Source organism: Rutidosis leptorrhynchoides, chromosome 2, assembly GCF_046630445.1.
Source record: "Rutidosis leptorrhynchoides isolate AG116_Rl617_1_P2 chromosome 2, CSIRO_AGI_Rlap_v1, whole genome shotgun sequence".
Taxonomy (NCBI): Eukaryota; Viridiplantae; Streptophyta; class Magnoliopsida; order Asterales; family Asteraceae; genus Rutidosis; species Rutidosis leptorrhynchoides.
In genome coordinates this window covers 598,416,640-598,488,728 of record NC_092334.1, presented here as the reverse complement: position 1 = coordinate 598,488,728, position 72,089 = coordinate 598,416,640, and positions in this window count along the sequence as shown.

Genomic DNA, 72,089 nt, shown 5'->3' with positions numbered 1-72,089 from the left:
AATATCAATAATAATAATAATTATATATATATATATATATATATATATATATATATATATATATATATATATATATATATATATATATATATATATATATTAATCAGAGAGATTGAGAGATAAGAAGATAATGAACTCGACCGAAAATGAACGAGCTTTATAGAGAATTTGTCCAGCCGCCTCTCATGCGATCAAGGCAAAAGGCCATGCGATTGCATGGGCCTCTGTGCCAGCTCAAATGTGTTTAACTCTTAGATGCCGACAGTTTTATTATATATATATATATATTTATATATTTAATTTATATAATTATTTATATATTATATAATATTTACATTCATAGTTAGTTTGTAATTTTAGTTCCAATGTCTCGTACGTTGTCACTCGACTTATGTCTCGGTTCCGGTTTCTCGAACGCATTTTCGTACGCTTAGAAAACTGATACTTTATGTTTCGTGTAATGTACTTTTATACATAACAAGACTCAAGTTAATAAAAAACTATCCCACTCAAAGTATAACTTATTTATTTGAATGTTTTGGTCATTTGCTTCAATAAATTGACAGCTCATTATATATACATATGCATATATATATAATAATATTATTTTAAATAAAACGTTTTATAAATAAAATTAATATTAAATCTTATTACGTTGTAATATATATATATATATATATATATATATATATATATATATATATATATATATATATATATATATATATATATATATATATATATACTTTCATTTCAAAATATAAATTTGAAATATTTATTTAATAATATAATATATAATTTTTCAAAACTAAATGTATTTCAAAGACCATTATATAATTTAAAACCATTTAAATATTTAACAATGGTTATATCACATAACGTTTACATAATAGAAATTATTATATCATATAACGTTTTGGTTTTAAAACTTAACTAAGTATAGTTCATTTATGTACTAGCGTTTGTTTTAACTTCTTAAACGTACTAGTTATCATATCCATAACAATCGAATCACTTAAGCGAGTGTTACTATCGTTTACTTAACAAATTTTGAAATCAAATATATTTAATATACATAAACATGTTTTAAATACACTATGCAAGTTATTTATATATAGTTCTAACAATTTACATTCCGACTTATTGTATATATTCAATTTCATTCTTTAAAAGATTTCATCTATATCTTAAACATTTTCAATAATATGAAAACTAAATAATTATCTTATCAAAGACACGAGGCAATCATTGCATTGAAAGTTAAGCAGGAATCTCTACTAACCTTTGTCCAGTTATCGTTAATTGACATATTTGTTCTTGCTTGTAAACCACTTTACCATTTTCCGAATATTGTTAAAATGGAAAGATTTCTCAAATCAACGTGGACCTCATAACAGAGACCCGTAATCATATTATAATGTATCTGATAATTCAATCATTTGATATTATCTTTTAATCCCGTTGATAGATATATTAAATATATATTGAAACAAATACGTTCATGTAAAGTATTATACATCTAATACTTTGTTAACGTTTTCAAGTCTTATAATAATTTCATAACTTATTTTCATATCAACCAAACCGTTAAATGTTTTATTAATATTTCTCAATTTAATAATCACACATATGTATATATATTCATACATATCTATTTACACATAATTGTTCGTGAATCATCGAGAGCAGTCGAAAGGTGAATGAATACATGAACACAGTTCAAAGTTTTTGAGATTTCCACATTACAGACTTTTCTTATCGTGTCGGAAACATATAAAGATTAAGTTTAAATTTGATCGGAAATTTCTGAGTTGTCACAGTACCTACCCGTTAAAGAAATTTTGTCCCGAAATTTGATTGGGATGGTCATGGCTGACAATAAGTATGTTTTCATGACGCATACTAGCTGAAAATTAGAGTTTTATCATCAGTGATAAAACAACTTGTTTATGTGAAGAGTACAAGCGAAGTTATCACAATAGAGTGAAATGAGTAAATGTAGATTTGTCATATCTTTTGACATAGAAATGATTGATTTCCAGAGTTCAAGGGATTTGGAGAAAATATTCGAAATAAGATTTGATTCTTCGGTAATTAAGTAAATTAGAATCATCTTTGGTTAAATGTGATAATCTGTCTCGATTGCTCTGTCGGATTTTTACTATAAATCCACCCCCTTTCGTTTCCTTATTTTCACAACTCACACTTTCTTTTCTTTCTTAATTTATACTTCTAAAACATTCGTCAATATGCTCCATCCAGTTCTGATTCTTTATATACTCTTAACTTTCATATCTGTTATTCTTCTTGTTCATCTTCCGCCGGAAGAATCTATTCACTTCTACTATACTCTTGGTTTTATAGTGTTTTTAGTCCTTCCTTGTCTTTATATTACTATATGCATCGATATATACGGTTTATAATTTTTGGGTTGTTGTTGGGTTTTATATCTTCACTTATATTTCGATGTCTCTGCTTCTGTCTTCTATAATCATTGTCATCCATAGTTAATGCTCTCTCCAATTTACTTTGATTTATACTTCCATTGATATTTTGAAGCTCCATGCTTTTGTTTTATCTTCTTGACTTTAAATCAAGCGAATAATGGTCCAGAATTCGTAGATATGAATTTCGGAATGAACATAGTTAATGTTCTAAGAAAGGAATTGTAATAGCACGATCTTGATTTGTCAAATTACCAGAATATTCGGAAAAGTAGAACTATCAAGAAGGTATGTTCTTAATATGTTTGGAGATGAGGTAGAATGTAAGAGTCGTGTAACATGGCACATGATGACGGTATGGTCTGTGAATCATCATGTTTCATTAGAAACTCAGCATGACTTACTGTAATATAATCACGTTGATCAAGTGTCATTATATTACACTAACTCATGCTTCAATTCCCAACACTACTTCAAAACATTCATATTTTAAATTTGAATTTTTCAGAATTTAGAAACTAAAATAGTTTCCTTTATGCTATAACGCAGGTATCGCGAAGAAATAAATGATTCCAGATAAGAATAGTTATGAAAATACCTTCAGAAATATCGAGGGTATTTATAATGAAAGATACGATGATATCTTAGAATTTCTAACATCGATGGATGATGATGATGAAGATTTGTCCGTAAGGGTTTAGAGTCAGGAGCAAGGTATTCGATAATAACTTCAGCATACACGGAATCATTTGGATTCTTTGAAGAAAGGTTTAGTCTTTGTGATTTATCCACAGCCTCCTTCTTGGTTTGCTCAATTTGTTTTTCAGTTCCAAACCTTCTCTTTTTATGTGCTTTGCCAATACACTATTCTTTATCATCAAACTTTTGACTGTTAAGTTGTTTACAGTTTTTGCTGCTTCATCAGCATTTTTCCAATTTCGGAGAACTAGTTCGCAGTTTGGGGTGTTTTTCAGAAACTTCACATTCGAAATATATAAGTCTAGGAGATAGACATTATATATATATATATATATATATATATATATATATATATATATATATATATATATATATATATATATATATATAACTGTTGGCGTAGAATCGTTGCGAGATACGAAAGACTGATTGCTAACTCTTGGTAGTTGGTATGGAAATTATTGCTACACGATGTAGATGAGTAAGTGATGGGGTTTCGATAATTATAATGATTTTTCGGAAGATCCTAGATCAATACGGTTGCTGGTAAGTTTACTGCTAATGTGGTGAAATATAAACGGTTCCTCGGTAACAATGACATACAGGGCAACGTATATATCAAGTTTATAATAAGGCTAACTCGGATGAAAAGTTAAAATTGATTTTGCTGGAGGTGTGACAAAATTTGCTATTTTGAAAAGGGATTGAAAAGTTATTTTAGTTAATAAATGCCAAAGGGTCTGACATGGATACGTGTTAAACTATGACTTTGGTTTCGAGAGTTTTTCAGGTGCAAGACTGTGGGTAATATGTGGTTGGATCATCATCTCGATTGTTCCTTGTTTGAAGTGTCTTCAGGAATTTCGAAGGGTTTGAACACAGATTGTAATCGTTAATATCCATATGATGTTCTAGAATTTTAAATGATACGAATATTTTTCTGGGTAGAAGTGATGTTCTAGCACAATTTTGAAGTCAAAGTATAGCTTTGAAAGATGTAAAGATTTAAGAGTGATGTCTCCTGTTGAGTCTTGACTTGGATTCCGCTCTGTCAAAATTAGAATATGAAATTGAATTTGGATGAGAACGGTTGTTTTGATTTCCATGAAAGAATGTATATCATTGTGAAAGTAGTGAGTATAGTTGATGATTTGCTGAATCAGGTTCGAAGAATGTAATATATTAATTGTGAATTTATATATATCTCGGGTATTACCTACCTGTTAAAAAAAATTTCACAAGTAATATTTTGGTACATGAGAATTTTATTACAGTCTTTATGAAAATATATGTATATTTTCTTCAGATGTAATACAGATTTGATGAGTTATTATTAAATTAAGCTCATTTGATTTTTCGGATGGAACTAGAAATGAATTATCACTAAAACATTAGAGATTACATAATCTTCACGGAGTATTTCATTAATATGATCAATACTTCCATTATTTATTCTTATTGATTTTTCCTCGATGAATGATGTTGGTGCTCGTGCAATTCTTGCGAACTTCGCAAGGTACGCATGATGTTGTCTAGAAAGTTTTGAGTACATCGAAGATGAGAGCGTAAAATCAAACATGTAATTGATTAATACACTTGGTTTATTATGAAATGAAATTCATTGAGTTGAAACAGAGATTAACGATTGTTAAATTCTTAACGAAGAATGTATATCATAGCATATTAGTAATATGAATTATCCGAGTAGTATCTACCCTTTAAAATTTACACGTAATAGGTTAGTACGAAAAGATTTATGATGGTTTCAAAATTTATATATATAAGATATACATATAAATTCTTCAGCGAAATTGAGTTAATACTTCATAACTCATTGATACAATATACTCGTTGTTGATTCGTAATGATGTCCACGGTGATTCTTGAACTGGCGGAGTTTGTGATGTTATATATGCTGCTGATTCTGACGACGCTGACGGCACTGACTGTGCTAGTGATACTGACGGTACTGTTGATGCTGCTGGTAAAACAAGTCTAGCTTGTAATTTGTGTACTATCCTAGTCAGGGTTTTTATTCTTCCTATATCATATCGATCCACACATCTGAGTTATGGTTAAGGCTAGAATAGATAATCTCTAAGACTTTGGAGATTTCATAATCGTCACAGAATGTTTCTCCAATGAAGTTATAGATTAATACTTCATCGGTTATTGTTGTTGGTACTCCTTGGTATATATGATGTGTATGACGTTGATGCTCGAGGTACAAATTGTGATGTTGAGGTGTGGGATGCGGATGTTGTTGTTGGTGGTGTAGATGGTACTGTTGGTGTTGCTTATGGTGGTACTGTTGCTGCCGGTGCTGCTGCTGGTGCTTGTAATCTTTGCACCATGTTCTCTAAAGCCACTACCCGAGCGCGAAGCTCGTTGACTTCTTCTATTACACCGGGATGATTATCGGTTTGTACGAGCGGATGAATAAGATCTAGAATTTGAGATAATATATAATCATGGCGAGATACTCTGGAAATGAGAGAGAAAATAGTGTTTCGAACAGGTTCGGCGGTAAGTGCTTCAGGTTCTTCGCCAAGAGGGGAATGTGGTAGATGGAAGGGATCACCTTATTCTTGTCTCCAATGATTAAGTAGGCTACAAACCCATCCCCAATTCATCCAAAATAGGTGATGGCTGATTGGTTGATCCATTCCGATTACACTGTCTTCGGAGTTCAGGTGAATATCCATATCGGAATAGCTGTCGGAGTTTAAGGAATTTGAACTGGATACGGGATCCATCTTGTATAATTTGAGAGATGATTTTTTTTTTTTTTTTGATATGAAATAGATTGTAGAATTTAGATTGGTACTCTTCAATACATAATTTACATATGTATATATAATACCAAAATTCCATAAATCACGGAGGAATCTTCGGAAGATATCAAGAAAAGTTTACAGTAACAGATATGCTAAGATACGAAATCATCTGTACACTATGTATGCAATAAATGCAGAAAAACGTGTCTAGACTTAAGAATGATAAGCAGGTAAATTCCTAAGGATGATTGATAATGCTAAAAACGAACATATATTTCATAGCATTATTCCTCAAGAAATACAAGCTTTTAGTTGCAATTGTTCTATTTACAAGTGATATTCGTTTAAATAATAAAAGGTGAAGACAAAAGGCAGATTCGACGAATTGAAGACGCAAATGACCAAAAAGCTCAAAAGTACAAAAGACAATCAAAGAGGTTCCAATTATGATAAGAAACGTCTCGAAATTACAAGAGTACAAGATTCAAAACACAAAGTACAAGATATTAAATTATTCGCAAGGACGTTCGAAAATCCGGAACCGGGACCAGAGTCAACTCTCAACGCTCGACGCAACGGACTAAAAATTACAAGTTAACTATGTATATAAATATAATATAATATATAATTAATTCTTAAAATTAATATATATTATAATATATTTATAATTCGTCGGCAAACAAAGAGCCAAAGCTGAGTGAGCTGTAATTTCAAACTCCGCGACTTGCGGAGTTTGAAGAAGGAAAATGTCGCGAGTCGCGGAGTTCCCCTGGACTCAATTCCCTATAAAAGCCAACGCAGTTCGACGTAAAAAAATATCCTAAAATCTCTCTTTCTCTATATGTAAACGTAATATATATATATATATATATATATATATATATATATATATATATATATATATATATATATATATATATATATATATATATATATATATATATATATATATATATATATATATATATATATATATATATTTTAATTTTAATTTTAATTTTAATTATAATTCTAATAATAAGGGTATGTTAGCGAATGTTGTAAGGGTGTAAGTCGAAATTCTATCCGTGTAACGCTACGCTATTTTTAATCATTGTAAGTTATGTTCAACCTTTTTACATTAATGTCTCGTAGCTAAGTTATTATTATGCTTATTTAATCCGAAGTAATCATGATGTTGGGCTAATTACTAAAATTGGGTAATTAGGCATTGTACCATAATTGGGGTTTGGACAAAAGAACGCCACTTGCGGAAATTAGACTATGGGCTATTAATGGGATTTATATTTGTTTAACTAAATGATAGTTTGTTAATGTTAATATAAAGATTTACAATTGGACGTACCCATAAATTACCATATACACTCGATCGGACACGATGGGCGGGGTATTTATATGTACGAATAATCGTTCATTTAACCGGACACGGGAATGAATTAATAGTCTATGGAATTATTAAAACAGGGGTGAAATTATGTACAAGGATACTTGGCATAATTGATAACAAAGTATTAAAACCTTGGGTTACACTCAGTTGACATCCTGGTGTAATTATTAAACAAAGTATTAAAATATTGTTACAGTTTAAATTCCCAATTAGTTGGAATATTTAACTTCGGGTATAAGGATAATTTGACGAGGATACTCGCACTTTATATTTATGACTGATGGACTGTTATGGACAAAAACCAGACGGACATATTAAATAATCCAGGACAAAGGACAATTAACCCATGGGCATAAAACTAAAATCAACACGCCAAACATCATGATTACGGAAGTTTAAATAAGCATAATTCTTTTATTTCATATTTAATTTCCTTTATTTTATATTTAATTGCACTTCTATTTATCGCACTTTTATTTATTGTTATTGTATTTAATTGCACTTTTAATTATCGTACTTTTTAATTATCGCAAGTTTATTTTATCGCACTTTTATTTATCGCAATTTCATTATCGTTATTTACTTTACGCTTTAAATTAAGTCTTTTATTTATTTAATATTTTACATTTTGTTTTAACTGCGACTAAAGTTTTAAAATCGACAAACCGGTCATTAAACGGTAAAAACCCCCCTTTACAATAATAATATTACTTATATATATATTTGTATTTTTATAAATTTAAACTAATATAGCGTTAAGCTTTGTGAAAAAGATTCCCTGTGGAACGAACCGGACTTACTAAAAACTACACTACTGTACGATTAGGTACACTGCCTATAAGTGTTGTAGCAAGGTTTAAGTATATCCATTCTATAAATAAATAAATATCTTGTGTAAAATTGTATCATATTTAATAGTATTTCCTGCTAAAATTTAATAGTATTTTATACCCCTTAGCTTTAAAATCAAGTATTTTTGGCGCCGCTGCCGGGGAACTTAAACGCCTAAAGCGCAACGCTAATATATATAAAAAAAACAAAAATATTTTTATTTTTTAGTTTACTTTTATAAAAATACATTTTTATAAAAATACGTTTTATATATTCGAAAATATAAAAAGAAAAACAAAAATATAAATATTTTTAAGAATTTGTTTAAATATTTAAGTTTTATAAAGTTTCTTTATTTTTATTTTATAAAAATATAAGTTTTATTTAAATATTTTGTTTTTATTTAAAACATAAAATCAAAAACCGAAAAAAAAAACATTTATAAATCTAGTTTTAAGAGTTTTATTTATAAAATTATAAAATATTTCTATTTTTATTTTAGGTTTTAAAATATAAGTTTTATTAAATTTATATAAATATATTTTATTTAAAACAGAAAAATAAATAAATAAAATATAAATAAAACTGACCTGTTGAATTTTGACCTGCATCTCGTCTGAGCCTGAACCCTCCGCGACTCGCGGAGTTATTGAACCGGACCAACTGCGACTCGCAGAGCCGTCTGACACGGGCCACACAGGAACCCTAACAGCATTAATTACGGGATAATTATTATTATTATTAATTTTAAAACCTAATTAGGGTTTGATTAGTTAATTAATTTTAATTAATTTAGTTTTATCTATTTAATTTGTAATATTAAGTTTATTTAGTTTTATTAATATATAAAAAATAATAGTTTTATAAAATAAATAATATAAAAATAATATTTTTATAAAAAATTGTACTTTTTTTTACAACCTTTAGTATATTTTTATATTTTGTCCCTTTTTATTTGTTTTTAGCGTAACTTTTGTGTTTTTCGCTAGTTTTTAGTTTTAAACTTAATTTTTGCCATAGTTATTTTTATTTATAGATTTTTAGGCTTTGTCGTAAAAATCTCTTAAGTGCTTTTTCTTTAGACTAAGATCTAGGTGCTTTAGAATTTTGCGACGCCTTTTTAAATTTTAGTGCTTTTTTTTTTAAGTTATTGCCATTTGGGATATAGTTTTACTTGTAAGCTTTAATATTTTTAGACACCTTTTACCTATGTATCAATTATCATTCCAATTAGTAATCTCAATTTACGATTATAATTTTAAGTTAGTGGTAGTAATAAGGTTGGGTTAGTCGAGTGTTTTTATGTTTTAAAGTCATTTTTTTTCTTTCGTATTTTTCGACGCCTTTTATTTTTCGACCCTTTTCTTTTTCGACGCACTCTTTTTCTTTCTTATTTCTCGCTATTCTAGTTTTAGGACATAGATTTTTATTCTACTTCTTATCTAAATTTCTTAAAATTACGAAAATTTATTTTAAGTGATTAAATTAATAGACATCAAAATTTTCTGGTTCGTAGTAATAGTTGGATTTGTACGTGGACCGGGTTATTGGAGCCAAAGAGTCCTCAATTATATTGAGACCAAACGAATCCTGCCCCTCTGCTGCATCTTTTGGCTATTCGAAACGTGGGCAAAATCAGAAAAGTCTATTAATTGGATAACTTATATAATTTTTCTTTCCTTTTAAAAACTAATAGGATATTCAGTGAATGCACCGAGCAAGATGTTCACCACCTTTTGTACGTTCACCACCTGTAACTAGATCAAGACATTTAACAAATATTACCGCCGTTGATTTTTCTTTAGAATCGTCATCCAGTCAACCAAGTACTCCAATTCAAATTTCCGATAATCCATTTTTTGAATTCGATATCACAATTGAGAATCCGGATAATATTCAGGGACAATTCATAGATCCCGAACCATTAAATTTTCCTCCGGAACCACCAATCATTCAAACAGAGATTGTTGAGGAACGAACCATTAAATCAGAATCTTCTAGTGATTCGGATTCAACAAATTCAATCATGGAAAATCTGGAACCTTTAAGTATGGAAGACCGAATGAGAGCTAAACGCACTGGCCAAGGTCACGCAATTACTCATCCAGACATTAATGCGCCAGAATATAAAATCAAAGGACAAATTCTACATATGGTGACTAATCAATGCCAATTTAGTGGTGCGCCGAAGGAAGATCCAAATGAACATCTTCGTACCTTTAATAGGATCTGTACACTATTTAAAATAAGAGAAGTGGAAGATGAACAAATATATCTCATGTTATTTCCCTGGACTTTAAAGGGAGAAGCCAAAGATTGGTTGGAATCGTTACCTGAAGGGGCGATTGATACATGGGATGTTTTAGGTGAAAAATTTCTTAAACAATTCTTTCCGGCATCTAAAGCCGTAAGACTTCAAGGAGAAATTGTTACGTTCACACAGAAGCCAAATGAAACTCTATATGAGGCGTGGACAAGATTTGGAAAGTTATTAAGAGGATGTCCGCAACATGGTTTAGATACCTGTCAAATAGTACAAATATTCTACCAAGGATGCGACATCACTACAAGGAAAGACATAGATATTACAGCTGGTGGTTCCATTATGAAGAAAACCGAAACTGATGCTTACAAAATTATTGATAACACTGCTTCCCACTCACATGAGTGGCACCAAGAAAAAGATATCGTTAGATCATCTAAAGCAGCTAGAGCCGATTCTAGCCATGACTTAGATTCCATTTCTGCAAAGATAGATGCTGTCGAGAGACGAATGGAAAAGATGACTAAGGATATTCACTCAATACGAATTAGTTGTGAGCAGTGTGGAGGACCACATTTGACAAAAGATTATCTCAGTATTGAATTAACAATGGAACAAAGAGAGAATATTTCATACATAAACCAAAGGCCTGGAAATAATTATCAGAATAATTATCAACCGCCAAGACCGATCTACAATCAAAACCAGAATTATAACAGAAATGTTCCATACAACAACCAACAAGGTTCTAGTAATCAACAAGTATCCAATAATACTTACAATCAGCAAAGACCTAATTTTCAAAACAAACCACCACAAACCGATGATAAAAAGCCAAATTTAGAAGATATGATGCCAAAGCTAGTTGAAACTCAAACGCAGTTTTTCACATCTAAAAAACAAACTAATGAACAAAATGCTCAAGCATTTAGAAATCAACAAGCTTCTATTCAAAACTTGGAACAAGAAGTAAGTAACCTAGCAAGGTTAATAGGTGAAAAAAAACCGGAAAGTTTACCTAGTGATATAAATGCTAACCCCCGGATTGAAACAGCTAAAGCCATTATCACAAGAAGTGGTACAACACTTAAACCACCTGAAATACCTGTAACTTCTGATGAAGCTATTCCTACTCCACAAGAACCACAACCTGATCAAGATAAGGAAAAAGAACCGGTAGTTGAAAAGGTTAATGAAGATAACACAGCTAAGGATAAACCTTATGTTAAACCATACCAACCACCACTTCCTTACCCGAGTAAAATGAAGAAAGAGAAACTTGAAGCCGAGCAATCCAAATTCTTGGATATGTTTAAACAGATAAATGTAAATCTTCCTTTCATTGACGTGATTTCAGGAATGCCTAGATATGCTAAATTCTTGAAAGATCTAATCACAAATAGAAAGAAAATGAAAGAACTCTCGGCCGTTACTATGAATGCTAATTGTTCAGCAGTGCTGTTGAATAAGATACCAGAAAAATTATCTGATCCAGGAAGTTTCACAATTCCATGTTTTCTGGGTAGTCTTAGTTCAATAGAAGCATTGGCAGACTTAGGTGCTAGTATAAATTTAATGCTGTATTCACTATACGCTAAACTAGACCTTGGAGAATTGAAACCAACAAGAATAAGCATACAACTAGCCGATCGATCAATAAAATATCCTAGAGGGATAATGGAGAACATGCTAATTAAAGTTGGTACTTTAGTATTTCCAGTAGATTTTGTTGTTCTGGACATGGAAGAAGATTCTCAAGTTCCTCTCATATTAGGAAGACCATTCTTAAACACGGCTAAAGCAATGATAGACGTGTTTGGTAAGAAACTGACCCTAAGTATAGAGGATGAGAGTGTTACCTTTTCAGTTGATAGAGCAATGCAACAACCGCAATCTGCAGATGATACATGTTATTATATTCAAACTATAGATTCACATGTAGAATTGTTGGAAGAATTTCCAGAATTGCAAGGAACAGGAGAATGTTCTTTAGGAGAAGGAACTGAACAAATTGATGAAGCTGAAATGTTAGCTACACTAATAGCAAATGGATATGAACCAACAACAGAAGAAATTCAAATGCTAAAAGAAGAAGACAGATATCGATATAAATCATCGATAGAAGAACCTCTGAAATTAGAGTTAAAGCCACTTCCAAACCATTTGGAATACACTTATTTACATGGTGAATCTGAATTACCTGTAATAATATCGTCTTCTCTTACTGAAAATGAGAAATCACAACTCATTTCTGTGTTGAAAGCTCATAAACCAGCCATTGCATGGAAGATTCATGATATTAAAGGAATAAGTCCTTCGTATTGCACACATAAAATCCTTATGGAAGAAGGTCATAAAACGTATGTATAACGCCAACGAAGACTAAATCTTAATATGCAAGATGTAGTTAAAAAAGAAATTATTAAACTGCTAGATGCAGGTTTAATTTATCCAATTTCTGATAGTCCATGGGTAAGCCCAGTTCAATGCGTGCCTAAGAAAGGTGGCATGACTGTCATTACAAATGAAAAAAATGAGCTTATTCCTACTAGGACTGTAACAGGATGGCGTGTATGTATTGATTATAGAAAATTAAATGACGCCACCAGAAAAGATCACTTTTCCTTACCTTTTATTGATCAAATGTTGGAAAGATTAGCCGGAAATAGTTACTATTGTTTTCTTGATGGTTTTTCCGGATATTTTCAAATTCCAATAACACCCGAGGACCAAGAGAAAACCACGTTCACGTGCCCTTATGGTACTTTTGCTTACAAACGCATGCCATTTGGACTTTGCAACGCCCCTGCAACCTTTTAAAGGTGCAAGATGGCGATTTTTCACGACATGATAGAAGAATGCATGGAAGTTTTCATGGATGACTTTTCAGTCTTCAGTGATACATTTGAATCATGTCTAGTTAATCTGGAACGAATGCTTATTAGATGCGAACAATCAAATCTAGTTGTTAATTGGGAGAAATGCCATTTCATGGTTAAAGAAGTCATCGTTCTTGGACATAAAATTTCAAAAGAAGGAATTGAAGTGGACAGAGCTAAAGTAGATGTAATTGCTAAAATTCCACATCCCACCAATGTTAGAGGAGTTAGGAGTTTTCTAGGGCATGCCGGTTTTTACCGACGTTTTATAAAAGATTTTTCTAAAATTGCCACTCCTATGAATAAACTCCTAGAAAAGGATGCTCCATTCATCTTTTCAGATGAATGCATCAAATCTTTTAATATTTTTAATAAAGAGAAACTCACTAATGCGCCGATTATGATAACACCAAATTGGAATCTACCGTTTGAACTAATGTGCGATGCAAGTGATTTTGCAATGGGAGCCGTTTTAGGACAAAGGATTGAAAAACGATTTCAACCTATATATTATGCTAGTAAGACGTTACAAGGAGCACAAACGAATTACACAACTACTGAAAAAGAACTCCTTGCTATTGTCTTTGCTTTTGACAAATTTCATTCATATCTCGTTTAGCAAAAACGGTGGTCTATACCGACCATTCTGCTCTTAGATACCTATTTTCGAAACAAGATGCCAAACCAAGATTAATCCGTTGGATCTTACTCTTACAAGAGTTCGATATTGAAATCCGAGATAAAAGAGGAGCAGAAAATCTCGCCACTGATCATCTTTCTCGTCTTGAAAATCCCGAATTAGAAGTTCTAAATGAATCGGCCATACAAGACAACTTTCCTGATGAATATCTATTGAAGATAGATTATAATGAAATTCCATGGTTTGCAGACTATGCAAACTACTTAGTATGTGGATTCCTTGAAAAAGGATTATCGTACCAAAAACGAAAGAAATTCTTCAGTGATATAAAACACTATTTCTGGGAAGATCCACATTTGTTTAAAAGTTGTCCATTTGGAATAATACGCCAATGTGTATTCGGAGATAAAGCTAGTAAAATTTTAAACCATTGTCACACAAGATCAACAGGAGGGCACTATGGGCCTCAACTAACAGCAAGAAAAGTTTATGATGCTGGATTCTATTGGCCTACAATTTACAAAGACGCACACCTTCTTTGCAAATCCTGTGATGCTTGTCAAAGAGCCGGAAAAATAAGGCAACGTGATGAAATGCCACAAAATGTCATTCAAGTATGTGAAGTATTTGACATTTGGGGTATTGACTTTATGGGTCCATTTCCAAAATCTCATAATAATCTCTATATTCTCGTAGCCATTGATTATGTATCTAAATGGGCGGAAGCACAAGCTCTCCCAACTAACGATGCACGAGTTGTAGTCAACTTTTTAAAACGTCTTTTTGCAAGGTTTGGAACACCGAAAGCTTTAATAAGTGATCGGGGTACTCATTTCTGTAATAATCAACTTGAGAAAGTTCTCAAAAGATATGGACTAACTCATAAAATCTCCACTGCTTATCATCCGCAAACAAATGGACAAGTTGAAAATACCAACCGAGCTTTAAAACGTATTCTAGAAAAAACCGTAGGATCAAATCCGAAGGAATGGTCCATTAAATTGGAGGATGTACTCTGGGCTTTTAGAACAGCCTACAAAACTCCAATTGGAACCACACCTTTTAGACTTGTTTATGAAAAAGCATGTCATCTTCCAGTAGAAATTGAACACAAAGCATTTTGGGCTTTGAAGACATGTAATCTTGATTTACATGAAGCTGGACGTCTACGGTTAAGTCAACTAAACGAATTAGAAGAATTAAGACATGAAGCATACGAAAATTCATTAATCTATAAAGAAAGAACGAAGAAATGGCATGATAAAAGAATCAGAAGTTTAAAAGAATTTAAAGAAGGAGACAGAGTTCTTCTTTTCAATTCACGATTCAAGCTATTTCCTAGAAAATTGAAATTAAGATGGTCTGGACCATTCATAGTCAAAAGAGTTTTCCCATACGGAACAGTAGAATTGATAAATTCAAATGGGATTGAATTTAAGGTTAATGGTCACAGAGTTAAACACTACATAGATAGTCCGATGGAAGTCGACAACGAAGTTAATCACAATTTCGACACCACAGCTAACTAAGTATGGGGAGAATCAAGTCTTTAAAGGATAATATGTATTTCTGTTAGAGTTAGATTTTCTATTTTCGTGTAGTTCTCGAAAATGGAACCCGAATGGTCTTTCCCTAGCAGACCCTAAAGAACTAGTCTTCTCCCCCCATTCTGAATTTTTATTTTTTTTAGAAAATGAAGACTGCCTGTGAACTAAACCATGGTCTAATGCTACACGCTTTGATCACTAAACGTAATAATGACACACTTCCGAGTGAAATAGTATCAGTAATCAGAGAAAGATTGGACGGAGTAAGAAAAGAATCCAGATGCGAAGATAATAAGTTACAATTTGGTAAAGGAAAATCAAAATCCGCAGCGAAAAGAAGAGCACGACACCTTGAAAGATGTCACAAATGCGGAAAATGGTCACATGGAGGTAAATGTTCAAATAATCAAACCTATTCAAACACCGAATTTGTTACTTTATGCAGAGACGGACCGTTCATATGTTTAGAAGAAAAAACACTGAATGCTCGAGGTTACGCCTATGTAGCTATGGAAAACCAATTAAACCGACTATCTTATGAGTGGGATAGATTGTATCACTAAGAATACTATCTCACAGGTAAGTATGTACAGTTTTTATTTTTATTTTTATTTTTAACCTTTTGATAATAAACGCTAATTTGTTCGCTATAAAGTATTAAATTGGTATTGAATAAAATTAGGTTTGGCGACCGAAATTATTGATATCATACAAAAATTTATTACATCACTGTGAAATTTAACGTTTATTCTTAAGGTATAAATATCTTTAATCAATCAACCCAAAATATTTCAAAAATTCGTCATGAGTTAAATTAGGTCATGGAACCGAAATTACTTTACCGAAAAGAGGGGCGCATATTTTTGATAATATTTGATTGATTAAAGTGGGATAAAAGCCAAAAAGATTTTTAATTTTATTTTTACCATGTTTTTAAAATTAATATATAAATCTTAAATTAATATTGTGAACTTTGTAAGATCAATATATTTAAGTTTGTCAATATTTGAAAAATTTTAATATTTTTAATATAAGTTTGTATGTATAACAACAAAATTAAATATATGTTTGGTGTGAATTTATAATATGAATTTTTAATTAAGTTTGGTGTGAATTTTTAATTTTATGCATTTTAAATTTAAGTTTGGTGTGAATTTAAAAACAAAAATTTACTTTATTTCGTTAAGTTAAAAATATGATTTTTAAAATTCGTCGTAAGTTGAAGACTAGGTCTTTGAACCGAAATTGCTTTACCCGAGGGAGGGACGAGAACTTTTATTATCATTATTTTTAATCTTATTAAACTAAAGTATGCCAAAAATATTAAAAAAACCCAAAAATCTTTACTTTTAAAACCGCGCTTTGAATTGACAAATTTTAAAATTTTGTCGAGGGACGGACTAGGACATCGATCCGAAACACCCTCGCTCCTAAAGGAAAAACAAATTTTTAAAATTTAATTAATTATAAGTTTTATAAAGTATAAGGTTTTATATAAAAAAAAAATGCCGCGAGTTGCGGAGTTTGTAAGGTCCAAATGTCGCGACTCGCGGAGGACCAAAAACCCAGAAAAAAAAATAAAACGCAAAGAAACAGATCAGTCCACCCACAACCACACTCCAAACTGCGAAAATACACCCGAAAATACCGAAAAACACACACCAAATTCGCAATTTTTGACCGTTTTTCATCAAATCTTTTACTAAAATCATGTTGAGAAGGATGCTATCAAGGAATTACTCAAGAAAAATGGTAAATTTCTACACCTAAACACCATTTAATCCGAAAATTGGTGTTCTTGAGCAATTTTTTACCCAATTCGATTTTGATACTTTTTAGTGTAATTATGCTTAAATTGCTTATGTATTATGCTTGTATAACCTAGATTGATGCTATTTAACATGATTAGAAGCCTTAAACTTCAAATTTTGAGTAATCTAGGTTTTGTGTTCTTGAGCAATTTGGGGCTTTTTGATATAAACAGGTTATGGCCGATTTTTGTCATGAATTGTTGATAAATTAAGTAGTGTAACATGTTTAGGTAGTTAAATGATCCAAACTTTGAGCCTAAACATGATTTTGAGAATTAAAGTGGACTTTTTCAAGTCTAAAATTCATGAACTTGATTTTTAAGAGATAATGCCATTTGAAACTTGTTTAATTGCCAGTAATGATTATTTTGACATGTTATTTGAGTTGAATGCTTATGAACTTGGCGAACATTTTCGTATATGCTTATTTGAAAAAATGTAGATTTGATAAAAATATGAAAATGAGCTTAAGTTTGATATAAATTGAACATGTCATTGTAATTATTTTGATTGATGATTTTGCTGACACTAATGCATATTTGGATGCACAAAAATTGTGTTTGATGTGTTTTGCAGACTGGAAGGGGTGAATCTTCATCCCAAGCTCGCAATGCTCCTCCTGAGAATGCGGAACAACAGGATGTTGATAGCTATTATAAACAAGATATACCTCATCCAGTTATGACATTTTCAGATATGCACTTGGAAGATTTGCACCCGAACTTGAGATTTGACAGATGTTGGATAGATTATCCAAAATACCAAAGAGGCTTGCATACTCTTCATTCTAAAGCTGTGGAAGTACCTAGGGTAATAGAATGGGGACCATTAGAAGCTGTAGAATTGGCCGGGCCAATTAGAGAATTACTTACACAGAGGTATGGTAATTCTACTTTTAATGATTGGGTACGTTTATTCAACATGCGTAGACCTGTATATAAAGTATGGTGTGAAGAATTGTTGTGTAGTATAGAAATAAATGATCGGGTAACTAGTTTAACCGATCGATCTTTTATTAGATTTTTGTTAGGAGGTTCGATGCGCCACATGTCTTTACTAGACATGGCTCAGGCCTTACGTATATATACGCCTGAGGAGCTAGCATCTGCCGATTGTAGAGGGTTGATATTGAACGGTAGGAAAATTGATGAAAATTTTGATACGCATGGTGTATGGAGTCAAATGACTAGCCATCACCGATTTAAAGGGGGAAATTACTCTTATTTGGATATAGATAGAGCAGAGTTAAGAGTAATTCATAGGTTTTTAGCTAATTCGATTACACAAAGAGGTAAGAATAAGGAAAAAGTAAATGAACAAGATTTGTTTTACCATATGTGTATTCGAGACCCACAAAGCGCTGTAAGTATAACGTATTGTGTGGGTTATTATTTATCAGCTATGGTTAGAGGGATGAGACCGCACAGTATAATCGGAGGTGGTATATTTATTACTTTGATTGCTGAATATCTCGGTGTGGATATAAGTCGGGGAGGATTACTAATCGAAGAACCAGAACCCCACAATACAATTGGTTTAAATGTATACCATGGTGCTAAAGTTTTGAAGAGGCGAAATAACGCCGCAGTACGATATAATGGTAGACATCCACAGGTTGAGAGAAACCAACAGCCAGGTAATGTGGGAGGGGGAAATGAAATGACAGAAATGCAAAGGTTTATAGCTTCACAAGAGTACGAAAATGCTAGACATCGAGCACTTGAAGATTGGCAAGTTCATCAAAACCAAATCATAGCTTATTGCCAACAAATAGGTAGAAACTATATTCCTACTCCATCGCCCGTATTTCCTCCCTGGTCTATAGAGATCCAACCACCGTATCCTACGTATAACCCAGCCAAAGCATTCTATAACACATACGGTTATGCATGGAACCCCTACTGGTATCAGTATCATTCCTAGTCTACTTAGTTTTATTTATTTTATTATTTGTAATGTTGATACATTTAATACTTATGTTAATATTGTAATAGTTTTTATAATTTTCTAACTTTTATTATTAGATTTTAATAATTTTTGAATGTGGGGTAATATACCAAACTTCATAAATATGTATATATATTTGCAGTTTATCTTATGTACACAACAGGGTAAAATAACACATTTTCAAAGATTGGCATTAAGTTCAGCAAAAGCAACTAATTTTGACGACAATATGCAAAATATATGTGAAATAACAACGAGAAGGAATGAACAAATGATGTGCACCATTTATCATTCAACACAAACAACAATATGTTTGGAAAATTTGGTAAAATTTAATCATTTCTACGCTAATCACCCTCAATAATTTAAATTGTTACTGATTTCTTGCAAATGAGGGCATTGCAAGATCTTAAGTGTGGGAAGGGGTTAAATTCTTTCGGATTTTTAAAATTTTTATCTTAAACACTTGGTTACCATTAAAAATACTAGTAAAGCAGTAGTTGTATTAGAATCTAGTGCTCTCTAATAATAAAGAACAGCCCTAGTCTTATATACTGACTACCCAATTCTAGTAAAATTTTTCAAAATTTTCAATTAAATGAACTCAAAATCATGTTTATACATATTTATGAACGATAAAACTAGGTGTTAACACCGAAATTATTGTTACCTTGGAAAGGACATAAATTGAGAAACAAACCAAAATGTTAGAATTCATTTAAAATGGAATAGAGGACAATAAAAAGGAAAATAAAAGCCAAGTGTGGGAAAAATTACCAAGTTATCTTAAACATATGTCACATATTTCTGTAACAAATAACTGAAAATACTTTTGCTTTGGACTAAACTAAACTGTTTTACCCGATGAAAGAAAAGAAGAGATGGATCTACACGATGAATCAATTCTATCATTAAAAGAAAGTAAAGTCTTCCGAAAAAGAAACGCGCTTCTTGATTTAGGTCATGAAGCTGTCGTCCAGACCAGCTGTAGGTTGATGAAAAATCTAGAAAAGTCATCTCTAAAATCAGCAGGAAATCCACGGACCTCAGCATAAAACAGGGTCGCCAAGTGGTCAGATTTATCCTAACCATGAGAAGGATTTATCTCGTACAATGGGGGGGCACCGTGCAAATTAGCTGGATAAGACTAATGAATCAGATCCCCAGAAAGAATACTCTCCTTAAAGATCAAAAATCAGCTTTTAAGACTGATATTACTCAATCCTAGAGATTGACCTTAAAGATTGAGAATTCAAACTCATGGAATTCAATGATATCTAAACTCGAGCTTGAACGAGAAAATATTTTGATCAAAAATTACAAACCGATTTGTTTTCTGAAAACCCTATTTTCAATACGTTCATTACCATTGAACGTAAAATCCTAGGAATTCACCTGGAACTCATTTGGTCATCTGAACCAAATCGGGTGTCAACCGTAAGAACGGTGGTTGCATAGCATGGTCAAAGACAAGACCTTGTGCCAGACTGAAAAAAATATAAGGGTGAGCTTTACTATTGCTCCTACCAAGGATAGTAATTGCGTCCGACACGTTATAGACCATAATTAAAAGCATGTCAGGGGACATTGCCGTAACAGTTGCTTGTTCAACGCTTTCCTTTACAACCGGACGGTAGTTTACCGAAAGGTAATATACGGAGCAAGTATACTGGACGTGTTGCTTTCCCAATACAAGGTTAGCAAGTGGGTAACACAAAACCACAAGTGTTGAGCTAAAATTTTCAAATCTGAAACCCACACAAACCCAAAAAAATATTTTGCAAACACCGGTGAAGGGTTATTCTGGAAAACTAATCTAGGGTAAAAGCTAGATAAAATTTTCAAAAGATCAAATGTTTTCATAAAGATCCAATTTTCTTAAAGGATCTAAATTTTATAGTCATGTGGGACTGTAAACCATATCGTTACTACCATTGTTTATACCGCCGTATAGAAATCACTGATGTACAAAGTGTGAAGAATAAAGAAGTGATTCTAGTATTTCAAGACTATATTGCTTGAGGACAAGCAACAATTAAGCGTGGGAATATTTGATAATGCTAAAAATGAACATATATTTCATAGCATTATTCCTCAAGAAAGACAAGCTTTTAGTCGCAATTTTTCTATTTACAAGTGATATTCGTTTAAATAATAAAAGGTGAAGACAAAAGGCAGATTCGACGAATTGAAGACGCAAACGACCAAAAAGCTCAAAAGTACAAAACACAATCAAAGAGGTTCCAATTATTGATAAGAAACGTCTCGAAATTACAAGAGTACAAGATTCAAAACACAAAGTACAAGATATTAAATTATTCGCAAGGACGTTCGAAAATCCGGAACCGGGACCAGAGTCAACTCTCAACGCTCGACGCAACGGACTAAAAATTACAAGTTAACTATGTATATAAATATAATATAATATATAATTAATTCTTAAAATTAATATTAATATATATTATAATATATTTATAATTCATCGGCAAACAAAGAGCCAAAGCTGAGTGAGCTGTAATTTCAAACTCCGCGACTTGCGGAGTTTGAAGAAGGAAAATGCCGCGAGTCGCGGAGTTCCCCTGGACTCAATTCCCTATAAAATCCAACGCAGTTCGACGTAAAAAAATATCCTAAAATCTCTCTTTCTCTATATGTAAACGTAATATATATATATATATATATATATATATATATATATATATATATATATATATATATATATATATATATATATATATATATATATATATATATATATATATATATATTTTAATTTTAATTTTAATTTTAATTATAATTCTAATAATAAGGGTATGTTAGCGAATGTTGTAAGGGTGTAAGTCGAAATTCTGTCCGTGTAACGCTACACTATTTTTAATCATTGTAAGTTATGTTCAACCTTTTTACATTAATGTCTCGTAGCTAAGTTATTATTATGCTTATTTAATCCGAAGTAATCATGATTGGACTAATTACTAAAATTAGGTAATTAGGCTTTGTACCATAATTGGGGTTTGGACAAAAGAACGACACTTGTGGAAATTAGACTATGGGCTATTAATGGGCTTTATATTTGTTTAACTAAATGATAGTTTGTTAATGTTAATATAAAGATTTACAATTGGTCGTACCCATAAATTACCATATACACTCGATCGGACACGATGGGCGGGGTATTTATATGTACGAATAATCGTTCATTTAACCGGACACGGGAATGAATTAATAGTCTATGGAATTATTAAAACAGGGGTGAAATTATGTACAAGGACACTTGGCATAATTGATAACAAAGTATTAAAACCTTGGGTTACACTCAGTCGACATCCTGGTGTAATTATTAAACAAAGTATTAAAATATTGTTATAGTTTAAATCCCCAATTAGTTGGAATATTTAACTTCGGGTATAAGGATAATTTGACGAGGATACTTGCACTTTATATTTATGACTGATGGACTGTTATGGACAAAAAACCAGACGGACATATTAAATAATCCAGGACAAAGGACAATTAACCCGTGGGCATAAAAACTAAAATCAACACGTCAAACATCATGATTACGGAAGTTTAAATAAGCATAATTCTTTTATTTCATATTTAATTTCCTTTATTTTATATTTAATTGCACTTCTATTTATCGCACTTTTATTTATTGTTATTGTATTTAATTGCACTTTTAATTATCGTACTTTTTAATTATCGCAAGTTTATTTTATCGCACTTTTATTTATCGCAATTTCATTATCGTTATTTACTTTACGCTTTAAATTAAGTCTTTTATTTATTTAATATTTTACATTTTGTTTTAACTGCGACTAAAGTTTTAAAATCGACAAACCGGTCATTAAACGGTAAAAACCCCCCTTTATAATAATAATATTACTTATATATATATATTTGTATTTTTATAAATTAAAACTAATATAACGTTAAGCTTTGTGAAAAAGATTCCCTGTGGAACGAACCGGACTTACTAAAAACTACACTACTGTACGATTAGGTACACTGCCTATAAGTGTTGTAGCAAGGTTTAAGTATATCCATTCTATAAATAAATAAATATCTTGTGTAAAATTGTATCATATTTAATAGTATTTCCTGCTAAAATTTAATAGTATTTTATACCCCTTAGCTTTAAAATCAATGATAAGCAGATAATTTCCGACTAGAAATGATAAGCAAAACTTTTTGACATGCAGTTAAGGTCGAATTCCAGACTTACTAATGCATCTTAATAACTATCCGTTAGACACACTAATGCAAGACCTGATTCGCTAATACCACCGCTCTGATACCACATGTGATAACCCGTCCTAATCCATAAGGACGAATACATTAACATATGGTTACATTGCGAGGTATTTGACCTCTATATGATACATTTTACAAACATTGCATTTGTTTTTAAAGACAAACTTTCATTACATCGAAAGTTTACAGGTGTGCATACCATCTTATAATATCCAAACTATAAATGATCTAATCTGTCATTTACTTAATAATAATCTTTATTGAACTCAACGACTCGAATGCAACATCTTTTGAAATATGCCATAAATGACTCCAAGTAATATCTTTATAATGAGCAAATGCACAGCGAAAGATTTCTTTCAAACCTGAGAATAAACATGCTTTAAAGTGTCAACCAAACGGTTGGTGAGTTCATTAGTTTATCATCAATATTTATTTCCATTATTTTTATAGACCACAAGATTTTCATTTCCATTTCTCATAAATCTGCATCTCTTCCATAGAGATAAAAATCATTCATATGATGATACCTGGTAACCGAAATTAACAAAAATGCATCTAGCATATCTCCAAACATATAAACATCGAAGTACTAAAGCAGTTCAAATTCTCTGACTGGGGCTTGTCAAGGCCCATAATCTATCTTTAGGATTCACGTGAATTAGTGGACTGGTTCACTAATTCTTAGGTTACCAAGCTAAACAACAAGGGATACGCGGTATAATAATCCAACCATAGAATGTAGTTTTAAGTACTTGTGTCTATTTCGTCAAACATTTATAAAAGCGCATGTATTCTCAGTCCCAAATATATATATTGAAAAGCATTTAAAAAGGGAGTAATGAAACTCACAATACTGTATTTCGTAGTAAAAATACATATGACGTCATTGAACAAGTGCAAGGTTGGCCTCGGTTTCACGAACCTATATTAATTATATATATTTATATGTTGGTCAAAATCTGTCTAACAATTTAGGTTAAGTCGTAGTGTATCACAATCCTAATGCTCGAGGTTATCATGCAGGGGTTAACAAAAATCAATTTGACCCAAAGTGATTTCAAAAATATATTCATGTTTATTATATAACTTAAATATAGTCATTTTATATATTAAAATATGTTTATTAGATTTTATTTGAGTAAATAATACAAGTCTTTTATTAATAAACAGGAATTTATATTAAAATTTATATATAATAAAAATATACTTTTATATATCTTAAGTAATAAAAATTATAAAGTTCCCTTAATATCATAGAAATATAGTGGTATGTGTTATTAATATAATTATATTACGTGTGGTAAAAATATCTTTGTATCACATATTCATTTGATAAAATAATATTTATAATAATAATAATAATAATTAAAAGTTTTATTATTTTGTAATAATAATTATTATTATTATTCTACTAATAATAATAACAATAATTATATTTACTAATGATGATATTAGTTATGATAAGATGATAATTCTAATCATGATAGTTTTAATAATAACGATACTTTTTAATATTAATAGTAATAATAATATTTTATGAAGATAATAATTCTATTCAAAATGATAATTTTTAATAATAATAATACGAAAATGATCATAATAATGATATTTTATAATAACAATGATATTTCTATTAAAATGATAATTTTTGATAAAATGGTAGTTCTAATATTAACGATACTTTTATTATTAATAATGATGATAAAAATAATAAAAACTATAATTTTATCTAAATCAATATCTTACAATATTTTAATTTCATCATGATACTCATACTCATTATTTCCTAATCGATGTGTTTAATAGCTTTTAGTCCTTTTTCATATCGCATTCATAATAATAATAATAATAATTGTAATCATAATAATTAGATGATACTACTATTAGTTTTAATGATAATGATACTATTAATAATAAATATCATAATAATATTAATGATACTACTAATAGTTATTATAATGATAATAATAATAAAAATGATAATAATGATAATATTAATAATAACCTTAATAATAATAACGATAGTAATAATAATAACAATAACAGTTTTTAATGATAATACTTATATTAATAACGATAATGATAATAATAATAATAATAATAATAATAATAATAATAATAATAATAATAATAATAATTAAGTAGTAATAATAACGACGATAATAACGACGAGAGTTTTAATAATAATTATTTTCAATAATAATACTAAAATTAGTGATAATTCAGTTGATGATATATTTTAATCCGTTCATCGAAACCATACGCTTTCTAAATGAAAACTTATTAATTTTTCGTCACCTTTTCAACGACATGAATATCATATACCTTATCCCAGTAGCATATGTATTAAATTCATGATTCATCATAAACTATCTAACAACAATATTAAGCGTATAAGCATGCATAATCCTATATACTCTAGCACTAGTCAGGGATACACTATTAATATATAAAAGATAAGATATGAATGCTCACGTATCAATATTGTGATTCAATATTGCAGGAAAGTACGTAGGCGCAACGGAAATGATAAATGCTAGGTTGGACTCTCGAACAATACCCATGAACATTACCCATAACCTCCATAGCTGTAACCCATAATCCCCTTAGCTTTATCCCGCTCGAAAAACCCATTTTTGAGATAACACGCTCATAACCCCGTCGTAGTATTTTATGTGTAAAACTTATAATAACGGTATTCAATAATACTAATACTAATATTACTAATATCAATAATATATATATACATATATATATATATATATATATATATATATATATATATATATATATATATATATATATATATTAATCAGAGAGATTGAGAGATAAGAAGATAATGAACTCGACCGAAAATGAACGAGCTTTATAGAGAATTTATCCAGCCGCCCCCATGCGATTGCATGGGGATCAAGGCAAAAGGCCATGCGATCGCATGGGGCTAAGTGCCAGCTTAAATGTGTTTAACTCTTAGTTGCCGATAGTTTTATTATATATATATATATTTATATATTTAATTTATATAATTATTTATATATTATATAATATTCACATGCATAGTTAGTTTGTAATTTTAGTTCCAATGTCTCGTATGTTGTCACTCGACTTATGTCTCGGTTCCGGTTTCTCAAACGCATTTTCCTATGCTTAAAAAACTGATACTTTATGTTTCGTGTAATGTACTTTTATACATAACAAGACTCCAGGTAATGAAAAACTATCCCACTCAAAGTATAACTTATTTATTTGAATGTCTTGGTCATTTGCTTCAATAAATCGATATCTCATTAGATATACATATGCATATATATATATATATATATATATATATATATATATATATATATATATATATATATATATATATATATATATATATATATATATATATATATATATATATATATATATATATATATATATATATATATATATATATATATATATATATATATATATAATAGTATTATTTTAAATAAAAAGTTTTATAAATAAAATTAATATTAAATCTTATTACGTTGTAAAATATAAATATATATATACTTTTATTTCGAAATATAAATTTGAAATATTTATTTAATAATATAATTTATAATTTTTCAAAACTAAATGTATTTCAATGACCATTTTATAATTTAAAACTATTTAAATATTTAACAATGGTTATGTCACATAACGTTTACATAATAGAAATTATTATATCATATAACGTTTTCGTTTTAAAACTTAACTAAGTATAGTTCATTTATGTACTAGCGTTTGTTTTAACTTCTTAAACGTACTAGTTATCATATCCATATCAATTGAATCATTTAAGCGAGTGTTACTATCATTTACTTAACAAATTTTGAAATCATATATATTTAATATACATAAACATGTTTTAAATACATTATGCAAGTTATTTATATATAGTTTTAACAATTTACATTCCGACTTATTGTATATATTCAACTTCATTCTTTAAAAGATTTCATCTATATCTTAAACATTTTCAATAATATGAAAACTAAATAATTATCTTATCAAAGACATGAGGCAATCATTGCATTGAAAGTTAAGCAGGAATCTCTACTAACATTTGTCCAGTTATCGTTAATTGACATATTTGTTCTTACTTGTAAACCACTTTACCATTTTCCGAATATTGTTAAAATAGAAAGATTTCTCAAATCAACGTGGACCTCATAACAGAGACCCGTAATAATATTATAATGTATCTGATAATTCAATCATTTGATATTATCTTTTAATCCCGTTGATAGATATATTAAATATATATTGAAACAAAGACGTTCATGTGAAGTATTATACATCTAATACTTTGTTAATGTTTTTAAGTCTTATAATAATTTCATAACTTATTTTCATATCAACCAAACCGTTAAATGTTTTATTAATATTTCTCAATTTAATAATCACACATATGTATATATATTCATACATATCTATTTACACATAATTTTTCGTGAATCATCGAGAGCAGTCAAAAGGTGAATGAATACATGAACACAGTTCAAAGTTTTTGAGATTTCCACATTACACACTTTGCTTATCGTGTCAGAAACATATAAAGATTAAGTTTAAATTTGATCGGAAATTTCCGGGTTGTCACAATAGATGACATCAAACAAAGATAAAAGCATGCCAATTTAGCAAGATTACACAGTGAATTCAAGAAAAAAGAAAATACCATTGTCAGCACATATCTCACAAGGAACTGGATCTTCCTGCAAGAAGACCAATTTAAAAATCATTAACCATAACCCAAAAAAATAAAAAAATATCACACTCCCTAAAATATCAAAAAGAACTGCAATTTGACTTCTAACAATGTATTGTCAACATACAAAATCAACATAATGAAATCCGATTAATCCTTTTTCAATATATTTCTGCAAAAAAATTGTTTCGATTTGCCCCATATACAAAATAAAAGATGATTAAGTTTAGAAAATATAAGAAATTAGAGTTTGTCTTACCTTAACCTTGATTGAAGCGTGCTTGATGATTTCAAGTGTATAAACCCTAATTTAACCTCCAATCTATAACGTAAAAGATTTATGATAGGTTTATAATCCCTGTCCTCCATAATCTGATTTATTAACCGGAGAAGATTCCGTCGAGTAAAACAAACTGGATAAAAAATCAGAGCATTAATAAAAATAGAAACAAACTAATAGAAATGAACCCTAATTAAGAATTTAGGGATGAATGTGAAATCAATTTCTCCATTCACTCTGATGGTTGTTCAACTCAAACTGATTTAGCCACCGTAACTGTTTCAGAGGGTTTCTATTAACATTGCAGAAATTATACAAAATTTATATCAGCATGTGCGTAATAGATAGCCGGTTTGATCTGTGGTAGCGGCAAACAATTATACGGTGGCTGTAGGCCGTAATCGGCACTGCAAAGGGTATATGTGGGTTTTGAAATTATGGACAGAGAAAGAAACTGATGGGGGTAGAATATGTGAAGAGAGAAAGAGAAGATGTAGTTTGGTACTGCCATGTGGAAATTTGGTCTATTAAAAAAACTTTTAATTTGACAAAAAAATCCACGTGGAGTATTATTCCTGGATATATGGTCAGTGTGCCACATCGGATGTAAATTTCACGCTTTGTAAATTGTAGAGAAGAGATGGGTAGATATTTGTATGTACTGGTTGGTTATTTCAAACTACGATCATGATTGAATTTTAAAGACAGATCTTAAAACTATCAAATTTCAATAAATAAATGTGAATATAATATAATATTTGGCAGTATCTTTCTAGAAAAATCATGCAGACCACACACTAGAAAAAATATTGATCAGTATATTAACAAATTTATTTTCAATGGTGATACACGTGATTAATCTGGTCAACTTTAAACTCAAATTATTTGGTCCAATTGAAAGTAATACATCAAACACTGGAAACAACATTTTCGAAAGAGTTAAATCATCCCAAAAATTTGAGAAAGTTCTCCCTCTCAGTATTTAATGGATAGAAAGATTGCTTTCGAATAGACCTCCGACCAATAAGATAGATACATTGACATATACTAAAATCACAAATAGCAAGTTTGAGAATTGAGATGGCTGAGCTTGTATAGGTATTATAGCAAATTGGGCTTTATCTCCACATTGGGCCACATCCCATATTTAGATGTTTTTATTGAAGTTCAACCTTTTTAAAAGTAAACGTTGATGATGCAGGGTTGTTTCATTTATTTAAGTGGTTACAAACTTAGAAAACACTTAGGCGCGCAAAGCGTGTGCTACAAATAATTTTTTCATCAACAGGCCTCCAACATACCTATAGCGTGGTGTGTTGTCTGAATCGAATGTGTGCTGGCCAACGAGACGGAGAAGATTGCAAGCGTATTAGACACGTTGAGCTCACCTACTGGTTCCACCCAATTTACCGTTAAACTAACGGCTATATTATTTCAACGGTTTAATTTCGTGTGTGTGTGTGTGTGTGTGTGTGTGTGTGTGTGTATATATATATATATATATATATATATATATATATATATATATATATATATATATATATATATAATTTAATAATAATTATTATAACACAACTAACTCAAAATTTTATCTATACATACATCACCACATTCAACAAAAATTTATCACACCAACTTAACTCTCTCATCTACGACTTTTTTTTTATAATTCTTCTATTTATATTTTATAAAACATCACTCAACATGAATGCTCTTTTAGCTATTGGTGATGATTCTTCTGATGACAAACTATTGTCTACTTTAATGCAATTGTATGCCGATGAACTGGATCGAGAAGCTGATGAAGGTCCAAGTGAGAGACCCCACGAGAACCCTGAATGTATATTCATAGAGATTGTGAAGGTGCGACACAACGTCTATGGGATGACTACTTTGCAGAGGATCCTAAGTTTCCTCCTCATAAATTTAAAAGACGTGTTAAAATGTGTACCCAATTACTTCTTCATATCGCACAAGGTATTTCTGAATGCCGTCTTAATTCTTTACCTGCACACTTTGAATTTTATAAACAAAAAACCGACGCACTTGATCGTAAAGGTTTTAACATCTTACAAAAGTGCACATCCGCTCTGGTCACATATTTGTACAAAAGAGAGTATTTAGGAAAACGGCACATGATATTGAGTGATTATAAGCAACACATAAAGAAAGACATGAATTTAGGGGGATGCTTGGAAGCATCGATTGCATGCACCGGGTGAAATGCCCCGTTCATATCGATTATAAACGATTCACAATAGTTGATTTCATTGCGAGGCATTTGACCTCTATATGATACATTTTACAAACATTGCATTCGTTTTTAAAAGGCAAACTTTCTTTACATCGAAAGTTGAGGACATGCATACCATTTCATAATATATCCAACTATAAATGACTTAATAATATTCTTGATGAACTCGACAACTCGAATGCAACGTCTTTTTGAAATATGCCATGAATGACTCCAAGTGATATCTTTAAAATGAGCGAATGCACAGCGGAAGATTTCTTTCATACCTGAGAATAAACATGCTTTCAAGTGTCAACCAAAAGGTTGGTGAGTTCATAAGTTTATCATAAACAATAAAATTCATCATTTTGATAGACCACAAGATTTAAACACGGTACATCTATCTCGTGTACAAAACCATTTTTTCATAATGCTTAGTAGAGTAGGTTCGTATCCTTTTCTCCCCCGTAGGTTGCCTCGCGATTTTTAAATAACCGTACACATATCTCGTGCACAAAAATAATACACATAACCTGTGTATAAAAATCATTCTCTCGATACATAACATTCAATTCGATTTCATTGCTCAACATGGTAACCGACCTTAACATATAATGCGCATCAATAATATCCCCAAAATAGAACATCTCGTCTGTATAATATATAAACTTCGAAGTACTAAACACCACGCCCACTAGCCCTTCCGTCTAGTGAACATTCTGGGTGGGGTGTTAAACCCGGTAGCTACCTTTAGGATTCGCGTGAATTAGGGCCATACCCGTTTCTAATTCTTAGGTTACCAAGCAATAATAATCAGGGGAAAATATTCACAACAATTAGTGGCAATTATAACGTCCAACTAATTCAATAATAATCCACAGAACTTCTGTCTGCATAATAATTCATTCGAGGAATGTTTTGCTTGTGTCTATCTCGTCAAACATTTATAAAAGCATCTTAGCCCAAAAATATAGATTTCTAAGGCATTTAATAAAGCAGTTGTAAAACAGTTATAAAGCAGCGCATGCATTCTCAGTCCCAAAAATGTAAAGAGTAAAAGGGAATCAAATAAACTCACAACACGATATTTTGTAGAAAAATATGCATTCAATGGAACTGATCAATGCATGGTTGGCATCGGATTCACGAACCTATACCAGTTATATATATATTAAAACTTATAATAACAATTAAGCAAGTAAATATATTAATATTAATATACTTAATAATTTGTATGTGATATTAATAAATAAATTAGTTATAACTATTCTATATACTTTAGATAAATAATTAATATTTATATATATGATTATATTAAAATATGTTTATTCATCATATGTAATTTAAATAATATTTTATAATAATAACATTTTATTTAAAAACAATATGTAATATTAATATAGTTATGATATATGTAAGAATATATTTTTATATAAATATCATTTGTTTGTTAAAATTATAATAATACTAAAATAATGATAATAATAATAATTCATTTTAAATTGTAACTTAATCATTTTCATAATATTATTTGTATCTATATTCTTTATGTTTGTAATAATAATAATAATAATAATAATAATAATAATAATAATAATAATAATAATAATAATAATAATAATAATAATAATAATAATAATAATAATAATAATGTTAATAATAATAATGATGATAATAATATTATTAATAATAATGTGTTAATGATAATAAAACTAATAATACTTAATACTTATAATAATAATAATAATAATAATAATAATAATAATAATAATAATAATAATAATAATAATAATAATAATAATAATAATAATAATAATAATAATAATAATAATAATAATAATAATAATAATAATAATAATACCTTAAGAGAATTAATAAGCCTAAAAAAAAAAGAAAAAAACCTCTCACTGCCCAGAATTAATCCCACGACCTCTTGATAAACAAACACACGCCCAAACCATTGCTCCACTCGTCCATTCGCGTATTAATCAGTACGTTTATTTACATAACCCGTTTTTCTGTGTTCCCCCTTCTTCTTCAACGTCATCATCATCAAACCCAATTTCATTATCATCATAAGACCCATCGTGAATCATCATTATCTATCCCGTAACCATCATCATCATACGATTATCACTCCATCGTCATCTTTGTATATGATAACAGTCCATCATCATCATGATTCATTATCATTTTTATCACCATCATCATCAGTTTAATCTATCACCATGATCATCTTTTAACATGAACAACCACATAAACTTTATCAAGTCGTCATCCTCCTATGTTCATCTTCACCATCGTTATAGCCTAATTTCGCTGTCACAGTTCTAAAAGAAATAATTCACGCAGCAGCAGAAAAAGAGAAAAATAGGAGGTAGCGAGTAGTATAGAAGTTTAGTTGATCATGGTTATCATCTCCCTCAAATTGTCAATATCATTGTCTATCATTTTTCTTCACTGTTTCGTTATCAAAACCACCATCATCATCGTTCATGTATCATCATGATACTACTATTCATCATCCTCACTATCCTTTATTATACTATTTATCACCTTTATTGGCTAAAACAGAAACATCCTAGCAGCAGCAGCTGCAATTCGAACAGCAAGATGTAACCATAGCAAATTAGTGGAGATGGTGGTGGATTTCTGGTTCGTGATAGAAGATAGGAACATCAGCAAGTTAGTAGCGATGGTTAGGGGTGGTTTAAGGTGGTGTTTGGTTGAGTAGTTCTTGAAGGTTGGTGGTGTTTAAGAGGTGGTGATAATGAGGTGATCAATGGTTTCGGTGGTTTGTGGTTTGCACAAAACAAAATAAATAAATAATGGTAGCCGCATACAGTGGGTGTAGGGTGGTGTTTGTGGTGGTTTACAAGGTGGTGGGAGTCATGGTGATGGTAGTTGTAGGTGGAAGGTGGCGGTTTATAAGGTGAAGGTGGTCGATGATGGGCAGGGCAAATGCTGTAGGTGGTGGTGATGGTCTATCATGTACATATGTGTATATATATATATATATATATATATATATATATATATATATATATATATATATATATATATATATATAGAATTAGGAGGATATATAATATAATATAATAATAATAATAAGTTAATAATAATATTTCAAATGATTCAAGAATTACACAGTATAGCAGCCGGGTTTTAGATGATTGAAGTCGCAACTTGTATATATATAATACATATATCTATAATTTGTAATAATATAATAATAATAATACTGAATTATAATAATATAATAATTAATAATAATTTAATAATAATCAAATAGCATGTGAAAAACTCATAGCAGCCTCCATTATTATTAATCTACCGACAGTTTATCCCGAATTTCTATATCATGTCCATTGCTAAACAGTTAACGTATAAAAGTGTTCCTAAAAATCCCAAATTTTTAAATTAAATAGTTTTATTTATTTTGGTCATTATGGTATAAAATTCGATCATTAATTTATTAAATAAAAATTACATCAACTGTCCCTCTCATTTATGGGTGAAATATAAAAAGTGTTAAAACTTAACAAATAGTTCCTAAATACATTTTTAATAAGCCTAAAATTTATAGAACTCATTTTTGTATCACCGTTTATTTTAAAATTACATAAGTTTGAATTTAACTTGCTTAATATCAATCGAAACATCAAACAAGTATTGCAATCATTTAATATTTATTTTTATTATACTTTATTTATATATAGAGATATATTTTAAATAATTATTATAATATCCTATTTTTATTTTTATTTACATAAATAAATTTTAGTAACAACAAGATACAATATTTAAAATTATGTTTCCAATTATTATTTATATATGTATATATATATATATATACACACACACCTATCAAGTTACAATTAATTATTCGTGAATCATCGGAACTGGTCGAAGGTCAAATGATTTCATAAAATAGTTCAAACATTATGAAATTCAATTTAGTAGACTTTTCTTATCTTGTCGAAACCATATAAAGATTAAGTTTAAATTTGGTCGAAAATTTCTGGGTCGTCACAGTACCTACCCGTTAAGGAAATTTCGTCCTCAAAATTTGATAGAGATTGTCATGGCTAACAATAAGAATGTTTTCTGGGCGAATATGAGTTGATAAATAGAGTTTTATTACGGTTGAGTAATATGGATAAGATAATTCGATTACTCGAAGAGTACGAGTGAAGCTATCGTAAAAGAGTGAAATGAATAAATGAAAATTCGTCTTAACTGGTGACGTAGTCACGGTTGATTTCTGAAATTTAAGGGATTTAGAGAAAATCTTCGAAATCTATAAAAGATTTGATCCTTCGAAAATTAAGGAAATTAGGATCTTCTTTGATTTAATTCGATAATCTGGCTTGATTGCTCTGTCTATTATTTTACTATAAATCCACTACCTTCGTTTCCTTTATATTTCGGAGTTCCATACTTTTGTTTTCTGTTTTATCCATTAAGCACAGCAAATAATGGTCCAGAATTTCGTAGGTATGAAATTTCGAATGACCATGGCTAATGTTCTAAGAGAGAGATTGTAATAGCACGATCTTGATCGGTTAAATTACCAGAAGTTACGGGAAAAGATAGAACTATCAAGAAATATGTTCTTCATATAATTAGAGATCAAGTAGAATGCAAGAGTCGCGTAACATGGCACATGATGACGTTAGGGTCTGTGAATCATCACGTTCCATTAGAAACTCAGCATGACTTACTGTAATATAATCACGTTGATCAAGTGTTATTATATTATACTAACTCATGCTTCAGTCTCCAACACTACTTCAAAAACATTCAAATTTTAAATTCAAATTTTTTTTAATTTTATTTTTTGAATTTAGAAACTAATAGTTTCAGATAACGCGGAGAGATAAATAATATCAGACAAAAATATTTATGAAGATATATTCAGAAATATTGAGGATATTTATAATGAAAGATATGATGATATCTTATGATTTTAGAATCAAATTGTGATGAAGAAATTAATTCACAATGATTTAGAATAATTAAGGAGCAAGGTATTCGCTGAAGATTTCATCAGAATAGAATCATCAGGATTCTTTATGTACAAGTTTAGTCCTTGTGATTTGTTCAGATTCTCCTTCATGATTTGCTCAATTTATTTTTCATTATCAAAATCTTTGAGCCTTTTCAACACTCCATTCTTTATCATCAAACTATTGATTGTTAAGGCAGTCTTCAGTTTTCACTGCTTCATCAGCTTTTTCAAAACTCAGAAAATTGATTCGTAAACTGGGTGCCTTTTCAGAATATCAGAATGGAAGATCATAGTTCTAAGAGATAAATGTTATATGTATACATATAACTGTTGATGTAGAAACGCTGTGAGATTAAAAATACTTATTGCTGATTCCCAGTAATTGGTATGGAAATTTCTCGTTACAAGATGCGGATGAGTATATGATAGGGTTTCAATGAATATTATGATTTTTCGAAAAGGCAAAGATTAATGAAGTTGCTGGTAAGTTTACTGCTAATGTAGTGGAATATAAACGGTTTCTTCGGTGACGATGATGAATAAGGCAATCATATATATCAAGGTTATAATAAGGATAGTCCGACTGAAAAGTCGAAGTTGACTTGCTGGAGCTGTGACAAAATTGGCTATCTCGAACAGGAGTTCCAAAGTTATTTTCGGTATTAGTAACACTAAAGGAATTAGCACAGCTACATGTTAAACGTTTACTCAGTTTTCGAGAGTTTTGAAGGTGCATAACTATATGCATAAATGTTTCCTTCTGTTGATGAAGTGCGGTTGGTTCATCCTCTCGATTGAGATGTTTTCAAGAATCATGAAAGGTTTGAACGCATATTGTAATCGTCAAGATACAAATGAGGTTTAAAATGAAATCAAGTGGCAAACTTGAAGAAATGTTTAGTTTCATATGCTATAATCAATATTTTAATTCATTTTAATTGTCCAATGTTATTAGTCCACAGTTAGTAGTCCATAATTAGTAGTTTAACAATTCATATATAGTTTAATATATAATATTCAAATTAATTAATACGAATCGTGACCCATTGTATACATGTCTCAGACTCAATCACAACTCAAAGTATATATATTATTTTAGAATCAACCTCAACCCTGTATAGCTAACTCGAACATTACCGCATATAGAGTGTATATGGTTATTCCAAATAATATATATAGATGTGTCGATATGATATGTCAAAACCTTGTATACGTGTCCCAATTTTTAAAGTGCGTAAAATAAATAACAGAAATTAAATGACGATAAATATAATTGCGAGAATTAAAATTGCGATAAATAAAATGTAATAAGGAATTAACAGTTAGCTAGGAACAGTTAGCTAGGATTTTGTTAGCGTGGATTCTTAACACAATTTCTCATAATTAATTTGTTTGTTTCTAACAAATTTTATTTTGTCCAATGTTTTCTTCATTATGCCACTTGTTGGATTCTGATAGGTTAAAATCTAAATATGAAATTGAATGAAAATGGTTATTCTGTGATGAACGGATTCGTATCTCTGTGGATGTAAATAGGATAGTAAATGACTGTTGAATCAGGTTGGAAGATTGTACAGTATAACATGTTAATATGAAAGCTAAATATTTCCTCGGGTATTACCTACCCGTTAAAATATTTTCACCATTAACGGTTTGTACAAAAGAATTTTTAATTACAATCTTTATGAAAATATACTTACATATATATTTTCTTCAGATGTAATCATGGATTTAATGAGTTAATATGATATTAATCTCATTTGCTTTTTCGGTTGGAACTAGATTAAATAATCTCTAAGACTTTAGAGATTACATAATCACTGTAGAATGTTTTTCCAATGAAGTTATGAATCAATACTTCATCGTTGATTCTTATTAGTACTCTTTGGTATCTATGGTGAGTACGACGTTGATGCTCGAGGTACAGATTGTGATGTCGAGGTGTGGGATACAGATGTTGTTATTGGTGGTACTAGTACTGTTGGTGTCTGTGATGTTGCTGATGCTGGTAAATTTTGCACCATATTCTCCAAATTGATTACTCGAGCGCGAAGCTCGTTGACTTCTTCCATTACTCCAGGATGATTGTCGGTTCAGACGAGTGGGTGAATAAGATCTAGAATGTGAGATAGTATATAATCGTGATGAGATACTCTGGAAATGAGAGGGAAAATGGTGTCTCGAATAGGTTCGCCGGTAAGTGCTTCAGGTTCATCGCCAAGAGGGCAACGTGGTGGATGGAAGGGATCACCTTCTTCTTGTTTCCATTGATTAAGTCAACTACGCAACCATCCCCAATTCATCCAGAATCGATGATGGCTGATTGGTTGATTCATTCTAGTGACGTTGCTTTCGGAGCTTAGGTGAACATCTATGTCAGAATAGCTGTCGGATTCTGAAGAACTTGAACTAGTGGCAAATTCCATTTCGTACGATTGAGTAAAGGGTTTTTCGGTATGAAATAATTTTTGGCTATTGGACTGTACTCTAATTACATAGAATATCTATATATATATAGAACAACAGATTTCGTAGATTACGGAGGAATTTACGAAATATGTCAGGCAAAGTTTACAGTATCAGATACGCTAAGATATGAATTAGCAGATACCCTAAGATATGAATTTTTTTGTCTATACACTATTCATGCAATCAATGCAGTAAGGTGTGTCTAGACTAAGAACGATAAGCAGGTAATTTTCGACAAGAAATGATAAGCAAAACTTTTGACATGCAGATACGGTCGAAGTCCAGACTCACTAATGCATCTTAACAACTATCAGTTAGACACACTAATGCAAGACCTGGTTCGCTAAGACCACCGCTCTGATACCAACAGAAATGCCTCGTTCATATCGATAATAAACGATTCACAATAGTTGATTTCATTGCGAGGTATTTGACCTCTATATGATAGATTTTACAAATATTGCATTCGTTTTTAAAAGGAAAACTTTCTTTACATCGAAAGTTGACGACATGCATACCATTTCATAATATATCTAAATATAAATGACTTAGTAATATTCTTGATGAACTCGACGACTCGAATGCAACGTCTTTTTGAAATATGCCATGAATGAATCCAAGTGATATCTTTAAAATGAGAAAATGCACAGCGGAAGATTTCTTTCATACCTGAGAATAAACATGCTTTCAAGTGTCAACCAAAAGGTTGGTGAGTTCATAAGTTTATCATAAACAATAAAATTCATCATTTTGATAGACCACAAGATTTAAACACAGTACACCTATCTCGTGTACAAAATCATTTTTTTATAATGCTTAGCAGAGTAGGTTCGTATCCTTTTATCCCCCGTAGGTTTCCTTGCGATTTTTCAATAACCGTACACATATCTCGTGCACAAAAATAATACACATAACCTGTGTATAAAAATCATTCTCTCGATACATAACATTCAATTCGATTTCATTGCTCAACATGGTAACTGACCTTAACATATAATGCGCACCAATAATATCCCCAAAACAGAACATCTCGTCTGTATAATATATAAACTTCGAAGTACTAAACACCACGCCCACTAGCCCTTCCGTCTAGTGAACATTCTGGGTGGGGTGTTAAACCCGGTAGCTACCTTTAGGATTCGTGTGAATTAGGGCCATACCCATTTCTAATTCTTAGGTTACCAAGCAATAATAATCAGGGGAAAATATTCACAACAATTAGTGGCAATTATAACGTCCAACTAATTCAATAATAATCCACAGAACTTCTGTCTGCATAATAATTCATTCGAGGAATGTTTTACTTGTGTCTATCTCGTCAAACATTTATAAAAGCATCTTAGTCCAAAAATATAGATTTCAAAGGCATTTAATAAAGCAGTTGTAAAACAGTTATAAAGCAGCGCATGTATTCTCAGTCCCCAAAATGTAAAGAGTAAAAGGGAATCAAATGAACTCACATTAAAATATTTTGTAGAAAAATATGCATACGACGGAACTGATCAATGCATGGTTGGCCTCGGATTCACGAACCTATACCAGTTATATATATATATATATATATATATATATATATATATATATATATATATATATATATATATATATTAAAACTTATAATAACAATTAACCAAGTATATATATTAATATTAATATACTTAATAATTTGTATGTGATATTAATAAATAAATTAGTTATAACAATTCTATATACTTTAGATAAATAATTAATATTTATATATATGATTATATTAACATATGTTTATTCATCATATGTAATTTAATTAATATTTTATAATAATAACATTTTATTTAAAAACAATATGTAATATTAATATAGTTATGATACATGTAAGAATATATTTTTATATAAATATCATTTGTTTGTTAAAATTATAATAATACTAAAATAATGATAATAATAATAATTCATTTTAAATTGTAACTTAATCATTTTCATAATATTATTTGTATCTATATTCTTTATGTTTGTAATCATAATAATAATAATAATAATGTTAATAATAATGATGATGATAATAATATTATTAATAATAATGTGTTAATGATAATAAAACTAATAATACTTAATACTTATAATAATAATAATAATAATAATAATAATAATAATAATAATAATAATAATAATAATAATAATAATAATAATAATAATAATAATAATAATAATAATAGCAATAATACTACCTTAAGAGAATTAATAAGCCTAAAAAAAAAAAACTGTCACTGCCCAGAATTGATCCCACGACCTCTCGATAAACAAACACATGCCCAAACTATTGCTCCACTCGTCAATTCGCGTATTAATCAGTACGTTTATTTACATAACCCGTTTTTCTGTGTTCCCCCTTATTCTTCAACGTCATCATCATCAAACCCAATTTCATTTTCATCATAAGACCCATCGTGAATCATCATTATCTATCCTGTAACCATCATCATCATACGATTATCACTCCATCATCATCTTTGTATATGATAATAGTCCATCATCATCATGATTCATTATCATTTTTATCACCATCATCATCAGTTCAATCTATCACCATGATCATCTTTTAACATGAACAACCACAGAAACTTTATCAAGTTGTCATCCTCCAATGTTCATCTTCACCATCGTTATCGCCTAATTTTGCTGTCACGGTTCTAATAGAAATAATTCATGCGGCAGCAGAAAAAGAGAAAAATAGGAGGTAGCGAGTAGTATAGCAATTTAGTTGATCATGGTTTTCATCTCCCTCAAATTGTCAATATCATTATCTACCATTTTTCTTCCCTGTTTCGTCATCAAAACCACCATCATCATCGTTCATGTATCATCATGATACTACTATTCATCATCTTCACTATCCTTTATTATACTGTTTATCACCTTTATCGGCTGAAACAGAAACGTCCTAGCAGCAGCAGCTGCAATTCGAACAGCAAGATGTAACCATAGCAAATTAGTGGAGATGGTGGTGGATTTCTGGTTCGTGATAGTTGATAGGAATAGCAGCAAGTTAGTAGCGGTGGTTAGGGGTGGTTTAAGGTGGTGTTTGGTTGAGTAGTTCTTGAAGGTTGGTGGTGTTTAAGAGGTGGTGATAATGAGGTGATCAATGGTTTCGGTGGTTCGTGGTTTGCACAAAACAAAATAAATAAATAATGGTAGCCGCATACAGTGGGTGTAGGGTGGTGTTTGTGGTGGTTTACTAGGTGGTGGGAAGTCATGGTGATGGTAGTTGTAGGTGGAAGGTGGCGGTTTATAAGGTGAAGGTGGTCGATGATGGGTAGAGCAAATGCTGTAGGTGGTGGTGATGGTCTATCATGTACATATGTGTACATATATATATATATATATATATATATATATATATATATATATATATATATATATATATATATATATATATATATATATATATATATATATATATATATATATATATATATATATATATATATATATATATATAATTAGGAGGATATATAATATAATATAATAATAATAAATTAATAATAATATTTCAAATGATTCAAGAATTACACAGTATAGCAGCCGAGTTTTAGATGATTGAAGTCGCAACTTGTATATATATAATACATATATCTATAATTTATAATAATATAATCCTAATAATAATGAATTATAATAATATAATAATTAATAATAATTTAATAATAATCAAAGAGCATGTGACAAACTCATAGCAGCCTCCATTATTATTAATCTACCGACAGTTTATCCCAAATGGCTATATCGTGTCCATTGCTAAACAGTTAACATATAAATGTGTTCCTAAAAATCTCGAATTTTTAAATTAAATAGTTTTATTTATTTTGGTCATTATGGTATAAAATTCGATCATTAATTTATTAAATAAAAATTACATCAACTGTCCCTCTCATTTATGGGTGAAATATAAAAATTGTTAAAACTTAACAAATAGTTGCTAAATACATTTTTAATAAGCCTAATATTTATAGAACTCATTTTCGTATCACCGTTTATTTTAAAATTACATAAATTTGAATTTAACTTGCTTAATATCAATCGAAACATCAAACGAGTATTACAATCATTTAATATTTATTTTTATTATACTTTATTTATATATAGAGATATATTTTAAATAATTATTATAATATCCTATTTTTATTTTAATTTACATAAATAAATTTTAGTAACAACAACATACAATATTTAAAATTATGTTTCCAATTATTATTTATATATGTATATATATATATATATATATATATATATATATGTGTATATATATATATATATATATACACACACACACACCTATCAAGTTACAATTAATTGTTCGTGAATCGTCGGAACTGGTCGAAGGTCAAATGATTTCATAAAATAGTTCAAAAATTTTGAAATTCAATTCAGTAGACTTTGCTTATCTTGTCGAAACCATATAAAGATTAAGTTTAAATTTGGTCGAAAATTTTCGGGTCGTCACACCGGGAATGGAAGAAATTTTCTGGTTGCATGACAAAGTCACTACACGAGTGGTAATAAAAAAAATTGACAATCATAAGTAGAAGTTGTTGCTTCATATGATGTATGTTGTTGGAGCGCATTCGTTCAAAGTTTTTTTGGGGCTGAAAAAATTTGGAAATGAAAATTCATTGGGTGAGTTGGAATCAAACGCTAGCATCGTTAAATAATGGAGGGTTAGAAATTGTTAACTTACTGGATTATAACCATTCTCAAATGTTGAAGTGGGTTTGGCAGTTTAAAACAATTCCAGAATCGATATGGGCCAAGATCATTAAAGCAGCCCATGATAATGAAGCGGGCCTTAATAATTTCATGGTTATAGGTAGTAGCGCTTGGTCTTCTGTTATTGCTTTGTTCAAAAAAGACATATGAGTGCAATCTTATTCCGTATAATGTAATGTGGGCTAATGTAACGACCCGCCAAAAGCGCTATTGATGCGGTACGTTATTCATTGATTTCATAGTGAGGTTTTGACCTCTACATGATACGTTTTGTAAACATTTCATTCTTTTGAAAAGGCACACCATAAATGAATATCTAATTCCAAGGTTTTTGACATCTGATGATTTCTACATATAGACAATCACCGTAAATAATAGTTTACAATAATACATCCGTTGACAATGCAGTCAAAATAAGATACATGGTGATGATTTTGTGAATGCAAAGTTTTCTCGAATAAAGCATGTATGACTCCATGCACATAGCTTGTATAACGTATAAGTAAACAACGGAAGACTTCTAGGAACCTGAGAATAAACATGCTTAAAAGTGTCAACACAAAGGTTGGTGAGTTCATAGTTTTAATATTGCGCATACTCTGTATATAAAGGTGGATCACAAGATTTCAGTTATTTCATCCAAAACGTTTATCAAAATATTCTACGAAATTGAGCACCCTGGTAACTAAACTTAACGTATATATAATAAGTACCCATATTTTAATATACATGCAACCAACATGTACAATACACGAAAACCAATGAGTACTAAACTCAAATAGCATACGTCTATTTTATAGTTCAGCCTAAGGTTTCTATACCTGGAACAGACGGGGATGTCAAGCCCTATGGATCCATAAACAGCTACTCACGCCTACTAGTTCTTATAACCGGCAGTTACTAGTTACCAAAGTTAAGGGATTTTCGGTTCAAACTCAGTGTAGAATTAAGTATGTACTTGTGTCCATTGCGTATTAAATAAAGTGCATGTATTCTCAGCCCAAAAATATTTAAAGCATTTAAAAAGGGATCTATAAACTCAAGTATTAATATTGTGGTTCAATATTGTAGGAAAAGTATGCAGATGCAACGGAGATGACAAATAAAAGGTTAGCCTTTGATTCACGATCAAAACTCCCGAGCAATACAATAACCTCCTTAGCTATAACCCATAATTTCCTTAGCTCTATCCCGCTCTAAAACCAATTTTGAAAATAACTCGCTCATGACCTCGTCGTAATATTTTATGCATAATACTAATAATAATAATACTAATACTACTAATAATAATATTAGGATTAATAATAATAATAATAAATATGTATATATATAATATATATATATATATATATATATATATATATATATATATATATATATATATATATATATATATATATATATATATATATATATATATATATATATATATATATCGAGATTGATAGAAATGAAATGGATGAACCAGAAATCGAATTCGATTGATATATATAGAATAAATATAATAATATAAATATAATATAATACTATAATAAAGTAATAATATAATAATAATTCATAAAAAAACGTGTGAATTAGAATTAAAAAGTAGCCGCCTTTGTCATTTTATACCGACAGTTTTCACAGATCGGTATTTCGTACTCTGTTGCTAATAATTGACGGGTAAAAGTATAAATAAAAAGAATTTCACTTTTTATAATTGAATACATATATTTATTTTGGTTTTTAAGATTTTATAAAACTAGTTGTAAAAAGGTCCATTTATTTATAAAATTACTATATACATTCGATGTAGAGTGTACGTACTAGTCTGCTGATCATTATGTGCCACCATAAATAACTGAATTTATTTAATTCAATCGAATGAATGAATTTTAATATTTTAAAAAGTCATATTTATCAAATACTTCAGGGGTATTTTATGTAACATATAACTAATAATTTCTATCATGTCGCTTTCATGTGAATAATAAATTAATTAATTTCGTTTCATTTACTATTTATATGAATAGTAAATGAATTAATTTCGATTCAACTATTTAAGTTACATTGTTGTACGTTGTGCTTTACAGCTTCTACGTCTTTGATTTAATTGAGTATCTTCTTATAAATTAAAAAATTTACATCATAAAAATAAAATGATTATATACGTAAAAATTTTAATTTGAAATTGCATCATTCAATAGTAAATTTTTATCATTTCGTATATAAATATTATTCGCATGTTTCCGTATATATATATATAATTATCACAAGTTATGACGTTCGTGAATCATTGGACAAACAAGGTGGTCAACTGTTATATAAAACTCATTTACAAAAGTTTTAAAACTTGTCAAAATTCATTGCTTATCATGAAGAAAATATTAAATCATATATGGAATTGGTTTAAATAAGTCAAAATTTTCCGGGTCATCACAGTACCTCCCCGTTAAAGAAAATTTCGTCCCAAAATTTTGACAGAGGTCGTCATGGTTGATCGTAAGAATATTTTTATGAAGAATATAAGTTGAAATTTAGAGTTTTATCACCATTGAGTAATATGGATAAAACAATTCGATTACTCGAAGCGTATGAGAGAAACTATCGAAAAAGAGTGAAATGATGAAATCAAATATTCATTTCAACTCTTGACGTAGTCACGGTTAATTTTCGAGATTTAAGGAAGTTAAACAAGATTTTCGTAATCTATATAAGATTTGATTAAGAAAATTAGGATCCTCTTTGATTAAATACGTTAACCTGCCTCGATTGCTATGTCCGTTATTTCGCTATAAATCAACCTCTTCCGTTCCATTATTTTCATCACTCCTACATCTTCTTCCTCATTTCATATTTTCAAAAGATTATGAAAATGCTTCATCCAGTTCTGATCCTTGATCTCATTCTGACTATCACCACAATCATCCTTCTATTCCAACTCCCACCAGAGGAATCTGTTTACTTCTACTTCTCTCTTGGGGTAGTGGTTTTCATAATCCTTCCTTGCATTTGTCTTTCCATAATTATTGACATCTATGGTTAATGATCCCTTCTGTTTGCTGTGATTTATACTCCTATAAAGCTTTGTGTTATTGTTTTCTCTTCTCGACTTTGTGTGAAGCAAATAATGGTCCAAAATTCGTAGGTATGACGTTTCAGATGAACATAACTAATGTTCTAAGAAAGAAATGGTAATAGCGTTATCTGACTTGTTAAATTACCAGAAAATCACGAAAAAGACCGAATCATCAAGAAAAATATTTTCTTGATATGTTTAGAGGTTAAATAGAATGAAAGAGTTATGTAACATGGTTCATAATGAGGGTATGATCTGTGAACCTTTATCACGTTCCATTAGAAACTCAGCATGACTTACTGTAATATAACCACGTTGTCCAGGCATCATTATATTATACTAACTAATGCTTCAATTCCCTACACTTCTCCAGAAACCATTCATAATTCAAACTCGAATTTTACAGAAAGTTAGAAACTAAAATAGTTTCTTTTATGATGTAACATAGATAGCATGAGGAGATATATAATTTCGGACGAAGATATTTATGAAGGTATCTTCAGAAATATCGAAGATATTTATAACAAAAGATACAATGATATTTTAGAATTTAAAATATCTAGAATCAAAAGATGATGCAAAAAATTTATCTGTAAAAGTTTAGAATAAAGAGCAAGGTTTTCGTTAAAGACTTCAGCAGACACTGAATCATTTGAATTCTTTGAATGCAGGTTTAGTCTTTGTGATTTGTCCACAACCTCCTTCATGGTTCGCTCAACCGTTTTTCAGTTCCAAAAATGAGTCTTTTCAACACACCATTCTTTATCATCAAACTTTCGACTGTTAAGGTCATTTACTGTTTTTGCTGCTTCATCAGATTTTTTCAAAATTCCCAGAACTGATTTGTAAACTGAGGTGCTCTTTAGAAATTCACAATTGAAATACGTGAGCAAGGGAGATAGAAGTTATATGTATATATATAACTGTTAGCGTAGAAACGTTGCGAAATTCGAGAATGATGATTGAAGCTTTTTGGTATGACAACTACCGTTACAAGATGCATATGAGTACATGATAGGGTTTCAATAAATAAATATAGTGACTTTTCGGAGAGGCTTAAGTCAAAGAGCAATGAAGTTGTGTAACTACCCAACCCGTTAACCAAACAAACACGGGTATTAATTTTTTTTTTATTCAGCAGGGGTACGTGGCGCGTAGGTGGCCTGGCAGCTTCTACCAGGTTTTGCCATTTTTCACTTAAAGATCTCCCACTTCCCGACACTTTTAGATGAAACGCTTTTCACAACACATTATAATATGTAAAACTCACACGATTCAATAATAAAACAATTTTTACGACACCGAGCCCACATCGACCCGAATTACGAGTTTCATACAAAATATAAGTTTCGACTACATTAGTTTAAATTCCAAATGACACTATGAGCATGGTGATTGGGATTAAACTACCCAAATCTTGGTCAAACTTAAAAAGCTAATACTCCCAAAAGCTTCTCCTATCAAAACAAAAGTGGGAAATCACTAGTCCAAACCAATACCCTTTCCCTTGTCCACGCCGGAGCCTACAAAAAGGTAAACAACGAGAGGGTAAGCAAAACGCTTAGTGAATGCAATAATTATACACATACATATATAATACACCTACTTGCGAACACTTACTCACATACCGCATACATGCTAGCAATATAATTAGCATACCATTTCAAGTACGAAGCTAATAATCTCCAACACCGCAACTAGCATAATCAATAGCATATAATCGACATAATACAATATGCTACAATACAACCTACAACCATGGTTAACCATACTCACGTCATGGTGCTACCGGCTCTTTGGTTCACACCAAACAAAATCGGTTACGACGCTACTGGCTCTTTGGTTCACATCACAACCCGAGTCATACTCGCTCTAAGTGCTACCGGCTCTTTGGTTCACACTACAACAGAGGTACTACGATACTACCGTCACTTTGGTTCACATCATAGCACAATCGCACATACTATGGCACTGCTGGCTCTTTGGTTCATACCATAGCATACAAATAAATACATTATATACATACGCATATAATTATTCTACTCACCTTGTATCCAAAATGAAGGTAAGCCCACAAGCTCTTCAACCGTCAACGAAATCACCTATGATATTAACATACAATCAACACTTATATAAATGGGACTCTTAACCCGCCCAAATAGACCACTTAGTGTAAGTGTTCACCCTTTGTTCTCATAATACCAATCATAGGCCCAAACTTACCCACAATCACTAAAACTAGTGACCATGGCATTAAATCACCCAACTATACACCACTTGGTCATTCAAAACTCTTTTGAACCATTTCGAGGTCAACACACCTACTTGGGTCATCCACCACCCAAATATACTCATTTACAAAAACAACAAAGTGTGCTAGTGATTAACTATCCATTTAAGACTCATAATTACCAATTAACATTTTGAAAACCTAGGTTAGTTACTATTAAGTCCTCATGACTCAATCTTACCCAAGAACACCTAAAATCACCAAATATGGGTTTTTATGTTCATCACCTACCCAAACCCTAACTCTTATATAAATTAAGGTAAGGAAATCAAAGTTAGGACATACCACCACAATCAAAACGTAGCTAAAGGCTAGATGAACAACTTTAATACTTGAGCTTTAACCCGAATCAAGCTTCTTCCTCCCTGATTTGAGCTTTCTCTCGCTCAAAGGGTTTCTCTCTCTAAATTTGAAGTGGAATTGAAGATGATGTTGGTGGTTGTGTTGAATGTGTTTCAACCACCACAAAACTGGTCATAAGTGACCTAAACTCGGCCTCATGTGAAAGGACAATAATGCCCCTCATTAAACTTTAATTTAAAAAGCTGGAATCTGTGCACAGGGCTAGTGCGCGGCGCGCACACTTAACCCTGCGCGGTGCGCACAAGGTTCTGGGGAGGTTCTGACTTCTGTTTAAATACACAATGCAGCCCACACTTTATGTACCATATTTATACTCTGTACAATAATTATCCGGGTCTTACAACTCTCCCCCACTTGAATCGGAGCGCGTCCTCGCGATCCAAGCCGCATGATAAGAGGGAAGATAAACTAACACAAACTCTTCGGGCTCCCAAGTAAACTCGCAACCTTTACTATGATGCCATTGAACTTTGAAAGTTCTCACCTCTTTATTTCTCAATCTTTTCACCTTTTCATCGAGTATAGCAATTGGCTCCTCAACATACTCTAACTTATTGTTTAGCTCAATCTCGTCTAATGGCACCCATGAAGAATCATGCGCAAGACACTTACGGAGATGGGAAACATGAAATGTGTTATGGATCCCCGCAAGCTCTTCGGGTAATTCCAAAAGATAAGCAACTTCACCAACGAGCTAAAATTTTGAATGGCCCAATTAACCAAGGAGCTAACTTTCCCCGTTTTCGGAACCGAATAATACCTTTCCATGGCGAAATCTTAATCATCACCATGTCACCTTCTTGGAACTTAATCGGTCGCCTATGTTTATCGGCATACGACTTTTGTCTATCTTGAACCGCTTTCAAATGAGTCCGAATCATCTCAATCTTACTATTCATCTCTAAAACCAAATCGGTACTCCCGATTTCTCTTTGTCCCACTTCACCCCAACAAATCGGAGTTCGACACCTTCGCCCATAAAGCATCTCATACGGTGGCATTCCAATACTAGCATGATAACTATTGTTGTACGAGAACTCCACCAAAGGCAAGTGCTCATCCCAACTACCACCGAAATCGATAATACACGCCCGTAACATATCTTCCAATGTTTGATTCGTACGTTCGGTTTGACCGTCCATTTGAGGATGGTAAGCTGTACTCATATTCACCCTCGTACCCATATCTTCATAAAACTTTTTCCAAAATCAAGAAGTAAAACGCGTGTCCCGATCCGAAACGATAGACGCGGGAACGCCATGTCTCGATATCACCATTTTAATGAACATTTTTGCAAGTGCCTCCGACGTAATTACTTCTTTAATAGGAAGAAACAAAGCATTTTTCGTCAATCTATCAACGATCACCCAAATAGTATCAAATTGGGTTCTTGCTGTTTTTGGTAACTTTGTAATGAAATCCTTGGTAATGTGCTCCCATTTCCATTTCAGGATTTCTAACGGTTGTAACATACCATACAGCTTTTGGTGCTCGGCCTTAACTTGCAAACACGTGACACATTGTTCAACATATTTTACAACATCACGTTTCATGCCCGACCACCAATACTCTTTCTTCAAATCAAGATACATCTTCGTTGTGCCCGGATGAATGGAATACTTTGACTTATGCGCTTCATCAAGTAGCACTCATCGGAAATCTCCCATTCTAGGCACCCACACTCGTCCTTGAAAGGACAACAAACCATGCGGGCCTAAAGTAATAAACTCTGTTTGCCCCACGATTCGTTCTTCATGCTTGTTGTTAACGAACGCTTCGATTTGTATCTTACCAAGCTTTACAAGGAAAACGTTAGTAATAATCATGTGTAACGATCCTACTCGTATCGCCGGATGTTGACTCTTTCGACTCAACACATCCGCGACCACATTCGCCTTACCCGGATGATAAAGTATTTCACAATCATAATCTTTTACCACATCCATCCATCTACGTTGACAATAATTCAAATCCCATTGATCAAAAAGATGTTTCAAACTCTTATGATCCGAATAAATCATACACTTGACACCATACAAGTAGTGGCGCCCTATTTTCAACGCATGAACCACTGCCGCCAATTCAAGATCATGAGTCGGATATCTCGTTTCGTGTTCCTTTAATTGTCGAGAGGCGTAAGCGATGACTTTACCTCGTTGCATTAGAACACACCCGAGCCCATTTAAGGACCCATCACAATAAACCGTCATGTCTTGTACCCCTTCCGGCAACACTAACACCGGAGCTTGACACAACTTCTCTTTTAACAATTGGAAAGCGATCTCTTGCTCATTTTCCCAATTAAATCTAGCATTCTTTCTCGTCAATTTCATCAATGGAGAAGCGATCTTAGAAAAGTCTTGGATAAACCGACAATAATAACCGGCCAATCTGAGAAAACTTCGGATTTCCGTAGGCGTAGTCGGTTGTCCCCAACTCTTTACGGTCTCTATGTTCCCCGGATCAACTTGAATGCCTTCTTTGTTCACAATATGGCCAAAGAATTGAACTTCTCTTAGCCAAAATTCACATTTGGAGAGTTTATCATACAAATTCTCCTTCTGCAACGTCTTTAACACACCCCGCAAATGGTGTTCATGTTGCTTCATACTCTTCGAATAGACAAGTATGTCGTCAATGAACACGATTACCGACTTGTCCAACATAGGTTGGCACACTCGGTTTATTAGATCCATGAATGCCGCCGGTGCATTCGTAAGACCAAAAGGCATAACTATAAATTCAAAATGCCCATAACGCGTTCGAAAGGCCGTTTTCTCAATATCTTCCTCACGGACCCGCATTTGGTGATAGCTGGACCGTAAGTCAATTTTAGAAAAATAAGTCGCGCCTTGGAGTTGATCAAAGAAGTCGTCAATCCAAGGCAATGGATAATGATTCTTGATCGTCACTTTAATCAACTCCCGATAATCGATACACATCCGCATACTACCATCCTTCTTCAAAAACAAAACCGGAGCCCCCCATGGCGAAGCACTCGATCGAATAAAACCCTTTTCAAGCAACTCTTGGGTTTGATTTAAAAACTCTTGCATTTCCATTGGTACTAAACGATAAGGAGTTTTAGCAATGGGGGTAGCCCCCGGAACCAACTCAATGCGAAATTCAACTTGTTTTTCCGCCAGAACACCCGGTAATTCATCCGGGAAAACATCTTCGAATTCATTAACCACCGGAATTTCACGAATGGATAGTGGCTCTTCACAAGTATCAACTACATGAGCAAGAAAAGCCATATCACCACTACTAAGGAAGAGACGTGCCTGTGCAATAGTGCATAATGGCACATGTCTTCTCCGTTTCTAGCCATGAATAATTAACTCTCCCCCACTAGGGGTCTTTACACGGATAGACTTTTCATGGCATGCAATATCGGCTCTATAACGATCGAGCCAATCTATACCAACGACGATATCAAATTCACCCAAATTCATCGGGATAAGATCAATTTTAAACGTTTCGGTACCAAACACAATATCACAATCATTACAAACATCAACTCCTAGCACCGTCTTACCATCCGCTATTTCAACTTCTACCGGATGACTTAACTTAGCTAGCGGTTTATCAAGCTTAGATACAAAACACAGAGACACGAATGATAAATTAGCACCGCTATCAAATAGTATCCTTGCTTGATTAGAGTTAACCATGAAAGTACCTGAGACAACTTCATTAGATTGCTTGGCCTCATCATGGGTCATTAAGTAATTTCGTCCCCTCGCCGTCCCCGCCGCCTTTTCTAGCTTCTTTACTTGATCATTCCTCAAATTGGGACATTCCGTCCTTCGGTGCCCCTCTTTATTACAATTAAAATAAACGATTTTGTTGGAAGATGAGTTCGTACAATCACGGGCCATGTGCCCTTGTCGCCCACAGTTGTAGCAAGTGGGTCCAAAACCCTTAAAAGCCCCCTTTTTCACACTACCGACGCTCTCGGTCACACTCTTACTCTTCTTGTTTGAGTGGCTAGTAGCTTCAAATTTTCGTTTGCCAAAGGTGAAGTCACTCTTTCTCGGAGCAAGCAACTCAAAACCCTTAGCTGTGTTGAACAATTCATCAAAAGTTTTCGTCGAGTTCCTACTAATCCTTTCTTGATAGTTATCATTCAAGGTTCGGTAGAAATCTTCTTTCAACATATGGTCATTCCCGACATACTCCTGGCAAAATTGAGTCTTTGATAAGAAAGTGGACTTGAGAGTGTTCAAATCCATTGATCCTTGCCTCAAAGTACGCAAATCGTCCGTAAGCCTCGAAAGATCGGCCGAAGTTCGGTACTCCTTGAAACATTCCGCCTTAAACTCATCCCACGTCAAACTCATACTTTGTTCTTCGCCATAAAGTCAGATTTTCGCATCCCACCACAACTTGGCATCACTCCTCATCATGCTACTACCATACATCGTCCTCTTATCGAGAGGGCACTCACTAGTACGAAAAACCCCCTCCATGACGGAGATCCAATGAGCACTCTTTAGTGGGTCTCGTTCACCCTCAAAGGTAGGAGGTTGAGCATCTTTAAAATTTTTATAGTGGAAGTCTCGCCTTCCAACGTTGTCCTCTTGAAGAACAATCTTAACTTGTTCCTTGACTAGATTGACTACTTGCTCATCAATCGAATCTAAGAACATCTTCTTAACGTCCTCTTGAAAGGCCGCATGACGCCTTTGCATAATGGCCTCAACCTTGGGCGTAAACTCGACGTCCTCACTCGTACCACCGTCATTGTTCTCGAGTCCGTTTCTCATCTTCATACTATAAAACAGAAATAGGTTAAACAATGAAACGAAAGGACATAACATAATATTCATATACACCTCACCGCCCCATCTTGCTCAACAATCATCGTACATCGCTTGTTTGACACGATTTGAACCCGTAACAATGGTAGCTAATCATTGTTACGCGAGCACATCGCGTTAACTTGCTAGTACAACGTCTATCTCGCTTGACGATTGCAAACACAACACAAAATAATTAGTGCAAAGTTAGTTCATATAAACCTAGGCACTAACCAATCCCCGGTCTCACCCGTCTCCTACAAGTCCCGCATAAAGCGCATACACAACTCAAGTCCAAGTCTAGGCACCTATCTCAAGTCGGCTAAATCCCTTGAATCATGCTCTGATACCACTTGTAACGACCCAACCCGTTAACCAAACAAACACGCGTAATAAAAAAAATTATTCAGCAGGGGTGCGCGGCGCGTAGCACCCTGGGGTGCGAGGCGCGCAGGTGGCCTGGCAGCTTCTGTCCGGTTTTGCCATTTTTCGCTTAAAGATCTCCCACTTCCTGACACTTTTAGATGAAATGCTTTTCACAACACATTATAATATGTAAAACTCACACGATTCAATAATAAAACAAGTTTTACGACCCCGGGCCCACATCGACCCGAACTACGAGTTTCATACAAAATATAAGTTTCAACCACATTAGTTTAAATTCTAAACGACACTGTGAGCATGGTGTTTGGGATTAAACTACCCAAATCTTAGTTAAACTTCAAAAGCTAATACTCCTAAAAGCTTCTCCTATCAAAATAAAAGCGGGAAATCACTAGTCCAAACGAATACCCTTTCCCTTATCCACGCTGGAGCATATAAAAAGGTAAACAATGAGTGGGTAAGCAAAACGCTTAGTGAATGCAATAATTATACACATACATATATAATACACCTACTTGAAAACACTTACTCACATACCGCATACATGCTAGCAATATAATTAGCATACCATCTCAAGTAAGAAGCTAATAATCTCCAACACCGCAACTAGCATAATCAATAGCATATAATCTGTAGTGACCCGAACTTTTCCATGTTTATATATATATTAAATGAAATTGTTATTTACATAATTAAGTGTTTCCAACATGTTAAGTAATCAAACTTGTCAAGACTTGATTAATTAAAATAGGTTTCATATAGACAATTGACCACCCAAGTTGACCGGTGATTCACGAACGTTAAAACTTGTAAAAACTATATGATGACATATATATGGTTATATATATAGTTAACATGATATTATAATAAGTAAACATATCATTAAGTATATTAATAATGAACTACATATGTAAAAACAAGACTACTAACTTAATGATTTTGAAACGAGACATATATGTAACGATTATCGTTGTAACGACATTTAATGTATATATATCATATTAAGAGATATTCGTACATCATAATATCATGATAATATAATAATTTAAAATCTCATTTGATATTATAAACATTGGGTTAACAACATTTAACAAGATCGTTAACCTAAAGGTTTCAAAACAACACTTACATGTAACGACTAACGATGACTTAACGACTCAGTTAAAATGTATATACATGTAGTGTTTTAATATGTATTCATACACTTTTGAAACACTTCAAGACACTTATCAAAATACTTCTACTTAACAAAAATGCTTACAATTACATCCTCTTTCAGTTTCATCAACAATTCTACTCGTATGCACCCGTATTCGTACTCGTACAATACACAGCTTTTAGATGTATGTACTATTGGTATATACACTCCAATGATCAGCTCTTAGCAGCCCATGTGAGTCACTTAACACATGTGGGAACCATCATTTGGCAACTAGCATGAAATATCTCATAAAATTACAAAAATATGAGTAATCATTCATGACTTATTTACATGAAAACAAAATTACATATCCTTTATATCTAATCCATACACCAACGATCAAAAACACCTACAAACACTTTCATTCTTCAATTTTCTTCATCTAATTGATCTCTCTCAAGTTCTATCTTCAAGTTCTAAGTGTTCTTCATAAATTCTACAAGTTCTAGTTTCATAAAATCAAGAATACTTCCAAGTTTGCTAGCTTACTTCCAATCTTGTAGAGTGATCATCCAACCTCAAGAAATCTTTCTTATTTACAGTAAGATATCTTTCTAATACAAGGTAATACTCATATTCAAACTTTGATTCAATTTCTATAACTATAACAATCTTATTTCGAGTGAAAATCTTACTTGAACTGTTTTCGTGTCATGATTCTGCTTCAAGAACTTTCAAGCCATCCAAGGATCCTTTGAAGCTAGATACATTTTTCTCATTTCCAGTAGCTTTATCCAGACTTGAGGTAGTAATGATGTTCATAACATCATTCGATTCATACATATAAAGCTATCTTATTCGAAGGTTTAAACTTGTAATCACTAGAACATAGTTTAGTTAATTCTAAACTTGTTCGCAAACAAAAGTTAATCCTTCTAACTTGACTTTTAAAATCAACTAAACACATGTTCTATATTTATATGATATGCTAACTTAATGATTTAAAACCTGAAAACACGAAAAACACCTTAAAACCGGATTTACGCCGTCGTAGTAACACCGCGGGCTGTTTTGGGTTAGTTAATTAAAAATTATGATAAACTTTGATTTAAAATTTGTTCTTCTGGGAAAATGATTTTTCTTATGAACATGAAACTATATCCAAAAATCATGGTTAAACTCAAAGTGAAAGTATGTTTTTCAAAATGGTCATCAAGACGTCGTTCTTTCGACTGAAATGACTACCTCTTACAAAAATGACTTGTAACTTATATTTCCGACTATAAACCTATACTTTTTCTGTTTAGATTCATAAAATAGAGTTCAATATGAAACCATAGCAATTTTATTCACTCAAAACGGATTTAAAACGAAGAAGTTATGGGTAAAACAAGATTGGATAATTTTTCTTGTTGTAGCTACGTGAAAATTGGTAACAAATCTATATTAATCATATCCTAGCTAACTTATATTGTATTATACTTGTATTCTAATATATTATGTAATCTTGGGATACCATAGACACGTATGCAAATGTTTTGACATATCATATCGACCCATGTGTATATATTATTTGGAACAACCATAGACACTCTATATGCAGTAATGTGGGAGTTAGCTATACAGGGTTGAGGTTGATTCTAAAAATATATATACTTTGAGTTGTGATCTAGCCTGAGATGTGTATACACTGGGTCGTGGTTTGATTAAAGATAATATATTTCAATTTTTTTCTGTACATCTAACTTTGGACAACTAGTTGTAGGTTACTAACGAGGACAGCTGACTTAATAAACTTAAAACATCAAAATGTATTAAAAGTGTTGTAAATATATTTTGAATATACTTTGATATATATGTACATATTTGTTATAGGTTCGTGAATCGACCAGTGGCCAAGTCTTACTTCCCGACGAAGTAAAAATCTGTGAAAGTGAGTTATAGTCCCACTTTTAAAATCTAATATTTTTGGGATGAGAATACATGAAGTTTTTATAAATGATTTACAAAATAGACACAAGTACGTGAAACTACATTCTATGGTTGAATTATCGAAATTGAATATGCCCCTTTTTATTAAGTCTGGTAATCTAAGAATTAGGGAACAGACACCCTAATTGACGCGAATCCTAAAGATAGATCTATTGGGCCTAATAAACCTCATCCAAAGTACCGGATGCTTTAGTACTTCGAAATTTATATCATATCCGAAGGGTGTCCTGGAATGATGGGGATATTCTTATATATGCATCTTGTTAATGTCGGTTAACAGGTGTTCACCATATGAATGATTTTTATCTCTATGTATAGGATGTATATTGAAATATGAAATCTTGTGGTCTATTGTTACGATTTGATATATATAGGTTAAACATATAACTCACCAACATTTTTGTTGACGTTTAAAGTATGTTTATTCTCAGGTGAATATTAAGAGCTTCCGCTGTTGCATACTAAAATAAGGACAAGATTTGGAGTCCATGTTTGTATGATATTATGTAAAAACTGCATTCAAGAAACATATGTCGATGTAATATATTTCTATTGTAAACCATTATGTAATGGTCGTGTGTAAACAGTATATTTTAGATTATCATTATTTGATAATCTACGTAATGCTTTTGAAACCTTTATTGATAAAATAAAGGTTATGGTTGTTTTAAAAATGAATGCAGTCTTTGAAAAACGTCTCATATAGAGGTCAAAACCTCGCAACGAAATCAATTAATATGGAACGTTTATAATCAATATGAACGGGACATTTCAGTTGGTATCCTAGTGTTGGTCTTAGAGAACCAGAATTTTGCATTAGTGTGTCTTATCGAGTTTGTTAGGATGCATTAGTGAGTCTGGACTTCGACCGTGTTTACTTAAAAAATGATTGCTTAACAAATTTTGTTGGAAACTATATATTTTTAACATGTGAATATTATGTGATATATTGATCTCTTAACGCGTTTGATATTATGTGATAGATGTCTACCTCTAGAAAAAGTCCCATTGACTCACCTAATAATAATGAAGAGTCAAATGTAAATTGGAATGATCTGTGGACTGATTCACAAGTTCCCGAAGAGGAACCGGAAGAAGAGTCGGAACCAGAAGAAGAATCGGAATCGGAAGAAGAAATAGAACCAGTGGGGGAAATAATAAAACGGTTAAGTAGAAGAAAATCCTCAACCAACCGACCAAAGTTAATTATGGTCAATGGTGTTTCCGCCAAGGAAGCAAAGTATTGGGAGGATTACCAATTCTCCGATGAATCAGATCCCAACAAGGATTCCGATGATGTTATAGAAATTACCCCAACACAATTTAATAAGGCAAAAGAGAACAATAAGGGAAAGGCATAAAAATAGAGAAATTTGATTCCAAACCCGATGAACTTTATATGTATCGTCAACACCCGTATTTCTTAAGTTGTGACAATAACCCGAGAACCTCTAAACCACCAGGTTTTTCTAAACCAATGTGGAAAACGACGGCTCGTATTAGGGGAACATCATATATCCCTAGAAACTTGGCAAAACGAACCAAAACTGAAGAAGAAGAAACGAGCGAGTCGGAATAAGATAGTTGTATTCGTGTGGTGTAATATATGTAATATAGTGTGCTTATGCTTTGTGATATATGTAAAAATTGCTTGTATTAATAAGTATTTTTTTTATGAATCTAACTCTTGTCTATTTTACAGTATAAAAACACAAAATGGATAGACAACCCAATATTTTAAGAGACCTACCCAGAGACATGATTGATGAAATCTTGTCTAGAGTCAGTCAGAATTCCTCGGCACAACTATTTAAGGCGAGATCAGTTTGTAAGACATTCGAAGAACGTTCCAAGAATGCCTTGATTTATAAAAGGCTTTCGTTCGAAAGATGGGGGATATCACATTGGGAAATCCATAAGTTACGATGTGTTTACTTTGACGCATATATTGCGGGGAACCCAAATGCTATTTTACGCAATGGGTTAAGAAATTATTTTGACTCAATATATCCGAATATAGGACTTCGTGATTTAGAAAAAGCGGCTAACATGCAACATAAAGAAGCATGTTATGCTTACGGGTTAGTAATGTTCGCTTCTCACCAAAGTGAGAACAAGAACATCGGGCTACAACTATTAATCAAAACGTTCCCACAAGTGACGGAGTCGATAATTGGGGTAAGAAATGAGGTTTTTAGGTTATTACTAGACTGTTGGTCATTACATAACCTTCATCCTTTTGACGACGTTACAACACATTGTCTTACTATCGGTCACAATGGTTATGTTCCACAAAACCAAGGATGGGAAGTGGTATTAGTAAAACCAGAATGCATGACTTGTTTCTGGATGTATGAATTACGTGTCTTTATTGCCTTTGCTGAACGCCTTATTTATTAACTAGAATTATCTTCGCAACTACTTTGTATCAAAGTTTTATGTGCTATATTTCATGCTATATGTAAAAAAAAGTGGTATTGTAAGTTTGCAAGTTATTGTATAAAGGTTTGAATATGATATATATTTTTTTTTTGTGATTAGTTTTTCATATAGAATTGTAGTAGTTGAAATGGTATGTTAGCTACTAAGTATGAACTTAACGGGTAGGTACTACCCGAATTAAAGAGTATAAAACGCTAATATGAAGAAAGAGCTTTTATAAATAAGTTAATATTACGCTACGAAATACTATTGACTACTCTTGATATTCTATATGATTAACTCGTTTCATTTGACTATTTTGAAGGAAATGGCACCGACTACTCAACACACCTTGAATATGAGCGAAGAGGAATTTCGTGCCTTTCTTGCTTCAAACATAGCCGCAGTACAGGCTGCGCTACATACCAACAATAACCTTGGATCTAGCAGTACAGGAAATCGTGTAGGATGCACCTACAAAGAATCCACTGCCTGCAAACCTTTGGAATTTGATGGAACCGAAGGACCGATCGGATTGAAACGGTGGACCGACAAGGTCTAATCGGTGTTTGCCATAAGTAAGTGTACTGAAGAGGACAAAGTGAAGTACGCTACGCATACCTTCACAGGTTCTGCGTTAACATGGTGGAATACTTATCAAGAGCAAGTGGGATAAGATGATGCTTACGCACTACCGTGGTCAGCATTCAAGCACTTGATGAACGAGAAGTACCGTCCCAGAACCGAGGTCAATAAGCTCAAGACAGAACTTAGAGGGTTACGAACCCAAGGATTTGATATTACCATGTACGAAAGACGATTCACAGAATTATGCCTATTGTGTCCGGGAGCGTTCGAAGATGAGGAAGAGAAGATCGACGCGTTTGTGAAAGGATTATCGGAAAGAATCCAAGAAGATATAAGTTCACATGAGCCCGCCTCCATACAACAGGCATGTAGAATGGCTCACAAACTAGTGAACCAGATTGAAGAAAGAATTAAAGAACAGACTGCTGAAGAGGCCAATGTGAAGCAAGTCAAAAGAAAGTTGGAGGAAAACGGTGATAAGAATCACCAATACAACAACAACAGAAATTACAACAATAATCGCAACAACTATCCCAACAATCGCAACATCAATCGCAACTACAACAAACGGCCCAACAACAACAACAACAGCAACTATAACAATCATCCCAATAACAATAATAACCGCAACAATAACAACAATCAGAAGCAGCTATGCCAAAGATGTGAAAAGTATCACTTGGGGTTCTGCACCAAATTTTGCAATAAGTGTAAAAGAAATGGTCATAGCGCGGCGAATTGTGAGGTCTACGGACCAGGGGTTAACAGAACGAAAGGAACAAATGGTGTCGGAACGAGTAATGGCGGAGCAAGTAGTGTCAGAGCAAGTTATGCCAATGTAGTTTGTTTTAAATGTGGAAAACCGGGCCACATTATTAGAAATTGCCCGAACCAGGAGAACACGAATGGACAAGGCCGCGGAAGAGTTTTCAATATTAATGCAGCAGAGGCACAGGAAGACTCGGAGCTTGTTACGGGTACGTTTCTTATTGATAATAAATCTGCTTACGTTTTATTTGATTCGGGTGCGGATAGAAGCTATATGAGTAGAGATTTTTATGCTAAATTAAGTTATCCATTGATGCCTTTGGATAGTAAGTTTTTACTCGAATTAGCAAATGGTAAATTAATTTCAACAGATAATATATGTCGGAATCGAGAAATTAAACTGGTTAGCGAAACATTTAAGATTGACTTGATACCAGTAGAGTTAGGGAGTTTCGATGTGATAATCGGTATGGACTGGTTGAAAGAAGTGAAAGCAGAAATCGTTTGTTACAAAAATGCAATTCGCATTATACGAGAAAAAGGAAAACCCTTAATGTTGTACGGAGAAAAGGGCAACACGAAGATACATCTTATTAGTAATTTGAAGGCACAAAAACTAATAAGAAAAGGTTGCTATGCTGTTCTAGCACACGTCGAGAAAGTATAAACTGAAGAAAAGAGCATCAATGATATTCCCGTCGCAAAAGAATTTCCCGATGTATTTTCGAAAGAATTACCAGGATTACCCCCACATCGATCCGTTGAATTTCAAATAGATCTTGTACCAGGAGCTGTACCAATAGCTCGTGCTCCTTACAGACTCGCACCCAGGGAGATGAAAGAACTGCAAAGCCAATTACAAGAACTTTTAGAGCGTGGTTTCATTCGACCAAGCACATCACTGTGAGGAGATCTGTTTTGTTTGTCAAGAAGAAAGATGGTACATTCAGGTTGTGTATCGACTACTGAGAGTTGAACAAACTTACCATCAAGAACCACTACCCACTACCGAGAATCGACGACTTATTTGATCAACTACAAGGCTCGTCTGTTTATTCAAAGATTGACTTACGTTCCGGGTATCATCAAATGCGGGTGAAAGAAGATGATATTCCAAAGACTACTTTCAGAACACGTTACGGTCATTACGAGTTTATGGTCATGCCGTTTGGTTTAACTAATGCACTAGCTATGTTCATGGACCTTATGAACCGAGTGTGTGGACCATACCTTGACAAGTTTGTCATTGTTTTCATTGATGACATACTTATTTACTCAAAGAATGACCAAGAACACGGTGAACATTTGAGAAAGGTGTTAGAAGTATTGAGGAAGGAAGAATTGTACGCTAAGTTTTCAAAGTGTGCATTTTGGTTGGAAGAAGTTCAATTCCTCGGTCACATAGTGAACAAAGAAGGTATTAAGGTGGATCCGGCAAAGATAGAAACTGTTGAAAAGTGGGAAACCCCGAAAACTCCAAAACACATACGCCAGTTTTTAGGACTAGCTGGTTACTACAGAAGGTTCATCCAAGACTTTTCCAGAATAGCAAAACCCTTGACTGCATTAACGCATAAAGGGAAGAAATTTGAATGGAAGGATGAACAAGAGAAAGCGTTTTAGTTATTGAAGAAAAAGCTAACTACGGCACCTATATTGTCATTGCCTGAAGGGAATGATGATTTTGTGATTTATTGTGACGCATTAAAGCAAGGTCTCAGTTGTGTATTAATGCAACTAATGAAGGTGATTGCTTATGCGTCTAGACAATTGAAGATTCACAAACAAAATTATACGACGCATGATTTGGAATTAGGCGCGGTTATTTTTGCATTAAAGACTTGGAGGCACTACTTATATGGGGTCAAAAGTATTATATATACCGACCACAAAAGTCTTCAACACATATTTAATCAGAAACAACTGAATATGAGGCAGCGTAGGTGGATTGAATTGTTGAATGATTACAACTTTGAGATTCGTTACCACCCGGGAAAGGCAAATGTGGTAGCCGACACCTTGAGCAGAAAGGACAGAGAACCCATTCGAGTAAAATCTATGAATATAATGATTCACACTAATCTTACTACTCAAATAAAGGAGGCGCAACAAGGAGTTTTAAAAGAGAGAAATTTAAAGGATGAAATACCCAAAGGATCGGAGAAGCATCTTAATATTCGGGAAGACGGAACCCGGTATAGGGCTGAAAGAATTTGGGTACCAAAATTTGGAGATATGAGAGAAATGGTATTTAGAGAAGCTCATAAAACCAGATACTCAATACATCCTGGAACGGGGAAGATGTACAAGGATCTTAAGAAACATTTTTGGTGGCCAGGTATGAAAGCCGATATTGCTAAATATGTAGGAGAATGTTTGACGTGTTCTAAGGTCAAAGCTGAACATCAGAAACCATTAGGTCTACTACAACAACCTGAAATCCCGGAATGGAAATGGGAAAACATTACCATGGATTTCATTACTAAATTGCTAAGGACTGCAAGTGGTTATGATACTATTTGGGTAATATTTGATCGTCTCACCAAGTCAGCACACTTTCTGCCAATAAGAGAAGATGACAAGATAGAGAAGTTAGCACGACTGTATTTGAAGGAAGTCGTCTCTAGACATGGAATACCAATCTCTATTATCTCTGATAGGGATGGCAGATTTATTTCAAGATTCCGGCAGACATTACAGCAAGCATTAGGAACTCGTCTAGACATGAGTACTACCTATCATCCACAAACTGATGGGCAGAGCTAAAGGACGATACAAACGCTTGAAGACATGCTACGAGCATGTGTTATTGATTTCGGAAATAGTTGGGATCGACATCTACCGTTACCAGAATTTTCCTACAACAACAGCTATCATTCAAGCATTGAGATGGCACCGTTTGAAGCACTTTATGGTAGAAAGTACAGGTCTCCAATTTGTTTGAGTGAAGTGGGGGATAGACACATTACGGGTCCTGAGATAATACAAGAAACTACCGAGAAGATCATCCAAATTCAACAACGGTTGAAAACCGCCCAAAGTCGACAAAAGAGTTACGCTGACATTAAAAGAAAAGATATAGAATTTGAAATTGGAGAGATGGTCATGCTTAAAGTTGCACCTTGGAAAGGCGTTGTTCGATTTGGTAAACGAGAGAAATTAAATCCAAGGTATATCGGACCATTCAAGATTATTGATCGTGTCGGACCAGTAGCTTACCGACTTGAGTTACCTCAACAACTCGCAGCTGTACATAACACTTTTCACGTCTCGAATTTGAAGAAATGTTTTGCTAAAGAAGATCTCACTATTCCATTAGATGAAATCCAAATCAACGAAAAACTTCAATTCATCGAAGAACCCGTTGAAATAATGGATCGTGAGGTTAAAAGACTTAAGCAAAACAAGATACCAATTATTAACATTCGATGGAATGCTTGTAGAGGACCCGAGTTCACCTGGGAATGAGAAGATCAGATGAAGAAGAAATACCCGCATTTATTTCCAGAAGATACGTCAACACCTCCAACTTCTTAAAATTTCGGGACGAAATTTATTTAACTGGTAGGTACTGTAGTGACCCGAACTTTTCCATGTTTATATATATATTAAATGAAATTATTATTTACATGATTAAGTGTTTCCAACATGTTAAGCAATCAAACTTGTCAAGACTTGATTAATTGAAATAGGTTTCATATAGACAATTGACCACCCAAGTTGACCGGTGATTCACGAACGTTAAAACTTGTAAAAACTATATGATGACATATATATGGTTATATATATAGTTAACATGATATTATGATAAGTAAACATATCATTAAGTATATTAATAATGAACTACATATGTAAAAATAAGACTACTAACTTAATGATTTTGAAACGAGACATATATGTAACGATTATTGTTGTAACGACATTTAATGTATATATATCATATTAAGAGATATTCGTACATCATAATATCATGATAATATAATAATTTAAAATCTCATTTGATATTATAAACATTGGGTTAACAACATTTAACAAGATCGTTAACCTAAAGGTTTCAAAACAACACTTACATGTAACGACTAACGATGACTTAACGACTCAGTTAAAATGTATATACATGTAGTGTTTTAATATGTATTCATACACTTTTGAAAGACTTCAAGACACTTATCAAAATACTTCTACTTAACAAAAATGCTTACAATTACATCCTCGTTCAGTTTCATCAACAATTCTACTCGTATGCACCCGTATTCGTACTCGTACAATACACAGCTTTTAGATGTATGTACTATTGATATATACACTCCAATGATTACAAAAATATGAGTAATCATTCATGACTTATTTACATGAAAACAAAATTACATATCCTTTATATCTAATCCATACACCAACGACCAAAAACACCTACAAACACTTTCATTCTTCAATTTTCTTCATCTAATTGATCTCTTTCAAGTTCTATCTTCAAGTTCAAAATGTTCTTCATAAATTCTACAAGTTCTAGTTTCATAAAATCAAGAATACTTCAAAGTTTGCTAGCTTACTTCCAATCTTGTAGAGTGATCATCTAACCTCAAGAAATATTTCTTATTTACAGTAAGATATCTTTCTAATACAAGGTAATACTCATATTCAAACTTTGATTCAATTTCTATAACTATAACAATCTTATTTCGAGTGAAAATCTTACTTGAACAGTTTTCGTGTCATGATTCTGCTTCAAGAACTTTCAAGCCATCCAAGGATCCTTTGAAGCTAGATCCATTTTTCTCATTTCCAGCAGCTTTATCCAGAAAACTTGAGGTAGTAATGATGTTCATAACATCATTCGATTCATACATATAAAGCTATCTTATTCGAAGGTTTAAACTTGTAATCACTAGAACATAGTTTAGTTAATTCTAAACTTGTTCGCAAACAAAAGTTAATCCTTCTAACTTGACTTTTAAAATCAACTAAACACATGTTCTATATCTATATTATATGCTAACTTAATGATTTAAAACCTGGAAACACGAAAAACACCGTAAAACCGGATTTACGCCGTCGTAGTAACACCTCGGGCTGTTTTGGGTTAGTTAATTAAAAACTATGATAAACTTTGATTTAAAAGTTGTTCTTCTGGGAAAATGATTTTTCTTATGAACATGAAACTATATCCAAAAATCATGGTTAAACTCAAAGTGGAAGTATGTTTTTCAAAATGGTCATCAAAACGTCGTTCTTTCGACTGAAATGACTACCTCTTACAAAAATGACTTGTAACTTATATTTCCGACTATAAACCTATACTTTTTCTGTTTAGATTCATAAAATAGAGTTCAATATGAAACCATAGCAATTTTATTCACTCAAAACGGATTTAAAACGAAGAAGTTATGGGCAAAACAAGATTGGATAATTTTTCTTGTTGTAGCTACGTGAAAATTGGTAATAAATCTATATTAATCATATCCTAGCTAACTTATATTGTATTATACATGTATTCTAATATATTATGTAATCTTGGGATACCATAGATACGTATGCAAATGTTTTGACATATCATATCGACCCATGTGTATATATTATTTGAAACAACCATAGACACTCTATATGCAGTAATGTGGGAGTTAGCTATACAGGGTTGAGGTTGATTCAAAAAATATATATACTTTGAGTTGTGATCTATCCTGAGACGTGTATACACTGGGTCGTGGATTGATTCAAGATAATATATTTCAATTTTTTTTCTGTACATCTAACTTTGGACAACTAGTTGTAGGTTACTAACGAGGACAGCTGACTTAATAAACTTAAAACATCAAAATGTATTAAAAGTGTTGTAAATATATTTTGAATATACTTTGATATATATGTACATATTTGTTATAGGTTTGTGAATTGACCAGTGGCCAAGTCTTACTTCCCGACGAAGTAAAAAATCTGTGAAAGTGAGTTATAGTCCCACTTTTAAAATCTAATATTTTTAGGATGAGAATACATGCAGTTTTTATAAATGATTTACAAAATAGACACAAGTACGTGAAACTACATTCTATGGTTGAATTATCGAAATCGAATACACCCCTTTTTATTGAGTCTGGTAATCTAAGAATTAGGGAACATACACCCTAATTGACGTGAATCCTAAAGATAGATCTATTGGGCCTAACAAACCCCATCCAAAGTACCGGATGCTTTAGTACTTCGAAATTTATATCATATCCGAAGGGTGTCCCAGAATGATGGGGATATTCTTATATATGCATCTTGTTAATGTCGGTTACCAGGTGTTCACCATATGAATGATTTTTATCTCTATGTATGGGATGTATATTGAAATATGAAATCTTGTGGTCTATTGTTACGATTTGATATATATAGGTTAAACCTATAACTCACCAACATTTTTGTTGACGTTTAAAGTATGTTTATTCTCAGGTGAATATTAAGAGCTTCCGCTGTTGCATACTAAAATAAGGACAAGATTTGGAGTCCATGTTTGTATGATATTATGTAAAAACTGCATTCAAGAAACATATGTCGATGTAATATATTTCTATTGTAAACCATTATGTAATGGTCGTGTGTAAACAGTATATTTTAGATTATCATTATTTGATAATCTACGTAATGCTTTTGAAACCTTTATTGATAAAATAAAGGTTATGGTTGTTTTAAAAATGAATGCAGTCTTTGAAAAACGTCTCATATAGAGGTCAAAATCTCGCAACGAAATCAATTAATATGGAACGTTTATAATCAATATGAACGGGACATTTCATAATCGACATAATACAATATGCTACAATACAACCCACAACCATGGTTAACCATACTCGCGTCATGGTGCTACCGGCTCTTTGGTTCACACCATACGAAATCGGTTATAACGCTACCGGCTCTTTGGTTCACATCACAACCCGAGTCATACTCGCTCTAAGTGCTACCGGCTCTTTGGTTCACACTACAACACACGTACTACGATGCTACCGGCTCTTTGGTTCACATCATAGCACAATCGCACATACTATGGTACTACCGGCTCTTTAGTTCATACCATAGTATACAAATAAATACATTATATACATACGCATATAATTATTCCATTCACCTTGTATCCAAAATGAAGGTAAGCCCACAAGCTCTTCAACCGTCAATGAAATCACCTATGATATTAACATACAATCAACACTTAACTAAATGGGACTCTTAACCCGCCCAAATAGACCACTTAGTGTAAGTGTTCACCCTTTGTTCTCATAATACCAATCATAGGCCCAAACTTACCCACAATCACTAAAGCTAGTGACCATGGCATTAAATCACCTAACTATACACCACTAGGTCATTCAAAACTCTTTTGACTCATTTCGAGGTCAACACACCCACTTGGGTCATCCACCACCCAAATACACCCATTTACAAAAACAACAAAGTGTGCTAGTGATTAACTATCCATTTATGACTCATAAATACCAATTAACATTTTGAAACCCTAGGTTAGTTACTATTAAGTCCTCATGACTCAATCTTACCCAAGAACACCCAAAATCACCAAATATGGGTTTTTATGTTCATCACTTACCCAAACCCTAACCCTTATATAAATTAAGGTAAGGAAATCAAAGTTAGGACATACCACCACAATCAAAACGTAGCTAAAGGCTAGATGAACAACTTTAATACTTGAGCTTTAACCCGAATCAAGCTTCTTCCTCCCTAATTTGAGCTTTCTCTCTCTCAAAGGGTTTCTCTCTCTAAAATTGAAGTGGAATTGAAGATGATGTTGGTGGTTGTGTTGAATGTGTTTCAACCACCACAAAACTGGCCATAAGTGACCTAAACCCAGCCTCATGTGAAAGGATAATAATGCCCCTCATTAAACTTTAATTTAAAAAGCTGGTATCTGTGCACAGGGCTAGTGCGCAGCGCTCACACTTAACCCTGCGCGGCGCGCACAAGGTTCTGGGCAGGTTCTGACTTTTGTTTAAATACACAATGCAGCCCACACTTTATGCACCTTATCTATACTCTGTACAATAATTATCTGGGTCTTACAAGTTGCTGGTACGTTTACTGTTAATATGGTGGAATGTAAAAGGTTCCCCGGTAACAATGATAAAGAGGGCAAACATATATGTTAAGGTTATAATAAGGTTAATTTGAAAAGTCGAAGTTGACTGGTTGGAAGTGTGATAAAACTGGATACTTTGAAAAAGGAATTTCAAGGTTATTTTCGGTAATAACAACGCCAATGGATCACAGATTTTAATGTTAAACTTCTACTTAGGTTCCGGGAGTTTTACAGGTGTATGACTACATGCATAAGTCTTTATTTTCGTAGATAACGTGTGGTTGGATCGTCCTCTTGGTTGTTTCTTAGTTGAGGTATTTTCATGAATCATGAAAGGTTTGAACGCAGATTGTAATCGTCAATATACATATGATGTTTTAGAATCTTGAATGATACAAATATTTTTTTGGGTTTTATGAATAGAAGTGATGTTCTAGCACAGTTTAGAAGTCATGTAACAACCCAACCCGTTAACCAACCAAAAACGCAGCATAAAAAAAAAATTTAAAACTGAGCTGACCAGATGGGGTGCGCGGCGCGCAGCCCCACCTGTGCGCAGCGCGCACAGGGCCTGGCAGCCCGCTGTCCACTTTTTTCAATTTTCGTAAAAAGATCTCTTGCTTCCCGACACTTTTAGATGAAACACTTTTAACAACATATTATATTAGATAAAAATAACACGTTCCAATAATAAAATGAGTTTTACGAGACCGGGCCCACATCAGCCGTTTTACGACTTTCGTACAAAATACAAGTTTTCAACCACATGATTTTTAACACAAAATAAAGACCGAGCATGACGATTGGGGATACGCTACCCAATCCTAATCAATCCAAAAGCAAGATCTTCTAAAGCAACTACGCGAGCCCACTAGTCCCATGCTTACCCGAGCCACCACATCCATGCAAATCTATAAAAATAAAAAAAAAAGTCAACAACGAGAGGGTAAGCTAATGCTTAGTGAGTGAGAATATACTACATATATATATGATGGAATACCACATGTAAACAAGTCACAAAACCCATTTATGTATGTTTATGAATTCGTGAATATGTATACAGCAAGCGGAAGCAATTTTCATCTTAAGAACATGTGTAATTTAACCTTTTAGAATGTATTCCATTTCATAGATCTAGTCTTGTGCAATATACTAAAATGTAAATAGAAGCTAGTTAGGGTTTTTATACCTTCTCCAAAATGGAGGTTGAAGCAAGAAGATGAAGATGATGAAGATGCTAGTTTCTCACTTGAAACCTCAAGCCTTGTATACCCAAAAACCTTATGAATCAACACCCTAGAACTTGGTTAGGATTTAGACACTAATCAACCAAGAAAATCAAGCTTGAAAGAACCCCTTTCTTGCTCCCAAAATTTCGGCCAAACTAAGTAGATGGGAGAGTGTTTGATTTTCAAAATGCAAGTAGTAATGATGTGTGTGTGTTAGTGTGCAAGCATGCAAGCATTAGGAGTAAATAACAAGTTCAAAGCAAGCATGAGTGGGTGTCTTAGAACTCCCCAAAACCGCCACCCCATGCCCCTTTTTTTTTTTTTTTTTTTTGCTTTTCATTTTATAAAATGTCTTGTTAAATTCCCATGCTACTTGCACTTTGTTTATAAAATACATGTACATATTTTTGTCTTTACAAACCATTTATAAAGATAAACATGTTACTTGCACATTTATATATATATATATATATATATATATATATATATATATATATATATATATATAATTTTATAAACCTCTTTATAAAATTATAACACACATATAAGTTTAATCATTAATAATTAAACTTGCACTTATAATTATCCAAATAATTATTTCTTGCATTTTATCTTTAGAAAACCAATTTCTAAAGTCTAAGTGTCAAGTATTTATTTTAGAGATTCACTCTCAAAAATAAATACATAAAAGTGTTGACGGCTTGTTATTGGGTATGACCCGACTTGGATCATAAAACATTGGCCACATTAATTAATTTTGTCTCTCGGGCATACGAAATACCTTCAATCTCCCACTTGCACGAGAAACATAAGGAATTAATGCAAGTGACGGATACCACCTAACGACCGTCCATCACCCCCAACGTGTTATGACTTAGTGCCATTCAATAACATCATCCCTTTTGAGTTCCCATCTCGAATATGATTAGGTGAATCTTTCAATATATATCCTTTTATCCTAGATGTCATGTTAAATCCAAGAGACACAGAATGATCACTGAAATGTCCCGTTCTTATTGATTAAAAATGTTCCATATTAATTGATTTCGTTGCGAGGTTTTGACCTCTATATGAGACGTTTTTCAAAGACTGCATTCATTTTAAAACAAACCATAACCTTTATTTCATCAATAAAGGTTTAAAAAGCTTTACGTAGATTATCAAATAATGATAATTTAAAATATCCTGTTTACACACGACCATTACATAATGGTTTACAATACAAATATGTTACAACAAAATAAGTTTCTTGAATGCAGTTTTTACACAATATCATACAAGCATGGACTCCAAATCTCGTCCTTATTTAAGTATGCGACAGCGGAAGATCTTAATAATCACCTGAGAATAAACATGCTTAAAACGTCAACAAAAATGTTGGTGAGTTATAGGTTTAACCTATATATATCAAATCATAATAATAGACCACAAGATTTCATATTTCAATACACATCCCATACATAGAGATAAAAATCATTCATATGGTGAACACCTGGTAACCGACATTAACAAGATGCATATATAAGAATATCCCCATCATTCCGGGACACCCTTCGGATATGATATAAATTTCGAAGTACTAAAGCATCCGGTACTTTGGATGGGGTTTGTTAGGCCCAATAGATCTATCTTTAGGATTCGCGTCAATTAGGGTGTCTGTTCCCTAATTCTTAGATTACCAGACTTAATAAAAAGGAGCATATTCGATTTCGATAATTCAACCATAGAATGTAGTTTCACGTACTTGTGTCTATTTTGTAAATCATTTATAAAACCTGCATGTATTCTCATCCCAAAAATATTAGATTTTAAAAGTGGGACTATAACTCACTTTCACAGATTTTTACTTCGTCGGGAAGTAAGACTTGGCCACTGGTTGATTCACGAACCTATAACAATATATACATATATATCAAAGTATGTTCAAAATATATTTACAACACTTTTAATATATTTTGATGTTTTAAGTTTATTAAGTCAGCTGTCCTCGTTAGTAACCTACAACTAGTTGTCCACAGTTAGATGTACAGAAATAAATCGATAAATA